The 72,089-nt window shown below is 44.1% G+C and overlaps 1 protein-coding gene across 1 annotated transcript; it reads right to left on the reverse strand.

The window, feature by feature from the left end:
- Positions 1-17,027: 17,027 nt before the first annotated feature.
- On the reverse strand, positions 17,028-23,561 carry foxi2 (forkhead box I2). Its single transcript, XM_080197159.1, has 2 exons — positions 22,955-23,561; positions 17,028-19,622 (listed from the first exon to the last, which is right to left on the reverse strand). Exons 1-2 carry the CDS (start codon positions 23,541-23,543, stop codon positions 19,060-19,062), a joined length of 1,152 nt encoding a protein of 383 aa, XP_080053285.1. The 5' UTR covers positions 23,544-23,561; the 3' UTR covers positions 17,028-19,059.
- Between the last annotated feature and the right edge of the window lie 48,528 nt (positions 23,562-72,089).

The raw sequence follows: 72,089 nt of genomic DNA on the forward strand, positions 1-72,089 counted from the left end.
CTTACATGAAGTTGTTAGTTAAATTTGAATCTCATAAAATTGAGGGAATGTTATCGACCAGGTCAGGAGATTAGCTGGAGTACTAAATTGACAAAATATAACGAGACCCATGTAGATTCACGGGGCCTCGACTATAAGGGGCATTTCACAGTAACTTAATTGCAGTATTAGTGTAAGCCTTACTTGTGACTAATCCATAAACTTTAATTTTAACTATTCGTTGTGTTTACTAAGGACTTAGATGACAGGATAGACCAACTGGTATTTATGTCAGCTTGATGCTGACATGAAGACAGATGGAATTGTGAGCAGTGCAGATGGAACATTAACTCACAAAGAGATATTAATAGGTTAATTGAATGGGAAGTACTGTGACAAACATAGGGGAGTTCATTCCTGGGATTAGGGGCTTCTTCTAAGAAGAAACATTGAACAAGTTGGGCCTATACCAATTGGAGTTCAGAAGAATGAGAGGTGATCTTAATGAAACATGTAAGACCTTGAAGGGACTTGATAGTGTTGATACTGAGAAGATGTTTCCACTTGTGGAAGAGAATAGAACTGGGGGACACAGTTTAAGAATGGGTTTTTTTTTTAAATGTTATAATATGGAGAAATGTTTTCTCTCAGATGGTCATTAGCCTGTGGAATTCTCTTCCACAGGAGCTAGTGGAGTCTTGGCCTTTGAATTTATTCAAAACAGAGTTAGGTAGATTTTTTGATCGAGGTCATGGATCAGCAAGAGCCTTACTGAATGTTCAGGTAGGCTTGATGAGTTATCTGTGAGATGGCACAGCGGTTAGCACTGCTGCCTCACAGTGCCAGGGAGTCAGGTTCAATTCTGGCCTTGGGTGACTGTCCGTCACCCAAGTGGAGTTTGCACCATGTCTGTGTGGGTTTCCTCCGGGTGCTCCGGTTTCCTCCCACACTCCAAAGGTGTGCAGGTTAGGTTGATTGGCCATGCTAAATTGACCCTAGCATTGGGGGGTTACGAGCGTAAATGTGAGGTTACGGGAATAGAGCTTGGGTGGGATTGTAGTTGGTACAGACTCATTGGGCCAAATGGCCTCCTTCTGTATTGTAGGGATTCTATGATTTCTTCCTGGTGCTCCGGTTTCCTCCCACACTCACGGATATGCAGGTTAGGTGGATTGGCCATGATAAACTTGCCCCTTAATGTCCGAAGATGAGGACCATAAGACATAGAAGCAGAATTAGGCCACTTGGCTTATCGAGTCTGCCCCCCCACCCCCCCCGCCCAATCAATCATGGTTGATTTTTTCTCATCCCCATTCTCCTGCCTTTCCTCATAACCCCTGATCCACGTATTAATCAGGAACCTATCAATCTCTGTCTTAAAAACACTCAATGGAGATTAGATGGGCGGCACGGTGGTTAGCATTGCTGCCTCACAGTGCCAGGGACCCAGGCTCGATTTCCGGCTTGGGTTTCTGTCTGTGTGGAGTTTGCACATTCTCCCCATGTCTGCGTGGGTTTCCTCTGGGTGCTCCAGTTCCCTCCCACAATCTGAAAGACATGCTGGTTAGGTGCATTGACCCAAACAGGCGCCAGAGTGGTGACTACGGGATTTTCCCAGTAACCTCATTGCAGTGTTAATGTAAGCCTTACTTGTGACTAATAAATAAACCTTCACTTTAACTTTAGATGGATTAGCCAACATATGTGTGTGGGGTTACAGGGATAGGATGGAGGGTGGGTAAGATGCTCTGTCAGAGAGTCACTGCAGACTCAATGGGCCAAATGGCCTCCTGCACTCGAGGGAAGGGGGAGTCTATAAAGTTAAATGGCATATTTCTGTTTCCTTGTTCTTGGAGTGTTGGAGGGAAGCAGGCAAAGTGACGCTGGAGGTTGTTGATTGCTTCACATATCTCAGCTCCACAATCACCAGCAATCTGTCACTTGTTGCTGAAATTAACATGCACATTACAAAAACTGCAGCTGCTATGTCTGAGCTGTGTAAGAGAATGAAGAACAGCAGCAACCTGACTGAAAAATGTGAGCCTACCAAGTCTGGGGCCTCAGCGTATATCACTGCAATAGCAAAAGCTAGACAACATTATTTTTCTAAAGTTTTAAAGTTTATTTATTAGTTTCACAAATAGGCTTACATTAACACTGCAATGAAATTTCTGTGAAAATCCCCTAGTTGCCACACTCCGGTGCCTGTTCGGGTACACTGAGGGAGAATTTAGCACGGCCAAGCACCTAAACAGCATGTCCTTCGGACAGTGGGAGAAAACCAGAGCACCCGGAAGAAACTCACGCAGACATGGGGAGAACGTGCAAACTCCACACAGACCCAAGTCACTCAAGCTGGTGTGCTGAGGAGGAAAAAAGATTAAACAGTTTGTACCTTCACTGTATCAGCTTTATCCTCAGCATCTCTTGGCAGGACAAAGTCCCCAAATCAAATATCCTGGAGCACGTTCACACCATAAACAAACACTCATTACCAATCCAACATTCACACTGACTTGGCCCAAATTCACCTTCTGGATGGTAAATTGGTCACTGGGTCACAACATCCTGCGTATTCACACATCAACGGCAAGAGTATCAGCAAGCAAGATATGAAGTTGGCGAACATTGACACTGAAAACTGGGATGCAGTGACTGACAGCCATGACCTCTACAGGCTGACTGTTTGGAAGGACAATGGAAGAGGTAATGAGAAATGGTAAAGAGGAGAAATTGAGAAAAGGATCCAAGGAAGACAGAAGCCAGTAAACCATGCACCTTCTCAGCCCATTTGAGAAGATGGTGATATGAGCTGCCTTGAACCATTGGAGGGTCAATAGGGATACATGTGCCACTGTTGTTTCTGTTCTCTGGGTCGATGTCGGGTGGTCTATCCAGTTTCATTCCGTACAACTGAATGGTTTGTTGGGCCATTTCCAAGGACAAAACCACATTGCTGTGGGTCCAGACTCATACGCCCTCCGCACCATTTTCCTAGACCGTTAACCTGGGCCTCCAGATTAGCTGTCCAGTGACATTGGCACTACTCCACCAACTCTCATTTCCCCTTGTGAGTCTTCTAATGATTGAGCACGTTGTGGAGGACTTAATGAGGGTTGGTTGGCAGCTCTACCTACACAGGAAATAATGCTTGCTAATTATCAAAGACCTTCTGCTCACAATATGAAAGCACACCTGTACAAAAGGGTGGATTTGTTCCAAGATTTATCTCCAAAATTACAATGATTGACGATGCCTTGAATGCTAAAGTAAAGTAAGTGATCAATCAAAATGATGCATTAAGCTAAGCATTCAGCTGAACCTAAATGTACAGCTTTTGCTTACATTGTTGTTCATACAAGACCTTATTGCCAACAAGAGATAATGAGCAGGTGGATGTGGCAGGAAAGAGACGCAGACTGTCCTGGAAACACCTTCCAACTGCAGGGAAATTACTCCCAGGCTTTGTAATACTGACTGGATTTATATTTATTGTCTTGAAAATTAAAGATCTTCTCACTTCAGCAGTTGGAAAGAATTATCATTTGCCGGGAGCTTACATCCATCAACTTGACTGATTTGAGGCTGGGGCAGCACACTGGCACAGTGGTTAGCACTGCTGCCTCACAGCGCCAGCGACCCAAGTTCAATTCCAGCCTTGGGTGTCTCTGTGGAGTTTGCACATCGCCCCCATGTCTGCATGGGTTTCCTCTGGGTGCTCCGGTTTCCTCCCACACTCCAAAGGTGTGCAGGTTAGGTGGGTTGACCTTGCTAAATTGTCCCTTAATATCTCAAAGTGTGTAGACTCGGGGAATTATCGGGGTAAATGTGTGGTGTTAGGGCCCTGAGTGGAATGCTCTGTAGGAGGGTCAGTGCAGACTCGATGGACCAAATTACTCCTTCTTCGCTATAGGGATCTATCGTAATAGGCCGTGCTCACCCCTGAGCCTGCAGAGTTAAAGTCACATTCCAGGGCAGAGACACAGAATTTGCCTAATACAAAGTGAAATTCTGTGTTGTTAGCCATGCCTTCACAGGTGCGGAAAGTATTAACCTCAGAGAGTCTAACGTCACCATTGTACCAGCCAATGAGGTGGATGTGGGACAAGACTTACGAAGGGACTCAGAGTAGACAGTATATTTTATAACAAATAGAATCCATGCAAAGAGTACACTGCAGCCGACAATCTACAGTGTCTATAAAGGACCTCCATGAACCTCAGCAAACAGAACTTATTCTTCCCAAGAAAAGAACAAAGAGAATAAGGAACAAAGAACAATGCAGCACATGAACAAGCCCTTCGGCCCACCAAACCTGCGCTGATACATGAATTCTATCCCTCTGTTCATCTCCTGTTCATCAAGACACACCTTGAATGTTGCTAATGTGCCAGCCCACCTCCATCGGCAGTGAGTTCCAGGCACCTACTACCCTCTGTGTGAAAAGCTTTCCCTACACGTCCCTCCTAAACTTACACCCTCTAACCTTAAACCTGCGCCCACTTGTATTCGATCCTTCCACCCTGGGAAAAAGAAACCTTTGATTCTCCATCCTATTTATGCTTTCCATAATTTTGTAAAGTTCTTTCAGGTCACCCCTCAGCCTTCGTTTTTCCACTGAAAACAAACTAAGTTAATCCAACTTCTCCTCATACCTAAAACCCTCCAGACCAAGCAACATCCTGGTGAACCTTCTTTGCATTCTCTCCGAAGCTTTCACGCGTTCGGCACAACTTTGTGGGCCGAAGGGCCTGTATTGTGCTGTAATTTTCAATGTTCAATGTCCTATATTCTATGTGCTTCTGATAGTGTGGCAACCAGAACTGCACGCAATACTACAAATGCGGCCTAATTAAAGTTTTATAGACCTGTAACATAACTTGCCAACTTTTATACTTGATGCCCAGATGGCAAGCAGGCTTATGCCTTCTTAACCAACTTACCCACCCTGTGTTGCCACTTCACCCTGACGGGTGCTTTCACCAACAAAATGCACCGAGTGGCGGTTTGTTACATAATGGATATTATATGATAAAATCAATCCCAGTCACTTACAGAAGTGTTGCCTCCACCGTGATTTTAAATAGTCATTCTAACGAAGAATGGTTATGCACCCTATTAACCATGTCCCTCTAGAATGGTTGCAACCCAAAAAGGAGGCTCTATGGCCCATTGTGTCTACATCAAATGTCTGCAAGAAAAACTCCCCTAGTCTCACTCCCCAACCTTCACCTTGCAGCCCTGCATTATCCGAGTATTATCCAATTCTTTTCTAATGATTGAATCATCCTCCATCACACCCAGGCAAAGTATTCCAGATCTTAAGCACGCGCTTCATTCAAAAGCTTTTCCTTGTGTCCACCTGCTCCGGAAAACCTTAAGGATATGACAAAACTGAAGCATAGTGGAGAATTTTCCCATAAATGGGGAACCACAAGTCAATTGGGAGCAATTTCCTACAATTCCCAACAGCCACAGTCCCCACATCTGCAACGCACCACATTTCTAAGATCAATAAATTTTGTTTTAAAGTTAATTTATTAGTCACAGGTAAGGCTTACATTTACATTGCAATGAAGTTACTGTGAAATTCCTCTAGTCACCGCACTCCAGCACCTGTTCGGGTCAATGCACCTAACCAGCACGTCTTTCAGAATGTGGGAGGAAACTGGAGCACCCGGAGGAAACCCGCACAGTCACTGGGAGAACGTGCAAACTCCACACAGACGGTGACCCAAGCCGGGAATCGAACCTGTATCCCTGTGAGACAGCAGTGCTAACCACTATGCCACCGTACCGCCCATCTCTTGCCTTGAAGAGATAGAAGAAGAAAACTTTTCACACAATGGGTGACTGGGAGTCTGAAATGCACTGCCTGGAAGCGTGGTAGAGGCAGGTTCAATTGAGGCATTCAAGAAGGCATTAGATGCTTATTTGAATAAAAACAATGTGCGGGAATGCAGGGAAAAAGCAGGATAATGGTAATAATTCATGATGATCGTTTGGAGAGCCAGTGCAGACATGATGGGCCAAATGGCCTCCTTTTGTAACATAACATTCGTGAAGAGGGAAAGCAAGTTAGACAATGAACTTTATCCTTCGGAGAGTAATAATGTTAGCCAGAAAAAGGTGGAAGTTTCAAAGCAGTATAGGCTAGACAGGGAGAAGAAATTCTTCAGGGATCTTGCCCTATCCAGTAATCTCTGGTGGAAAGTACAAGCGAGGGCAGGATGTGAATGGGCCACTATACACCATAAGGTCAAACACCCTGCCAACACACTCAACTGCTCAGCCCATGCATGAATGCTCCTTCAGGCGAGGTACCTCAGACCAAGGGAAAAAAAATTGGAGTGAGCAGGGAGAATTTTAGAAATGGAAGCAAATTAATTACCTGCAAGGGGCCAGATTAAGTGATGGCAGATGCAACCAAGTAAAAAAGTGTGACAAATCTCAAAAGGGGACTAAGAAAGGGAAACACAAAGGATTAATAATTAGTCTGTTCCTGTCTTAAGATTCAGCAGCACCCCGTGCAGGGAGGCCCAAGGCCTGATCTAAATATTCAGGATAAATATTCCCTGAACATATCCCCTCTGCTTATTTGACAGGACTGGGCAGTAGCATCCAAGAAATCATCCAACTGAATTTGCTATCCTTTTCAAACATAGAAACATAGAAGATATGAGCAGGAGGAGGCCTTTTGGTCCTTCAAGCCTGCTCCACCATTCATCACCATGATGGCTGATCATCCAAATCAATAGCCTAATCCTGCTTTCTCCCCATAATCTTTGATCCCATTGTCCCAAGTGCTATATCCAGCCGCCTCTTGATATATTCAATGGCATCAACTACTTCCTGTGGTAATGAATTCTACAGGCTCACTACTCTTTGGGTGGAGAAATATTTCCTCATCTCCGTCCTAAATGGTCTACCCTGAATCCTCAGGTTGTGACCCCTGGTTCTTTACTCAGAGGGTAGTAAGGGCATGGAATGCCCTGCCTGCAGCAGTTGTGGACTTGCCAACTTTAAGGGCATTCAAATGGTCATTGGATAGGCATATGGATAATGTTGGAATAGATTAGGTTAGAGGGTCATTAGATTGGTTCCACTGGTCAGCGCAACACCGAGGGCCGAAGGGCCTGTACTGCGCTGTAATGTTCTATATTCTATGGCTCTGGACTCCCCCACCAGCGGGAATGTCATCCCTGCACCTACCCTGTCTAGTCCTGTTAGAATTTTATAAATTTCTATGAGATTTCACCATCATTTGTCTGAACTCCTGCAAAAACAATCCTAATATAGTCAACCTCTCCGCATACATCAGTCCCGCCATTCCCGTAATCAACCTGGTAAAGCTTCACTGCACTCCCTCAGGAGCAAGAACACCTTTCCTCAGAAAAGTAGACCAATGGGCAGAGCAGTGGCAGATGGTATGTAAGCCTGGAGTTTGCACATTCTCCTCGTGTCTGCGTGGGTTTCCTCCAGGTACTCCAGTTTCCTCCCACAGTCCAAAGAAGTGCGGGTTAGGTTGATTGGTCATGCTAAAAATTGCCCCCTTAGTGTCCTGGGATGTGTAGGTTGGAGGGATTAGTGGGTAAAATGTGTAGGGATATGGGGATAGGGTCTGGGTGGGATTGTGGTCGGTGCAGACTCGATGGGCTGAAGGGCCTGTTTCTGCACTGTAGGGTTATATGTTCTGATAAGTGTGCCATGATGTACTTTGGAAGAGGTAACAGGACAAGGGAGTATTTAATGAATGGCTGAACACTAGGGAGCTCAGAAGAACAGATTTTACTGTTACTTATTCACTGATCCCTAAAGACAGCAGGGCAGGTGAATAGGGCAGTTAACAAGACATATGGAACACTTGCTTTTATCAGTCAACTCCAATTGGGGTTGGTGAGCGGGGAGGATCCTTTTAAAGATGGCACCCGATCCCTGAGCGGCAAGGTTTGCTGGCATGTTTAAACCCCACATATGATGGAGTGAAACATGTCCCCTTGATTTTGTTTTGGCAGAGTGCCAATAAGAGCCTTACTGTAATAATTCTGCCAAGGCCAGTCTCTGTCACCAAAAAACCCTTAAATAATAACAATAATACGTGAAAGAGCCGTACCCACAGCTTACAGAATGCAAGTCAATGCCCGGGGGACCTACAGGATACCAGTCTAGTCAAAGCAAATGGTTTGACCTACCCTTGCTACTCACTTCCCATTGGGTGAGCCTCCACTTGCTGAAATAGGAGGGTTTGTACTCCATGAGACACACAGTGAGATCTATTGATGATTCCCCCACATCCTGTATGGCCATCAGAACAATGCAATCTGTCACAAAGGGCAGAATTTTACCAGCACATCCACCCGAGGGTTCGAACGATTCCCCGAACAACGGAGAATGTTGTTCCCCGAGCCTCACCCACCCCGAGAATCAGGGTGGGCATGCCAGTAAAATTCTGCCCAAAGTCAGATAAAGACATATTAATACAAGTGACTGAACATTTAGTCAAAGAATTTGAAATGTGATTTAAGTGAGGAGAACGATTAGAGAGATGGCAAGGCTGTGGAAGGGAATTGCAGAGATTGGGATTTTGGGATGGTCATCTCATAGAATCCCCATAGTGCAGGCAGAGGCCATTCGGCCCATTGAGTCTGCACTGACTCTTCAACAGAACATCTTACCCAGGCCCATCTCAACATTATATCTTCAGAGACAAGACTGAGAGCATCTAGTTTGATGATGCTGTCTACCTCTGAGGTATGAACACAAAGCATTTATATTATAGTGCTGTCTTGGAAGGTAAGACTCCCTCCATGAGCAGCTCTGAAAAAATGTTCTTAACAAGCATTGGCTGGTCGTTTTCTCTTTGGAAATGGGGCATGAAATTCTCATCCGATGCTTGTCCCAGTGACGATTTCCATTTCTGCCTGGGGTGAACTGTGCCAACCCCCTGCGTCCATCTCAAGAAATCTGTGATACTAATTTCAGCAGATTCTAATTTGTACAGTGTGGTTTCATAGTCACAGAATCGTAGAATGCAGAAGAGGCCTTTTGGCCCATCAAGTCTGCACCGACATGTGAGAACCACCTAACCCACCTCCCTAATCACACTTACCAGCACTTGGCCCATAGCCGTCACTGTTCATCCAGATACTTTTTAAAGGATGTGAGATAACCCGCCTCCACCACCCTCCCAGGCAGTGCATTCCAGACCATCACCACCCCTTGGATAGAAATGTTTTTCCTTACATCCTCCCCAAACTTTTGGCCCTTCACCTTGGACCTATGTCCCCTCACAACTGACCATTTAGCAAAGGGGAACAACTGCTCCCTATCCATTTTTCCATGTGTCTCGTAATCTTATATATCTCAATCAGGTCACCCCTCAATCTTCTCTGCTCCAATGAAAACAATCCAAGCCTATCCAACCTCTCTTCATAACTTAAATATTCCATCCCAGGCAGCAACCTTGTGAATCTCCTCTGCACCTCCTCCAGCGCAACCTTCCAATAATGTGGTGACCAGAACTGCATACAGTAGTCCAGCTGTGGCCTCACCAAAGTTCTATGCAACCATAAGGCCATCAGATCATAAGACATAGGAGGAGAATTAGGCCATTCAGCCCATCAACTCTGCTCTGCTCTTCACTCATGGCTGATACTTCTCTTATCCCCATTCTCCTGCCTTTTCCCCATAACCCCTGGATCCCCTTATTAATCAAGAATCTATCTATTTCAGTCTTAAAGACACTCAATGACCTGGCCTCCACAGCCTTCTGCGGCAAAGAGTTCCACAGATTCATCACATTCTAATGAAGAAATTCCTCCTCATCTCTGTTTTAAAGGATCGTCCTTTTAACCTGAGGTTGTGCCCTCTGGTTCCAGTTTTTCCTACAAGTGGAAACATCCTCTCCATGTCCACTCTATCCAGGCCTCGCAGCATCATAGAATCATAGAAACCCTACAATGCAGAAAGAGGCCATTTGGCCCATCGAGCCTGCACCGACCACAATCCCACACTGGCCCTACCCCCATATCCCTATATATTTTACCCGAGGGTAAATAGCGGAGTAAATGGGAATGGCGGGTATCCTGGATGTTTCAATAAGATCCCACCCCCACCATCCTTCTAAACTCCAACGAGTAGAGACCCAGAGTCCTCAACTATCCCTCATACGACAAACATGACTTCCCTGCTTTTGTAATCTTTGCCGTGATTAATCTCTGCCAGCATGTCAGTATTCCATGACTTCCATCACCTCGGCACACACCTAACCGATTTGGGTACTTGGGAAGATGGTGGCATAGTAGTGATGTCACTGGACTAGTAATCCAGAGGTGTAGACACATGGAATTTAAATTCAATTAATTAAAAAATGGTCAGAATTAAACTCCCATTGATTGTCATTAAAAACCCCAGCTGGTTCACTGATGCCCCTTTTAGGGAAGGAAATCTACACATGACCCCTGACCCCCAGCAATGTTGTTGACTTTTAACTGTCCTCTGAAATAGCTGAGCAAGCCAGTCAGTTCAAGGACTATTACGGATGGGCAACAAATGGCAAACATGCCAGTGATCACCACAGGGCGGCACGGTGGCACAGTAGTTAGCACTGCTACCTCACAGCGCCAGGAATCCGGGTTCAATTCCTGGCTTGGGTTACTATCTCTATGGAGTCTGCATGTTTCTTCCCATGTCTGCGTGGGTTTCCTCCGGGTGCTCTGGTTTCCTCCCACAGTCCAAAGAAGTGCGAGTTAGATTGATTGGCCGTGCTAAATTGCCCCTTACTGTCCCAGGATGTGGAAGTTAGAAGGGATTAATGAGGTAAACATGTGGGATTGTGGGATAGGGCCTGGGTGGGAATGCTGCTGGTGCAGACTCAATGGGCCCAATGGCCCCCTTCTACACTGTAGGGATTCAATGAATAAATAATACTGAATTGCATCACATGCACAGGAGCAGGCCATTCTTGTTCTTTACTCTCTCCCATCCCTGTTCATCTAACTCCATCAGCAGATTCTTCAATGTATCCATTCCTATATTCTTGCTGAGTCAAAATCCTACCAAAAAACATTGAGAAAGTACCTCAACCAGACAGACTGCACAGGTCCAAAAACAGGGCCAGCACCAGCTCAAGGGCAATTAATGATGGTCATGTCTTGAGAAAGAATTTTTAACGAGAATTTATCAGGTTCTTATGTGTACATCTGTGGAGGTTACATGAGGATGTGGCTGTCTAGGATAAAATGCACACAGATACCCTTGGATCTTCCATGTGAAGGCGTTGGATGGCTGTGTCCATCTTTGGACACGTACCTGGCATGACTCAATGCATTGGAGGGTTAAAAAAAATCTGTCCAGTGCACACTTTACCAACCCAGCTAAATGAATTTATTATTCCTTCCCTTTGTGTAGTCTAGTTAATAGCACATTTTCTTTGGGTTCAGGAGGATTAGAGTCGTAGAATCATAGCAGCTTACAGCATGGAAACAGGCCCTTCAGCCCGACTTGTCCATGCCGCTCTTTTTTACCACTAAGCTAGTCCCAATTGCCCATGTTTGGCCTATATCCCTCTATACCTATCTTACCCACGTAACTGTCCAAATGCTTTTTAAAAGACAAAATTTTACTCGTCTCTGGCAACTTGTTCCAGACACTCACCACCCTCTGTGTGAAAATATTACCTCTTTGTATCTCTCCCCTCTCGCCTTAAACCTATGCCCTCCCATCTTAGACTCTCCTACCTTTGGGAAAAGATGGTCACAGTCTAACTGAACTATGCCCTCGTTATTTTATAGATCTTGATAAGATCAGCCCTAAGCTTCAGGGAAAAAAGTCCCAGTCTATCCAGCCTCTCATAATTCAAACCAACAAGTCCCAGTAGCATCCCAGTAAATCTTTTCTGCACTCTTTCTAGTTTAATAGTATCCTTTCTATAATAGGGTGACCACAGTATTCCAAGCATGGCCTTATTAATGTCTCCTAGTTGTCCGAGTACAAAATCTAGGTGTGCAGCACCGACGGATTATTTTACTGTCATGAACTGTCACCTTTTGCAAAAATGTCAAACCAAGGCCAGTCTTTCCTCTCACACACATGTAAAAGATCCCAGAGTACCATTTTATTGAAGAAGAAAGAAGATGTCCCCTAATCAATATCTATCCATCAATGTACATTGTTAAATCAAATAGATGATCCACTTGTTTTCCTATCATTGTCCATGCAACTTGGATCTTAGAATACAAAGTAAAATTTCAAAAATGTTCCAGATTTGCAGGTGATTTGGTTTGATTTAATTTGATTTATTATTGTCAATGCATTAACATACAGTGAAAAGTATTGTTTTTTGTGCACTACACAGACAAAACATACCGTTCATAGAGAAGGAAATGAGAGAGTGCAGAATGACGTGTGGCAAAGAGTGTGGATGATACCATTCCACTGCAACAAGACACAGACCAGCAGAACAGGTAAAAAAGTTGAAAGTTGAGAAGGGTGAGATGATGCATTTCGATAGGGGATAGGACCTGGGTGAGATTGTTGTCAGTACAGGCTCAATGGCCAAATGGCTCCTTCTGCACTGTAGATTCTATGATTCTGTGACAGATAATTAAGAGAGGTAATTAAGGATGTGAAGGCTTTGGAGAGAATACAGAAAAGGTTTATCAGAATGTTGCCTGGTATGAAGACTATTAGCTACGAGGAAAGATTGAATAAACTGGGACTGTTCTCCTTAGAAAAACAGAGGCTGAGGGGCAACCTGATAGAAGTTTATAAAATTATGAGAGGTATAGATAGGGTGAACAGTTGGAAGCTTTTTCCCAGGGCAGAAATGACAATTACAAGGGGGCACAAGTTCAAGATAAGGGAGGAAAGGTTCTGTAGAGATGTGCTGTGGAAGTTTTTTACACAGAAGGTGGTGGGGGAGGGGGTCTGGAATGCACTGCCAAGTGAGTTGGTTGAGGCAGTTATGTTAGCCATTTTTAAGACTTACCATGATAGACATATGAACAAATGGGGAATAGAGGGATATAAATGGCTGGTCTAGATAGGTAAATGTGACCAGCGCAGATTTGGAGAACTGAAGGGCCTGTTCCTGTACTGTTCTTTGTTATTTGTTCTTATAGAACATAGAACATAGAACATAGAACATTACAGCGCGGAACAGGCCCTTCGGCCCACAATGTTGCGCCGACCAGTCTTATTTTTAAAAAAAAACATTGACCCACTAATCTAAACCAATCCCTTTTCGTCCATAAACCTATCCACCAATCTCTTAAACGCCCCCAAACTAGGCGCATTTACAACTGCAGCAGGCAGGGCATTCCAGTCCCTCACCACCCTCTGGGTAAAGAACCTGCCCCTGACATCCGTCCTATAACTACCCCCCCTTAATTTAAAGCCATGCCCCCTCGTGCTAGCTTTCTCCATCTGAGGAAACAGGCTATCACCATCCACCCTATCTAAACCTCTAATCATCTTATATGTTTCTATAAGATCCCCTCTTAGCCGCCTTCTTTCCAGTGAAAACAACCCCAAATCCCTCAGTCTCTCCTCATAGGACCTCCCCTGCATACCAGGCAACGTCCTGGTAAACCTCCTCTGCACCCTCTCCAAAGCCTCCACATCCTTCCTGTAATGTGGGGACCAGAACTGCACACAGTACTCCAAGTGCGGCCGCACCAGAGTTGTGTACAGTTGCAACATGACGCTGCGACTCCTAAATTCAATCCCCCTACCAATAAACGCCAAGACACCGTACACCTTCTTAACAACCTTATCTACTTGATTCCCAACTTTCAGGGATCTATGTACACATACACCTAGATCCCTCTGCTCCTCCACTCTATTCAAAGTCCTCCCGTTAGCCCTATACTCAACACATCTGTTATTCCTACCGAAATGGATTACCTCACACTTCTCCGCATTAAACTCCATCCGCCACCTCGCGGCCCAGCTCTGCAACCTGTCCAAGTCACCCTGCAAACTTCGACACCCTTCCTCACAATCTACCACACCTCCGACTTTGGTGTCATCAGCAAACTTACTAATCCACCCAACTATACCCTCATCCAGATCATTAATAAAGATTACAAACAGCAGTGGCCCCAAAACAGATCCCTGAGGCACACCACTTGTAACCGAACTCCATGATGAATAATTACCATCAACCACCACCCTCTGTCTCCTATCTGCTAACCAATTCCTGATCCAAGTACCTAAATTACCACCAATCCCATACATCTGCATTTTCTGCAGAAGCATACCATGGTGAACCTTATCAAACGCCTTACTAAAATCCATATATACCACGTCTACTGCCTTACCCCCATCCACCTCTTTGGTCACCTTCTCAAAGAACTCAATAAGGTTAGTAAGGCACGACCTTCCCGCTACAAAACCATGCTGACTATCTCTAATCAATTCATTACTCTCCAAATAACTATAAATCCTATCCCTAATAATTCTTTCTAAAACCTTGCCCACTACGGAAGTAAGACTCACTGGTCTATAATTCCCAGGGAAGTCTCTGTTCCCCTTCTTAAACAATAGACATCTTGGCATGGTTCTAAACAGTATGCAGGCATGGAGGGACCTGAGCATTCATGTATATAGTAGACATTTTCACGTGGCAGGGCATATTAGGAGATGGATTAGCAAATGGCATAGGATCTTTAGTTTCCTAAAGAGAGATATTGAAGGAGATATTGTATAAAATTGTGGTGAGGCCACTAAAGGTTTGTATTCAACTCTGGTCATCACACACTCCAGGAAAGATATAAGTGTCCCTGAGAGAGTGCTGAGGCGATTGACTTGAATGGTTCCAGAGACGATAAGCTTTAATCAAAGGTTAGCCTGGAGAAACTGGGATTGCTCTCCTAGAGCTAAAGAAGTTGACAGGAGATTTGGTAGCGGTGTACAAGATGAAGACAATTTTAGGTGTGGTGGAAATGCCGGTATTGGACTGGGATGGGCACAGTCAGAAGAGTCACAATATTGGGTTAAAGTCCAACAGGTTTATTTAGAATCATGAGCTTTCGGAACACTATTCCTTCATCAGGTGCGTGAAGGTAGGCTCACAAACATGGCAGAACGCATGAGGATCAGCTTTTATTTACATATTGAACAATTTTGGCACATTCTTGATGGGCCAGTGAAGCATTATTGCCACTCCCCAAAATATTTAAATCATCCAAACAAATGTAGTTGATACCATGGCTCGGGGAGTGGAGAATCGATGGGCACAGTCTGAGAATAAGGGGCAGGCCATTTAGGACTGAGAATTTTGAACAAAAAATGGGGAGGAATTTCTTCACTCAGTGGATGGTGAATCTTTTGAATTTTCTAGCCCAAAGAAGACTGGGGGAATTCAATCCACTGTGCACGGTGGCACAGTAGTTAGCACTGCAACTCACAGTGCCATGGACCTGGGTTCAATTCCAGCCTTAGGTTTTTGATTTGATTTATTGTCAGCATACAATTAAAAGTATTGTTTCTTGTGCACTATACAAAACGTATTATTCATAGAGAAGGAAATGAGAGTGCAAAATGTGGTGTTGCAGTTATAGCTAGGGTGCAGAGAAAGATCAACTTAATACAGGGTAAGTCCATTCAAAAGTCTGATGGCAGCAGGGTAGTTGTTCTTGAGTCGGTTGGTATATGACCTCAGACTTCTGTATCAGATCACTGTCTGGGTGGAGTTTGCACATTCTCCCCATGTCTGTGTGTGTGGGTTTCCTCCAGGTGCTCTGGTTTCCTCCCACAGTCCAAAGATGTGCGGGTTAGGATGATTGGCCATGCTAAATGTCAGAGGGATTAGCAGGATAAATATGAGGGGTTACGGACATTGGGCCTGGGTAGGACTGTGATTGGTGCAGACTTGATGGGCTGAATGGCCTCCTTCTGCACGGGAGGCATTCTATATGTTCCAGGCTGAGATTGTTAGATTGCTACATTACTAAACACATCAAGGGACACTGGGATAGTACAGGAAAAATGTTGAAGGGGATCAACCAACGGTGGGGGCGGGTTGGAAGGGCTGAATGGTTATGTTCTAATAATAGTAGGGGACTTTGGTGAGAATTTTGGCACTTTACGGGCGGTTTCAATAGGCAGCACTGTCATCTGAACCGGGGGTTGCAGCACTCCAAATATAAAGTAAATGAGGATCCTATATATAATGAAATGTTTGGCATTTAACGCTTTCGGGGTTTTTTTTAAGAGAATGTCTTTAATGAGTGTCTGAGCAGCCTCTTGTTGTGGGTCGTCTGCCTTTTTAAAGAACAGCTCCCCGAGGGTTGATTTAAATAGCTGCCAATTGTCGTGCTGATGATCGCTAACGTTATTTAGTCTTTACCTGACGCCTGCTTAATAGCCTGGGCGTTTCCCGTGGAGCCGATTCCATTCAATGGAAACACTTTAAAATTCAACAGGTTTTTTTTCTCAAAAAAATCGCTGGACGGATCTTTTTCTCTCAGGGAGGAGAGCAGTTATCTTTTGTCATTGAAACAGTAAGGTCATTTAAAAGCCAACTAGCGATTTATTTTTTTCCCCATTCAGAAGGCAACGTGACAAAAAAGAATCCATACTGAACTCTATCTTGTCCTGACAAGTTTAACTGTATACGGACAGTGCTATTTAAAAAAAACCTGACTTTAGGTTTCCTGAATTTACAGCATGCACCTTGTGCCAATTTGCCTTAGTGAGATTTTCAGGCACAGAGGAGCTTTTTTTTGCCTCCTAATGTGATGGGTAGTTCTCCTGGAGACCCGTTGCGGAGGGGTAGGCGCTCCACAAAGGCAATCTGACCCCCCCGTCCCTTGCACATCGTTGCCTTTCAACACTGATGAATAAAAAAATACCTTTCCCTGGGTCGAACTGTCCAAGTACTGCACTGAGGACTTAGAGACAGCAAACTGTTCCCATCACCGTTTCCTTTAAAGATTTTTTTTTGGTAATTTAAAACTTAACAATGTTGTTAAAATGAACACAGGACAAGTCATCAGCACTTTTTTTTATTTCCAAAAAAGATTTTCATTTATTTAATACACTTTCAAAGGTTGGCCACTTTGTAACATCCTAAAAAAAAACTGCACCGATTAATTTACAAAATTTTATAAAGATATATAAATATAACGACCACTTCATCAGAAATATAATTTACACGCAGTATCAACAATGAGCTTACTTCCGTTTGTTAGTGTAATGGTTTTTAAAAATATATCATATTCCTTGCTCAAGTATATGTTAACGGGCACTAATTGTGGGAAACATGTTTATGTGATGGTCCAGTAGGAGGTAAGAATGAATCCCATTTTGACTGTTTCTTTACTAGCTGCTTGGGAACAAAAAAATTACAGAATCCTACAGTGCAGAACGAGGCCATTTGGCCCATTGAATCTGCACTGACCACAATCCCACCCAGGCCCTATCCATATGTATGGTAATGCCATACATTTACCCTGGCTAGTCCCCCTGACACTAAGGGTCAATTTAGCATGGCCAATCCACCTAACCCGCATATCTTTGGACTGTGGGAAGAAACAGAGCGCCCGAAGGAAACCCACGCAGACATGGGGAGAATGTGCAAACTCCACACAGACAGTGACCCGAGACTGGAATTGAACCCGGGTCCCTGGCGCTGTGCTAACCACTATGCCACCCCAATTGAATTTTCTAGAGAAAGTTCTGAAGACAAATCACATTGGATTCCAAGTGTAACTCTTTTTCCCTCTCCACAGATGCCGCCAAACAAGTTTAGCTTTTTTTCCCAACGTTTTCTGCTTTTTTTACTAGAGAAATGCATGTCGAGTTAGCTTAAACGGGTCTAATTTCAGCACCAATGAAATACCTTCCATTACGTTAAACAATGCCACAGTCATTTCAATGTCAATCATCCCCAAAAGCTGCTTGGATTTTTCAACACAAACCAGGGCAACACCATCTTGCAAGGGGCACCACCTAAACAGACCAAATATAACTCACTCAAACATCTTTGGACGCTTCAACCTAGTACTGTTTGTGGGATGCCTACAGATTCTTCAATCACTGTGTTTCATATAAAATACTGATTGTCTAAAACCTAAATACAAGTGCAGGTAATTTTCAGAAAGGAAGGAGAAGGTGAACGCTGTGGAAAGGTTCTGATTTGTGACATGAGTAATAGCGAGTGGGAGTGAAATTGAAGATAGAGAGGGGGAGATCAAAGGTGGACAGAGTGGGATTGAGGGTGGCATGGTTAGCACTGTTAGCACTGCTGCCTCACAACACTGGGGTCCCAGGTTCAATTCCAACCTCTGGTCATTGGCTGTGTGGAGCTTGCACGGTTTCCCCATGTCTCTGTGGGTTTTCGCTGGGTGCTCTGGTTTCCTCCCACATGCCAAAGATGTGTGGGTTAGGTGGATTAGCTGCACTAATTTGACCATTAGTGTCAGGGGGATTAGCAGGGTAATTAGGGGGATAGGACCTGGGTGGGATTGTTGTTCGTGCAGGCTTGATGAGCTGAATAGCTGTACTGTAGGGGTTCTAAGATGGTGGCACCATGATTAGCACTACTGCCTCACTAGCACCAGGGACCCAGGTTTAAATCCCGGCTTGAGTTACTGTCTGTGCGGAGTCTGCACGTTCTCCCTGTATCCGCACGGGTCTCCTCCGGTTGCTCTGGTTTCCTCCCACAGTCCAAAAGATGTGCTGGTCAGGTGCATTGCCCCGATTAGATGCCTGACTGTGGCGACTGGGCAAATTTCACAGTAATATTATTGCAGTGTTAATGTAAGCCTACTTGTGACTAATAAATAAACTTACTAAAAAAAACTTAGATTGAAGATAGAGGGAGTGTGATTGAAGATGGAGAGCAGGTGATTGAAGGTGAAGATGGAGAGAGTGTGGTTGAAGGTGGAAAGTGGAGGGTCAGAAAAGTATGATTGAAGGTGGAGACTGGGAGATTGAAGATAGAGGGAGTGTGATTGAAGGTGGAGAGAAGGTGATGGTAGAGATGGAAAAAACTTGATGGAAGCTGTGAGTATGAAGTTGGAGATGGTGAGTTGGACTCTTCAATTTCCACATGAGCTGTTTGTGTGTTTTTCCTCAGACCTCCGTGCCTTCTCTGGGATAGATCAAACTGTTAACGCTGAAGCTGTTGTAGAAATGATTGTTAAATTGGTTTGTCTGCCCCCCTGAGTAAGAATTGTAATACCCCCCACGGTTTAAGTGGAAGGTGTCCGTCAGCTCGCTGGTCTCTTGTGAGGACAGGCTGCTGCTGGAGGAATAGGAAGCAAGTCCAGACACATTCCTCTGGAGTAAGTCATTGGCAAGTCCCATGGACACTTGTCTGCTGATGGGCCCACTGCCAATGGCCGTCATACTGTTGAAGAAAGTGTTCAGACAAGGGCTGGACGAGGGCGTGGAAGGTTTGGGCTCGTCGCTGGAGCCCCGGGAGTGATCGGGCTCTGGCGAGGTGGCTTCCATCAACAGCGGTGGGCTCTCGGTCATCTTCAAGCCGGGGGTCCCTGTACTGTCCTGGGCTTTGGCAATGAGAGAGCTCCCGAGGCCTGGGTTGGAGTCAGTTCTCCTCTTCCTCTTCCTGCGAAAGTTGCCATTGTCAAACATTTTTTCACAGTTGGGGTCCAGAGTCCAATAATTCCCTTTCCCTGTGTGTTCAAACAAAGAAATGCCAAATTACTGTGAGTTTTCACTTGGCAATACATTTCAATAAAAAGTAAACTGTTAGACTCGAAACATAGCTATGTTTATCTCTCCACAGATGCTGATTTATTATTGTCACATGTATTAGTATACAGTGAAAAGTATTGTTTTTTGCACACTATACAGACAAAGCATACCATACATAGAGAAGGGAAGAAGAGATTGCAAAGTGTAGTGTTAGTCATAACTAGGGTGTAGAGAAAGATCAACTTAATGTGAAGTAGGTCCATTCAAAAGTCTGATGGCAGCAGGGAAGAAGCTGTTCTTGAGTCGGTCCTCAGACTTTTGTATCTTATTCCCGATGGAAGAAGGTGGAAGAGAGAATGTCCGGGGTGCATGGGGTCCTCAATTAAGCTGGCAGACCTGCTGGGTTTATCTAGCACAATTTTCTGTCTTTAAATCAATTCAATAAACCAGTTTTAAGATTCGAACAAGAGCAAAAGTGAAAAAGCCAAATACGGCGGACACTGGAAGCTGAAACAAAAACAGAAGATGCTGGAAAATTTCAGCAGATCTGACAGCATCCGTGGAGAGAGAATAGAGCCAACATTTCAAGTTTGGATGACGCTTCATTCAAGCTCAAGACAGGAATAAAAAAGGATTTTGGGTGAGAGAAAGTGTGTCCCAATTGTGCCAAATTCTTAAAGTAAGCAGCAAAGGGATTGGGGGGGGGGCGTGGGGGGGTGTGAAATCAACATTTTTATTGGGAGAAGTGGGGTGGTTAGCGAGCGCTGGGTGGAATATAACTGTCTGAACATAATCAGAGTATAATCAAAGATTCAGAGCCCACAAAGCACCCACCCGTCTTTGTCCAAAATAGCCACTTTCCGCAGATTTAATCTCAATCTCTTTTGAAAGTTAATATTGGATCTGCTGTTTCCCCTGGCCTTGTAGGCAGTGCATTTCAATAGAGTCTATCAGGCTCCCCCTCCTGCCCAGTCACCTTACTCTGCGGATCTTATTAAAAATAAAGAGGTTTTTACGTTGACTTGAGAACACAGATCAGTACCTATTTTTGAAACGGCCTGGTGGGTTAAGCAGGAAGTTTTGAAGGGGGTATTTCACCGGGAGGGAACACTTCTCCTGACAGCTTGCCAACAAGATCATTGCCCAATGTACACGTTCTCAGTTTCTTAGTTTTTAAATAAAGTAACACATGCTTGTGTTGGAAATGTTGCATATTCCAAGGTTTAAGTATCTGGGGAAGGAGGGATCGGGAGACACAATGGTATTGGAATGTGATGTGATGGGCTAGTATCGGGAATTGAGGGAATAAATGCTGATCTCTATATGAAGCACTGTTACAGTGCAGGAGGAGCCCATTTGGCCCATTATGTCAATGCAAGTCCTCCCAAAAGAGTAACCCACTGAGTGCCTTTCTCCAGGTCCTCTTACACATTACGGAGCCACAGGAGAAGTAATGGCACAAAAGCCATTCTACCATTGTGCATTACTTTTCAAATAATTATCCAAAACTCTATTGAATAAATAGAATAATGATTGAACATTTGCGGAGCTGGGGTGGGGGGTGGCCGGTGGTGGAGAGTAAGGAGAGTTTTTTTACATTTTTTAAATTCCATCCTTAAAGTTACAAAGCCAATACGCAGAATGGACAGGGCAAAGCCAAATCCAAACAACAAATTCAAATTCCAACTGAATCCAACATTTTAGATGCACCATAGGAAGATATTTTCTGGTTGTATCACAGCTTGGTATGGCTCCTGCTCTGACCAAGACCGCAAGAAACTACAAAGGGTTGTGAACCAAGCCCAGTCCATCACGCAAACCAGCCTCCCTTCCATTGACTCCGTCTACACTTCCCACTGCCTCGGAAAAGCAGCCAGCATAATCAAGGACCCCATATGCTCCTGACATAGTCTCTCCCACCTTCTTCCATTGGGAAAAAGATACAAAAGTCTGAGGTCACGTATCAACTGTCTCAAGAACAGCTTCTTCCCTGCTACCAGACTTTTGAAAGGACCTAACATATTAAGCTGCTCTTTCTCTGCATGCACTCCTTTCCTTCTCCCCTATCTACTCAATGAAATTGTATGTTTTTGCCTGTATAGCACTCAGGAAACAATACTTTTCACTGTATACCAATACATGTGACAATGATAAATCAAATCAACCTAAATCATGGTCCCCACAAGAGACACAAACAAGATCCAAGCTGACAAGGTAAGGCATTGCACCCCATCTTGGGCTTGAACTGAACAACATTTAAAAAGCGCGGTAGCACGGTGGTTAGAACTGCTGCTCACAACACCAGGGACCTGGGCTCAGTTCCCAGCTTGGAGTTTGCCTGTATCTGTGTGGGTTTTCTCCAGGTCTCCTGATTCCTCTCACAGTCCAATGATGTGTAAGTTAGGTAAATTGGCTGTACTAAATTCTCCCTCAGTGTACCTGAACAGGAGGGGGAATGTGGTGACTAGGGGATTTTCACAGTAACTTCATTGCAGTGTTGATGTAAGCCTACTTGTGACTACTAGATAAACTTTACTTTAAAAGCACTTAGATAAGCACATGGATGAGGAACGATTAGAAAGTTTATTTAAGTTATAGTATTAGTGTCAATACATTAACACTGCGGTTAATTTACTGTGAAAATCTCCCAGTTAACACATTCGGGTGTCTTTGGGTACACTGAGGGAGCATTTAGTATGGCCAATGCACCTAACCAACATGTCTTTCAGACTGTGGGAGGAAGCTGGTGCAAACTCACACAGGCACGGGGGAACGTGCAAACTCCAGACAGACAGTGACCCAAGGCGGGAATCGAACGTGGCTCCCTGGCGCTGTGAGGCACTGGGATGTGAACTAAACACAACAAGAAGTCTCTGAACGCAGACAATTGGGACTAGCTGGGAGCACAAATGGGACAGCTAGGCTAAAGGGCCAGTTTCCGTGCTGTATTGCGATACGAATTGGGGAAGTAGAATGAGTTTTTTTTTCAAAGTGCTGGCGGGCTACATTTGAATGGACCTACCTGGCATTAAGTTGATCTTTCTCTGCACCCTAGTAATAACTGTAATACTACATTCTGCACCCTCTCCTTTCCTTCTCTATGTACTGTCTTGTCTGCTTTGTCTGTACAGGGCACAAGAAACAATGCTGCTACTCTGACCAAGGGTCAAATGTTGGCTCTATTCTCCCCACAGATGCTGCTGAGATTTTCCAGCACTTTCTGTATTTGTAACAAATGCTTTTCACTGTATCCCAATACATGCGACAATAATGAATCAAATCAATATTAGGGGGGATCAGAGGCTCTCACCTGGATCGTCCTCGTCCCTGGGCACTTTCTTGAAGCAGTCATTCAGGGAGAGGTTGTGGCGGATGGAGTTTTGCCAGCCCGCTTTGCTCTTCTTGTAGAAGGGGAAGTTCTCGGCCACATACTGGTAGATTTGGCTGAGGGTCAGCTTCTTCTCCGGGGCGTTCTGGATGGCCATGGCGATCAGGGCGGAGTAGGAGTAAGGGGGTCTCACCAACTTGAGCAGCTCCTCCTGGCTGCTGAGCGAGAGCCAGCCCAGCTCGGTGCCGGCGCCGAAGCTCGGCGAGCCGCCCAGGAACTGCTTCTGGCTCCCGTAGGAAGGGGCGGCGAAGGGCGGGGTGCTGCTGCTGCTGCCGCCGCCGCCGTGCAGGTAAGGCGGTGAGGCGCCCACCCCCGAGCCGTTGAGCCACAGGTAAGGGTTGGCCGGCCCGTGGTACTCCCCCAGCGGGTAGTTGGCCGCCCTCTGGGGAGGGTGCAGGTTCTGCTGGTGGTATATGTTGAAGTTCTCACAGTAGACAGCCATCTCGGTGACTTGCTGCGCTGCTTTGGGACGGAGCTGGGCAGAACTGGGGTGCAAGGCAGCAGAGTTCATAATCCAGCAACTGGCAGCTTGTGTGGGAGGGGGGGTGGGGAGGAAGAAGGAAGGGGTGGGTGGGAGAAAGAGACCGTCCCCAGCTTCTTGCAGCTCTATAGGTGCGAAGAAATGCCAGAGCTGCGTTATTTATAGACCTTATCTAGAAAGTAGTATCACCCTGGGGCCACAGGGTGTCATGTAGATTTGCTATCCCACCCCCCTCGCCTTCTCTCTCCCTCTCTACCCATCTTTCGCTAACAGCCAGTTGCAAAGCTGGATACTGAGAGGGGAGGGGTTTTTTTTTGAGAGGGGAGGGATTGGCAGAGAGAGAGAGAGAGAGACACACACACAGAAAAGCAATGACAGAACACAGAGAAGGCGCCAGGACTAAAACGTAGGACTATTCATCCAGTTCATTGTTCCAGGCTAAACTGTCTGCAAAGTGCAGCAATCTGTACTAGCACCCACTCAAAAAAAACCCCTTTAATTACCTTCCTGAAGGGCGCAATACATTTTACAACGAGTTGTTTCGTTAACCCGATAGGATTTTATTTATAAACTAGGATGATGGGTGACAATTTTGTTTTTAATGTGTCCTATGTCAAATTTCTATTTTTAGATATCTATTCTATTTTTAGATATTTTAATGCGTAAAGTTTCTATTTTTAGATATCACACACCCCACATTTCACCCAACCCCTCCAAAGTTTAAGGTAGCCATGCCTTAGAGATCCTACAAATAAACCGGTTGGACTTTAATCTGGTGTTGTGAGACTTCTTATTGTTCAAGGTTTAAGGCAGGCTTAATCAAACCCGCCTGAGTCTCGTTTCAAAGCAACTTGTTCCTTATTCCCCTACACCATCCAAAAACCCCAAAGAACTGGACAATTCGCCGTTAAGCGAAATGAACCAACTTTTCCCTAGAGAAAGGTTGGCCTTTCATTCACCCCCTTTAGTTATCTCACCCAATTTGCCACGTCTTTCACACTCTGCGCTTTTAAGGTAACACTCGACACCCGATTCTTGTAGCTAATTAACGAAATCCCCCTCCTCTCTCCCCCCAGGTTGGAGCCAGAGTCACTGGTGAAACCCGCCCGATTGGTGAACGGTTCGATCCGGAGCGACGCCAGTTCCCAACGTGCAATCCCCTCAACAAGATGCCAAAATTCCCAAAACAACATTTAATCCCCCAGCCACATCATGGGCATATTGGGACAGGTGAGCTGAACCTTGGTAGCGTTTAGGAAGCGATGGCTTATCAAGTTTAAAAGTGTATTTATTAATATAACAAGTAAGCTTACATTAACACTGCAACGAAGTATTATGAAAATCAAAAGAGAGAAGGCTGGAAAATCTCAACGGGTCAGGCAACATTACTGTGAAAATTCCTTAACATCTCGAATACTAACCAGAATGAGATAAGTTGTCGACCGATTCTAACAAGCATATTTTTTAAAGCCTGCCAATAAATCTTTGTTTTGCAGGAGTAATGCTGACGCAAGAATGCTGATCAGAAACATTTGGAAACAGAATCTGGCAAACGTAAGAGAGAGAGAAAAATACAAAAAAAAACATTTCCAGCGTTGGCTAAATAATAATGAGTTGGGATTGAACGTTCGACTTTTAGCCGATGGACAAAGCCATACTATATTGTTCTATACTGGCTGTTCTACACCTGGCGTGTTTTATATTGAAGCTGTTTTGAAAGAAATACCGTCCAAAAAAAAATGAAATAGCGCCGGCACGGTGGAAATAAACATTTGCAAACTCACTTGCCAGAGTCAGTTAATATGAAGGCGTTTATACCCAACAGCTAGTGCAGCTAATGTTTAAAACTAAAGGTTATTTTTCAAAAAAGTCCTTAGATTCTGCAGAATTAAAAGTTTTTTTCAAAAAAAAATGGTCTGGAATTTTCTTTTCCTGACATTTAGCTTCTTTGCGTAAAGTGTTAGGAGAAAATAGTATTGGTCATGAGGGAAGTACTGTCAAAGACACTCCGTATTCCTTACCAATGCTAACATGCGTCGTTTTATCCCAATAGTTCACACTGCTGAACAAGGTTAATAGAAATGCCTGATCAGTGCAATAATTTCCATCACAATTCAATTATTTTGTCTTTTTTTTGAAAGGACCATTAATATTACTATTTCTTATTCCGTGCACTCCAGTTCCAACCAATAGTTTTATTCATTGACGAATAACATATATAAAATTAATATGCTAATTTATTGGGATATAATTGATTGGCAGCAGGTTTGGATTGAGGGTAGCGAGGGAGAGGGCTGAGCGTGAGATAAATCATTAACATGTCCTGGGTTTAGAGCCCTGCTAACTAGCAAGGAGATTTTAAGCGTTTCTGGTGGCGTTAGACGGCAGTGAGTGGGGGACGGGACATCAAGTTGCTTTTCCCTTTAAGAGTGAGCGCGGCGCTATCCAACATTAGACATTAATTTAAAAAAAACTAAATTCCTAACATATATTGTAAAAACAGAAGGCACACAAAAGCGTCTATCTCGAATCGGTATAAGAACGTTTTCTCTTCATTTTATACCTGTTACACCGCCATCAACAAATTCAAATCCAACCAACAACAATTCATGTATAAAATGAATTGGTTCCCCATAGATAGGAACATAGGATTTACATAGAAACATAAAACCTAGAAGCAGGAGTGGGCGATTCAGCCCTTCGAGCCTGTTCCGCCATTCATTTTGATCATGGCTGATCATCCAATTCAATATCCCGGTGGAATTCACCGCCACATAATGTAGATGAGGCCAAGATGTATAAATTAGATATAGACCTCGGGGCTAAAAGAATCAAGGGAAAAGGGGAGAAGGGGTATCAGGATATTGAATTCGATGATCATCCGTGATCAAAATGAATGGTGGAGCGGGCACAAAGGGCCGAATGGCCTGCTCCTGCTTCTAGTTTCTATATTTCTACCCTCCCCTCAATATCTCTTGATATCTTTAGCCCCAAGAGCTATACCGAATTTCTTTTTGAAATCACGCAACCTTTTGGCCTCAACTGCTTTGGGTGGTAATGAATTCCACACATTCATAAGAACATAAGAAATAGGAGCAGGAGTAGGCCATCTAGCCCTTCGAGCCTGCCCCGCCATTCAATAAGATCATGGCTGATCTGTCGTGGCTCAGTTCCACTTTCCCGCCCTCTCCCCATAACCCTTAATCCCCTCTCTTATCAAGAACCCATCAACCCGCTTCTTAAAAATATTTAGCGAGGCAGCCTCCACCACTTCAACGGGCAGAGAATTCCAGAGATTCACCACCCTTTGAGTGAAGAAGTTCCTCCTCAACTCCGTTCTAAACCGCCTCCCCTTTATCTTGAGGCTGTGCCCCCTAGTCCTACTGTCTTTTTTGAGCGGGAAGAGTCTCTCCACCTCTATCCTATCCATCCCATTCATCATCTTATACGTCTCAATGAGATCTCCCCTCATTCTTCTAAACTCTAACAAGTACAAGCCTAGTTTATTCAGCCTCTCCTCATAGCTCAATCCCCTCAACTCCGGTATCAGCCTAGTAAACCTCCTCTGCACTCCCTCCAAGGCCAAAATATCCTTGCGCAGGTGCGGCGCCCAAAACTGCACACAGTACTCTAGCTGCGGCCTCACCAATGCCCTATACAGCTGCAGCAAGACCTCCCTACTTTTATATTCAATCCCCCTCGCTATGAAGGCCAGCATCCCATTTGCCTTCCTGACCACCTGCTGCACCTGCAAGCTGGGTTTTTGCGACTCATGCACAAGGACCCCGAGGTCCCTCTGCACCGTCGCCTGCTGCAGTTTTTCGCCACGTAAGTAATAGTCCTTCCTACCATTCTTCCTACCAAAGTGGACCACCTCACACTTGCCAACATTAAATTCCATTTGCCATTTCCTGGCCCATTCGCCCAGCCTATCTAGATCCTTCTGCAGACTCTCCACACCCTCTGCACAATTTGCCTTTCCCCCAGTCTTGGTGTCATCAGCAAATTTTGACACCCTGCACTCGGTTCCCTCCTCCAGATCATCTATATCAGAAACTCCTCACCTCCGTTCTGAAAGGTTTACCCCTTACACTCAAACAAAGACCCCTAATTCTGGACCCTCCCACCATCTAGAACATTCTTTCTGAATCTAACCTGTTTAACCCTTTCAGAATTTTCTACCTTTCTATGAGGCTCTCTTTAGGAGTTGGAGTAGGCCATTTGAGCCATTGAGCCTGTTCTGCCATTCGATAGGATTATGGTTGCACAGTTGTGGTCTCAACTCCACTTTCCTGTCTGTCCCTCCTCCCCAACCCCGACCGCCTCCACCACAATTCGCCCTTAAGCGAAATCAACCATCCTTTCCCCAGAGAAAGGCTTGCCTTTCATTCACCCCCTTTAGTTATCTGGTGAATAGGGGATTAAAATTGCCCTTCCCCCCTGCACCTTTCATAAATCTGTCTAACTCAGCCTCAACTGCTTTCTGGGAAAGATAACTCCACAAAACTAAGGGGAAAGAAAATTTCCTAAACTCAGTTTAATGTGGGGTTCTCATTCTTAATTGTGCCTCCTCCCCCTTCCAAAATTCGTATTAAGTTGATCTTACTCTACACCCTAGCTATGACTGTAACACTACATTGTGCACCCTCTCCTTCTCTATGAAAGGCTGTAAAACCCACAAGAAACAATACTTTTCACTGTAGTCTAATACATGTGACAATAATAAATCAAAACAAAAATCCATTCTATCAAGTCTCTTCAGAATTTAATACATTTCAATATCACAGTGTGTTAATAATTCTGCTAAGAGTTTGGGAAGGGGGAAGTAAACAGTTTTCATGGCGCACCTGTAAAACCTGCTCGGATTTTCACAGTAACTTCATTGTAATGTTAATGTAAGCCTATTTGTGACACTAATAAATAAACTGAAAACATCTCACCACAATCGATGAAGGTCCCTGGCTGCCACTCTTCATTGTCCCCCCTACATTGTAAGGTGCAGCAATAAAACTGGTGCACAGGGGATTAAAATTGCCAGTTATAAACTAAGCGATTTCTACGATGAGACTGTCAGATTGCATTCCCATCGAGACGACAACACATAACTTTGCCTATTCACTATTTAGATGAAATAGTTGATCTGTTTTGGAACAGCGAAATGTGGGAGAGATTGGTTAACATAAACGATAACATTTGATTTATTATTGTCATATATTGGGATAGAGTGAAATTTATTGTGCACTACACAGACACCGTTCTCAGAGTACATCGGGGAGGAGAGGAGAGAGTGCAGAATATGTTACAGTCATAGCTAAGGTGGAGAGAAAGATCAATGAAATTTGTCGCTTAAATGAATTCTCATGTATGCCCATTGAATCCTTCCACACTTACATGTGTGTGTGTGTTTGTCAATAAATAAATTGGTGTATCTGACTTTGAAAGTGATCATAAAAATATGCACATGAATGGAGTTGTCTCGTATTAAAACTGAGATTAGGATTTTTACTCTCTCTCAGAGGGTAAGCACATGCCATCGTAAAAATAGGAACGAATGTAAAACCGTTTTGAATGCTGCCAAGGTAATTAAAATGAAAACAGATTCTTATGTTAAGGGGACAATGCAGAGAGTGTGAGAAATCAACAATAAAAAAGCTTGTCTGATAGAGACCAGTCCCACAAACACATTCACCTGTTTTCGCGTTCAGTTCAAACCGGTTCAGTCAAAACTGACTCAAAGACACAGCTGAGAGGCAGGAGTTCAAAATCGTTGCGAAACTGGAGGCCAAATGTGCTATCGATTGACTCTGGTGACCAGGTCGCATTCTCATTTTTTAAAAATAAAAGGACATTGCATTCATTAGTGATGGGGAACGGTCTAAATTTCTTTGAGGTTGGAGCGACCGGATAAGATTTACATTTCTCTCCGCCACTCGAATCTTGAAAACCAATTTGTCAAATTGTAAAAGTAAACTCAGCAATGTCTCTCTCTCTCTCCTTAAAAGTTTGATGCAGCCCTTATTCCGTTTGTCTCTTCTCCCCACTCCCTTTCTGAAGTTCAATTCGGCTAAACAAAGACGTTCCAGGAAAGGACAGGGTTCAGTATAAATACAGTAAAAAGTCTGACAACACCAGGTTTAAATCCCAGTCCCAGTATAAATCCCAGTCCAGTCCCACGCCCCCTGCACCGTCTCCTCGTTCCACTTTCCCCACTTCCAAGAAGCATCTTCAGCATTTATCATGTTGGTTTGAATCTTCTGGCCCCTCAAGACGCATAGAGAGCAAATTGTACTTTCGGATTCATTTCATGCCCTTGATTATTTTTACAGCTTTGGAAATAAACATAACAAAAAAAGCCCATTTTTCACTCCATGACAACTCGTAGCCCTAAATTGCTTTGACTGATTTGGGTAGGAGCATATCGATGATAGTAACTGTTAACGAGAGTGGAGGGGTTTGCTTTTTTTTTGTTTGACCATCCCTGCCACACACACATTCGCCTCCAACTGAAACAAGTGTTCTATTCAGATTGTTCCTTAATTTCATCTTGGTTTCGGGTTTATCCGCGCCAAACCTACACGTGAAGTAAATAATCGTGTTTAACCTCCACAAAGTGGAATGTGGACGGAGATTGGGCAACCTTCAATTGATTCACAAATAAAATGATCACAGGGTGAATAAACACAGCCGAATTAGTCCGCTAACGACATCATCTTCCGTCTGAATGGGAAATCCAAACCAATTTCCTCAGTTTATGGAGAAATTAAGATTCCGACGGCAGAAAAAAATACAACCGACGAGTTTTATTTTCACTCACCACTCACTTTCACTGCGTTCCTGCTTGAGTCGGAGAATGGTTAGATATACTAAAATAATGGATCAAATCACTAAATATAAAACACATTTAAATAGTTATCAACTAGGTAGATATAAAATTCATTTAAATAATTAGCAAATAACTAGTTACAAAATTAATTTAAATAGTAAAATATAAAGTTCATTAAATAATTATTAATAATTAGATATAAATATAATTTAAATAATTATCAACTTACTACATACAAAATTCATTTAACTAATAAGATATAAAATTCATTGAATAATTATTAATAACTAGATGTAAATATAATTTAATTATCAACTTACTACATGCAAAATTCATTTAACTAATAAGATATAAAATTCATTGAATAATTATCAAATAACTAGATCTAAATATCAGTTAAATAATTATCAAGGTATCGGATACAAAATTCATTTAACTAATAAGATATAAAATTAATTAGAATAAGTATCAAATAACTAGATTTAAACATTTAAATAATTATCAAATTACTAGATATAAAATTCACCGAAGTGACTATCAAATGAGTAAATATAAAACTGATTAAATAATTATTAAGTAACTAGATACAAATCTCATTCAAAATAATGATCAGAAATCAAGACATCTCCACGTTTTATGTGGAATGAGAGAATGGGAGCGGATGTGATTCCTGAAACGCCAGATTGAACCCTCTGTCATAAGGACAGGGCTTAACTTAGACAGTGAGACCAGCGACCGTGACCTGCACAACTCTCAATGACTCACCATCCTGCTGGTGTGAAATGTTAAAGGAAACGGGGATTAATCACTCTGAGAAGCCCGCAGCTCTCTTTAAAACAAATCGACTCAATGTTCGACAGCAGTGTTTAAGTAAGTTTCTCTGGCAAGGATTTGAATATTTCACTGGACGGGATGTAGTGATAGCGTGGTGATTTCCCAGTTCATCGCACAGCCTTAAGTAGTTTGTCTTTATAAGAAATCCTTAAGTAGTTTGTCATGGCCGCGAGTTATTTTTTAAAGTTTATTTATTAGGCTTACATTTACACCGCAATGAAGTTACTGTGACAATCCCCCAGATTTTGTAAACAGAATGAAGACTTGGCTGTTAAAATAGAACGCCGGAGATCGAGGTCTTAAACCTTGCCTATGCAAGCAATATGCTCCAGCACATGGCGCGTCACTAGTCCCTAATTGGAAGGTTGAGCTGACAATGTTATTTGGGATTGCCAAGTTTCTGTGGTTGATGATCACATCTCTACCCTGGGATTAAGTAACCAGCATCAGGGTCAGATCCCTTTCATAATTTTCCACATTGGAATCATTTGTGTTGTGTGCGTGTTCAACTCAGCTGTCGCCCCCTGCTTCATTTCTTCTCAAGAGCTGTGAACCGAATTCTTTTAGAGTTAAATTGTTGCGACCTTGGAATGCATTGTCTTAAAGGGTAGAGAAAGAAATTTAACAGCAACTTTTGAAACTCCCCTGTCTGGTCGCACTCACTGCACCCGCACTCCCTTGACTGTCCACAGTCACTGCACTGGCACCAACTCTGCAAACCAGCCTCCCATCCATTGACTCTGTCTACACTTCCCACTGCCTCCCCAAAGCAGCCAGCATGTTGAGGACCCCACACACTCGACATTCCTCTTCCACCTTCTTCCTTAGGAAGAAGGATAAAAAAAGTCTGAGGTCACCTACCAACTGACTCAAGAACAGCTTCTTCTCTGCTGTTGTCAGACTTCTGATCTTGCATTAAGCTGATCTTCCTCTACACCCTAGCTATGACGGTAACACTACATTCTACACTCTCTCGTTTCCTTCTCTATGAACAGTATGTTTTGTCTGTATAGCGCACAAGAAACAATACTTTTCACTGTATGTTAATACATGTGACAATAATAAATCAAACAGTTGCAGGGAATTGCAAGGAGATAGAATAGAATCCCTACACTACAGAAGGAGGTCTTTTGGCCCAACAAGTCTGCACTGACCCCAGTCCCACACAGGCCTCACCCCCATAACCCCACCTAGTCCTCCTGACACTAGGGTCAATTTAGCATGGCAATCCATCTAACGCGCACATCTTTGGAGTGTGGGAGGAAAGCAGAGCACCTGGAGGAAACCCATGCAGACATGGGAAAAATGTACAATTTCCACACAGACAGTAACCGAAGTCTGGAATTGAACCCAGGTCCCTAGGACAGCATTTACCCAGCATCACGTCCGAGGCTACCTTTCAGATGGAATGTTAAACCCAAGCCTGGTGCAGCTCTGACAAAGGGTCACCTGGACTCAAAACATTGGCTCTATTCTCTCACCACAGATGGTGTCAGACCTGCTGAGATTTTCCAGCATTTTCTGTTTTTGTTTCAGATTCCAGCATCCGCAGTTTTTCGCATTTATCATAAAGTCAGATTGCTTATGGTCATAACGCCACTTATGCAAAGAAGCCGTTTTATTTATTTGGGGCTTTTGGTGATCTTTGGGGCACCGGAACAGGGTTTACAGCCAATGGAATGTAGTCCCTGTTGTAACGTGTGAGTTGCAATAGCCAATTTTCACACAGCAAGATCCCACAAACAGCAATACAATAATGACCAGATAATCTGTCCTAATGACGTCCGTTAATTGACAAAAATTAGTCAGGACATTGTGTACACATTGACAGCTATATCTTCTGTATTCCAGAAGTGCTTAAGGAAAATATTGCAGATCCTGCAAATCTGAAATAGGAGCAGAAATGTTTAGAAATACTCAGGAGTTTAGCTAGTAGCTGTGAAGAAAGAAACAATAGTTAAATGTTATCTTTTGTTTCTCTATCTGCCCTATTGTTCATTTGGTCTTGAACCTTCAACTCATTTGTCATTCAATCTTTTCTGCCTTCCACCCTCGCACAGGCCTGCTTCTCTGCTGTTTGTGGGATCTTACTGTGCACAAATTGGCTGCTGCATTTCCTACAGGACAACAGTGACCACATTTCGAAAGCACCTATTGCCCACCAAGCCCATTGAAACATCTCAAGGTTGTGGAAAGCACTGTATAAATGCAAGTCTTCTTTGTAGTGGCTGATGCAGGGGAACTGCAGTTCTTACCATGAGATTTTTTGATTTGATTTTGATTCACTTTATTATTATCACATGTATTAGTATACAGTGAAATGTATTGTTTCATGCGCTATACAGACAAATTATAGGTTCATACAGCAGGAAAAAAGAGGGTGCAGAATATAGTGTTGCAGTCATAGCAGGATGTAGAGAAAGATCAACTTAATGCGAAATAGGTCCATTGAAAAGTCTGATGGCAGCAGAAGAGAAGCTGTTATTGAGTCAGTTAATACGTGATCCCAGACTTCTGTAACTTTTTTCCTGACAGAAGAAGGTGGAAGAGAATTGACTGAGCTGGCTGCTTTTTCGAGGCAGCGGGAAGTATAGACAGAGTCAATGGACGGGAGGCCGGTTTATGTGATGGACTGGACATCATCCACAACCTTTTGCAGTTTCTTGCGGTCCTGGACAGAGCAGGAGCCATAGCAAGCTGTGATACATCTAGGAAGGATGCTTTCTATGATGCATCTGTGAAAGTTGGTGAGAATGTTTAAAACGTAAAGTTTATTTATTCATGTCACAAGTAGGCTTGCATTAACACTGCTATGAAGTTACTGTGAAAATCTCTGGTGCCTGTTTGAGTAGGGCGGCACAGTGGTTAGCACTGCAGCTTCATAGCTCCAGGGACTTGGGTTCAATTCCCGCCTTGGGTCACTGTCTGTGTGGAGTTTGCACATTCTCCTCGTGTCTGTGTGGGTTTGCTCCAGTTTCCTCCCACAGTCCAAAGATATGCAGGTTAGGTTGATTGGCCATGCTAAAAAAAATTGCCCTTAGTGCGCTGAGAAGTGTAGGTTAGAGGGATTAATGCGTAAATATGTAGAAATATGGGGGTAGGACCTGGGTGGGATTGTGGTCAGTGCAGACTCGATGGGCTGAATGGCCTCTTTCTGTACTGTAAGATTTCTATGAGTACATGGATGAAGAATTTTTTTAGAATGCACCTAACTAGCACATCTTTTAGGCTGTGGAAGGAAATCAGAGCACCCAGAGAAACCTACGCAGACACAGGGAGAACATGCAGACTCTGCACAGACAGTGGCACAGACCAGGAATCGAACTCGGGTCCCTAGTGCTGTGAAGTAGCAATGCTAACCACTGTGCCACTATGCCACAGTTGTAATGGACATGTCAAATTTCCTTAGCCTTCTGTGAAAATAGAGGCATTTGTGGGCTTTCCTAACTGTGGCATCGGTGTGGACGGACCAAGACAAGTTGTTGGTGATCAGGAAACCTAAAAACCTCTTCAGTTCACTCAATATAGCAGACAAGTTTAAACTGTGTTCTTATCAAATCAACTTGCCAAATGATTGGGTGAGAATTTCACCACTTTCTTTTATGAATGTCAATAGTAATAAAAAAAACATAAAGATAAATGGCACATGTTTCCTTCACTGCAGTTTGTGTAGTCATTTCCATTTGTAGAAAGTAGATGAGTGCTTTTTCATTGAGTTATCTGTGGTAAGTGCAATCTTTCTGTCTTATCTGTCGGTGAGTAAATCACTGGGCAATTGGACTCTTTCATTTGGCAGAAGGTAACGATGGCAGAGTTTAACCTCAACATGTTTAGGAAGTTTGACCCTATTGACCTTTACAGCGATTGGGCATCAGCTTGTCAGAAGAAGTGGCCTTTGGGGTTCTCAGCCAATTACAACTAACATGTTTCACATTTAGCTGTCACATTCAAAACCGACTAGCACAGCACAAAAAGAATTTGGAGCACTTTCGAGTTTTTAACAGCTTAATATTGAATGGGATTAATATCCTGTATAACAAATTTTACGTTTAGTTTATGTTGAGGGAGGTGATGACCTAATGGTACAACCGCTAGACTATTAATCCAGAAACTCAGCTAATGTTCCGGGGACCCAGATTCCAATCCAGCCAAGGCAAATGGTGGAATTTGAATGCAATAAAAAAAAATCTGGAATTAAGAATCTACTGATGACCATGAAACCATTGTTGATTTTTGGAAAAACCCATCTGGTTGACTAATGTCCTTTAGGGAAGGAAATCTGCTGTCCTTACCCATTCTGGCCTACCTGTGACCCCTGAGCCACAGTAATGTGGTTGACTCTCAACTACCTTCTTAAATAGCCTAGCAAGCCACTCAGTTCAAGGGTAAATAGGGATGGGCAATAAATGCTAGCCAGCCAGTGATGCCTATGCCCCATGAATGAATAAAAAAAGATTTTTGAAGGCAATATTTGTCTTATAAGTATACCTTCTTCCAATTTTCTCTGTTCCTTATTTCTCTGATAGAACTAGCAGGATACGATCCTCCAGCTGTCTGTCATCCTTTGGTATCTTGCTCATGCACCTATTGTTAACGTGTGAATAATAATCAGGAATGGGAATCCAGGTTTCTGTCCCTCCCTTACCATATATATAGGCATCTTGAGGCCACTGAGGCTCTGTGTCTGAACACGCACAGCGTTCATGACAAAGTAAATGATTAGGGCAACATGGTGGCACAGTGGTTAGCACTGCTGCCTCACAGAGCCAAGGACCAGGGTTCAACTCGGGTCACTGTCTATGTGGAGTTTACACATTTTCCCCATATCTGCGTGGGTTTCCCCCGGGTGCTCTGGTTTCCTCCCACACTCCAAAGATGTGTGGGTTAGATTGATTGGTTGTGCTAAATTGACCATAATGTCAGGAGGGTTGGCAGGGTAAATATGAGAGGTTACAGGAGTAGGGCTTGGGTGGGATTGTGGTCGGCGCAGACTCGATGAGCCGAATGGCCTCATTCTGCACTGTAGGGATTCTATGATCTATGATTTGATAGTACATGTTGAAGTAAATAAACTTGAGAGACTTGTGGCTGCAGGATGATAAGAATTTGGTCCTGAATATTAAGGTTAAATGGCATTCAAAGACAACAGGAGGGATTGTTAATCATTGATGCAACAGTTAGAGATGATCTTGATTCAGGAGATCAGAATGTTGAATCTTTTTTTTTAGTTCTTTCACTGATGTGGGTAAGCATTTATTGCTTAATTACTAGTGAACCGAATGGCTTATTAGGCCATTTCAGAAGGCCATTTGAATATCAACCACATTGCTATGAGTCTGAAGTCACATGTGGTTTCATCATTAGACTTTTAATTTCATTTGTTTTTATTGAATTCAAATTCCACCAGCTGCCATGGTAGGACTTGAATCTGCAACTCCCGAGCATAACCTTGGGTTTCTAGATTACGCGTCCAGTGACAATACCACAATGCCAAGACCTCTTCCCCCTGGAGAGTCCTTTGTATTGGCTCTCAACCCCATGAAGTCTCATGGCATCAGGTCCATACTGGGAAAGGAAATCTGCTGATTATGTGTACTGTCCCCCACTCAGCTGATGAATCAGTGCTCATCCATGCTGGACACCACTTGAAGAACACTTGAGGACAGCAAGGATGCAGAATGTACTCTGGGTGGGGATTTTAATGTCCATCGCCAAGAGTGGCTCGGTAGCAAGACCACAGACTGTGCTGGCTGAGTATAAAGGGCAAAGCTTTTGGACTGGCACTGTGGCAGGTGCTGAGGACCAACAAGAGGAAAAGTGTACTTGACCATATCCTCACCCCTGCCTGCCGCAGATGCACTTGTCCGCGACGGTATCAGTAGGAGTGACCACCGCACTGTTTTTATGGTGACAAAGGTTCAACTTCACATTGAGGATACCCTTCATCATCTTATAAAATCCTACAGTGCAGAAAGAGGCCATTTGGCCCATCAAGTCTGCACCAACCACAATCCCACCCTGACCCTATCCCCATATATTTATCCACTAACACCTTTAACCTATGAATTCTGGGACTCTAAGGGGCAATTTAGAATAGCCAATGAACCTAGCCCACACAACTTTGGACTGTGGGAGGAAACTGGAGCACCTGAAGGAAACCCAAGCAGACACGAGGAGAATGTGCAAACTCCACACAGACAGCGATCCGAGCCGGGATTCGAACCCAGGTCCCTGGAGCTGTGAAGCAGTAGTGCTAACCGTTGTGCTAGCAACTTAAGACTGGGCATCCATGAGGCTCTGTCGAACACTAGCAGAATCTTTCTCCACACCCTAGCTACAACTGTAACATTACATTCTGCAGATTCTCGTTTCCTTCTCTATGAAAGGTATGCTTTTTCTGTATACTGTGCAGGACACATTACTTTTCACTGTACGTTAATACATGTGACAATAATAAACCAAATCAAATCAAAAAAGAATTGTATTCAACCAAAATTTGTCATCTCATGGCCTCGCTATCCACCATGTTACCATTACCACACAGCCAGGGAATCAACCCTGGTTCAATGAAGAGTGCAGGAAGGCATGCCAGGCATACCTAAAAATGAGGTGTCAACCTGTTGAAGCTACAACATAAAACTACTTGCATGCCATAAAGCATTAATACCAAGTGATAGACAGAATCAATAGATCAGATGTAAGCTCTGGAGTCCTGCCATATCCAGCTATGAATATTTGTGGACAAGTACTGGACTTGTCCACCAACATTCAGGTCCCAACTGGGATGATACAATAATGGACCCTCTCAAGGGCCTGCTTTATAAAGGGCTTGGGATCCCGGGTAAGGTAATTAAGTTGGTGTCCAGTAAGTGGACACCAACTTGCCCACTTACTGGAAGAGAAGGCTCCAAAAATATCCTTATTGTTAATGATGTGGGATCCCAGCATATCTGTGTAAAAGATATCATGATGCATTTATAATCATTTTTAGTTTAGTTTGGCTTATTTATTAGTGTCACAGGTAGGCTTACATTAACACTGCAATAAACAAAGGACAAAGAACAACACAGCACAGGAAACAGGCCCTTCGGCCCAACGAGCCCGGGCCGCCATTTTAACATTAGACGTGCCCTCTTTTACCTATGACCTTTGTCTATGCCTACTGGGGAAGATTGAGGGAAGACTAATGTAGGGACAATTTGTTAACACCAATCAGCCTAAGAGCATGTTTTTGGGGTGTGGGAGGAAACTGGAGCATCCGGAGAAAACCCACGCAAGCACGGGGAGAATGTGCAAACTCCCACAGACACTGGCCCAAATCGATGTATCTGCACAGCAGTGATATTCACTGAGCTGTCATGTTGCCCGTCAGATGGTGCAGTTTAAGCGTACACTAACGACGTGAAGCACTAGGCAACTCTCAAAACAACATCCAAGAGCAGCCCTCGCACAACCCATCACGTGTTTGCCCCTTGTTGGACAACAAGGCAGACCGATGAAGTCACTGTGAAAATCCCCTAGTCACCATACTCCGGCGCCTGTTCTGATATACTGAGGGAGCATTTAGCATGGCCAATGCACCTAACCAGCACGTTTTTCAGACTGTGAAGCAAACCGGAGCACCCGGAGGAAGTGCACGTAGACGCTGGGAGAATGTGCAGACTCCACACAGACAGTGACCCAAGTTGGGAATTAAACCTGGGTCCCTGGTGCTGTGAGGCAACAACACCAACCACCCTGCCACTGTGCCACCCCAGTTGATTAGCCTAGAATGCGCTGTCTGAAAGGGAGCTGATGCAATAATGATTTGCAAAAGGGCTTTGGCTAGATGCTTGAAAGAAAAAAAATATGCAGGGCAAAAAGGAAAGGGCACAGGGAATTATGAGTAGCACAGTGACGCTGTGGTTAGTACTGCCACCTCACAGCTCCAGGGAGCTGGGTTCAATTTCCAGCTTGGGTCACTGTCTGTGTGGAGTTTGCATGTTCTCCTGCGTGGGTTTCCTCTGTGTGCTCCAGTTTCCTCCCACAGTCCAAAGATGTGTGGGTTAGGTTGATTGGCCATGCTAAATCATGTCTTTGTGTCCTGGGATATGTAGGTTAGAAGGATTAGTGGGTCAAATGGGCTTCCCCAATGGGTGTAGACAAAGGTGATGGGAAGAGGAGGGCACTCATAATTTTAAAATGGCGGTGCGGGCTCTTTGGGCCGAAGGGCCTGTTTCCCGTGCTGTTTTGTTCTTTGTTCTAAATGTGTGGGATTACGGGGTTAGGGCCTTGGCTGGGCTTGTTGTTAGTGCAGACCTGATGGGCCAAATGGCCTCCTTCTGCATTGCAGGGTTTCTATGATTCTATGAGTTGGTCCAGTTGACTAGATCTTACCAAGAAACGGTATCAGTGCCATGGGCTGAACGGCCTTATTGTGCACTATGCATTTCCAGGATTCTATTAAATGGGATGGGTAGTAAATGATTTCCTTGTGGTTGCAGTCAACAAAAGTTGTTCTTCTGCAAGCAGGTCGGGGAATGATCTCCAAGAGTTAGAGCTGTACTAAGTGTAATAACCTCCAGGACTTACACAGGAGAATCCCTGACTGACCTCCTGATGAGACTCGTAGAATACGAGTTCCTGGGTGGTTGGTAATTACCTTACCCGGGAGCCCTTTATAAAGCAGGCCCCTGAGCGGGTCCATTATTGTATCATCCCAGTTGGCACTTACATTAGCCACGCATTAACCACAGGCTTGTGGTTTTACCTTTATTCTACTTTGTGCAATAAATCCCTGTTCCTTTACAGCTGACTCCTGAGTTACTCAGGATAGATGGGTCCAGCCTGCACTGATCACCGCCGGAAAATCCGAAATACGGACCTCCAGTAGATAATTGCCATTAGTCTGATATATCTTCCCACTCCCATTCATTCGGGAGCAGGTCCCATCTGATGCTCCTGTGGCAATGAGGGAAGTTTCGGTGATAAACATATTGATGATCTGCCGAGGTAAAAGGAGAGGCCGAGTTCCAGCAGATCGAATAATCAGGCAAACAGGCAACTGAATCCCTCAGACCACCTCCGTTGTTTCAGGCAAATTGTGATTGATGGCTGTATTAGGTTGAAAGGTACCACTCGACACTCATTCAGACAGCCCCGGGGAACCTCTGAAATAAATCTGCCAGCCCGGTCCAAACAGCTTCTCTGTTCAACTCAGGACACATTCAACGTACTCTCTCCCGTACTGCTTGAGTCTAGAAATCTATTTCCTTCTTAAATTAGTTAGTGATTTGGCCTCCACAGGTATTGGTGGTAGAGAATTCCATCGGTTCACCAGCCTCTGGATGAAGAAATCTCTCAGTGTCTGAGTCCTAGATGGCCCAGCCCATATCCTGAGACGATGACCCATTATACTAGACCACCCCGATACCGGCTCCATCCCTCTCCTGCTCCACCCCCACCCCAGCCACAGGAAACAACATCCCCCAAACCAGTCTGTCCAACTCTGTCAGAATTTTATACATTTCAATGAGACCCTCCCTCATGCTTCTAAACTTCAGTGATTACAAACTCAGTCGACTCAATCTTTCCTCAGACGGCAATCCTGCCACCACAGGAATGTTGACACATTTATTGGACGGGGAATGGAATTTAAAAGTAGAGAAGTTTTACTGCAGTTGTACATTGGCCAAACATGCCTGTGTACAGTTTTATTCTCTTTATTTGAAACAATATATAATTGCGTTAGAAGCAGTTCACAGAAGGGTCACCCGGCTCATTCCTAGGATGAAGGAATCTTACGGAGAAAGGTTGAACCGGTGGCACAGTGGCACGTGAGGTGCACTTTATGGGTGGCGCAGTGGTTAGCACTGCTGCCTCACAGTGCCAGGAGCCTGGGTTCAACTCCTGGTTTGGGTCACTGTCAGCGTGGAGTTTGTCCAATCTCCCCGTGTCTGTGTGGGTTCCCTCCGGGTGCTCCTGATTCCTCCCACACTCCAAATAAGTGCGGGTCAGGCTGATTGGTCATGCTAAAATGGCCAATCAACGTGACCATTGGGGAATTAGCAGGGTAATACGTGGGGTTAAGGGTGGAATTGTTGTCAGTGCAGACTCAGTGGGCCGAATGGCCTCATTCTGCACTATCCAGATTCTTTGATTCGACTTTCTATGATCTATAATATACTTAGGTTGGGCCTGTACCCACTGGAGTTTAGAAGAATAAGAGGTGACCTTATTAAACATATAAGATCCTGAGAGCACTTGATAAGGTGGCTACCCGAGATGCTTCCTTCTAAGAGGGAGACTAGAACCAGGGCACACGCTTTAGGAACCAGAGATCGACCATCTAAGATGGTGACGTGGAGGATTCTTTTTCTTGAAGGGTCACTATTCTGTGCAGTTCTCTTCCCAGAGAGCAGTGGAGTCTAGTCCATTGCAATTAGCCAACGCTGAGTTAGACAGATCTTTGAAGTTAAGGTTATTGGGAGCAGATGCCAAAATGGAACTGATACCATATCCAGATCAGTCATATTCTTATCGAATGGTGCAGAAGGCTTGAAGGGCTGAATGGCCTACTCCTGCTCCTAATTCTTACGTTCCTATGTAAACACTTTCCACATTCCAGCTCTGTCACCGTTTCCCAGAGCATTGTTTACCTGTGCAAGCGGATGTGAAAGGTGTCATGACACTCTTTGCAACCCTCCCCTCCCCTCAATCAACGGTGCCAAACTAAATGAACTATTCATTCTCCCCAGTTTTATTCATGGGATCTTGCTGAGTGGACTCTGGTTGCTGGGTTTGCCTGCGAAACGGAGACAGAATTTCAAATGTAATTTGAAGGATGAGGATGGGAAAAGCCTACATCGAAACATAGATATGATGTGGAGTTGCCAGTGTTGGACTGGGGTAGGTACAATAAGTAGTCTCACAACACCAGGTCAAAGGCCAACAGGTTTATTTGGTAGCACGAGCTGACAGAGCACTGCTCGTTCATCAGGTGAGCGATAAAGGAGCAGCACTCTGAAAGCTTGTGCTACCAAATAAACCTGTTGGACTTTAACCTGGTGTTGTGAGACCCACTTACGAAACATGGAAAATAGGGGCAGGAGTAGGCCATTTGGACCTTTCAGCCACTTATTATGATCAAGGCTGATCAACCAATTCAGTAACCTGTTCCTGGTTTCCCCCATACTCTGTGATCACTTTAGACCCAAGTGGTATATCTAATTCCTTCTTAGAAATATACAATGTTTTGGCCTCAACTACCTTGTGTGGAAACGAATTCCACTGGCTTACCACTCTCCAGAAATTTCACCTCATCTTTGTCCTAAATGGTTTACCCTGTATCTTCAGATTATAACCCTTGATTCTGGACTCCCCTGATATTGGAAGCATCCTTCCTGCACCTATCACGTCTAACCCTGTTAGAATTTTATGGATTATATATAAATGCCAAGTCTTTCTTCCTTCTAAATTTAGAATATTATTAACACATGTATTTAGGTGTGACTGCATTTTGCTGGATCAGAAACATGGAACTCCCCTTCTACCAACACTGTAGGGGTACCTACACTGGATGGACTGCAGCTGTTCAAGAAGGTGGCTCACCAATGCCTTCTCAAGCAATAACTATTTCAAACAAAAGAGAATCTAACTATTTCCCTTTGACATTCAATGACAGTACATTTGCTAAACTCCACATTCTCCATATCCTGGTGGCTTACCATTGACCAGAAACTGAGCTGGACTAGCCAGATAAATACAGTGGCAGGTCAGAGGCTAGGACTTCTGCAGTGAATGGTTAAGGGCTGGAGCACACTGCCTGAGAGTGTGGCAGACGAAAGAATGATTGAAGCATTCATAAGGGAATTAGATCCTTTTCTAGGGAAGAATGTGCAGAGTTTTGGGGAGAAGGTGAGGGAATGATGACACTTGGTGAATTCAGAAAGCCGATGCAGGCAAGATGGGCAGAATGGCCTCCTTCTGCATTACAACAATTCTGCTATTCTAAGTAACTGTCCTCCTGACTCCCCAACGTCAGTCCACCATTTAACTCTCCACTTCCTGGATGAGTGCAGCACCAACAACATTCAGGAAGCTCGATACCACCCAAGAAAAAGCAGCCCCCCGATTGGCATTCCATCTACCACATTAAACATTCACTCTCTCTACCATTGGCACACTATAAGACCATAAGACATAGGAGTAGGATTAGGCCACTCGGCCCATTGAATCTGCTCCACCATTCAAACATGGCTGATATTTTTCTCATCCCCATTCTCCTGATCTTTCCCCATAACCCCTGATCCCGTTATTAATCAAGAACCTATCAATCTCTGTCTTAAAGACACTCAATGACCTGGCCTCCACAGCCTTCTGTGGCAAAGAGTTCCACAGATACACCACTCTCTGGCTAAAGATATTCCTCTTCATCTGTTTTAAAGGAGCATCCCTTTAGCCTGAGGTTGTGCCCTCTGGTTCTAGTTTTTCCTAGTTTTTCTAGCTCTTCTCCATGAGTGCTCTATCCAGGCCTCGTAGTAGCCTATAAGTTTCAATAAGATCCCCCCTCATCCTTCTAAACTCCACACAGTGCAGACCCAGAGTCCTCAACTGTTCTTCATTTGGCAAGCTTTTCATTCCAGGAATCAGTCTTGTGAACCTCCTCTGGGCCCTTGCCAAGACTGATACATTCTTCCTTAGATATGCGGCCCAAAACTGCTCACAATACTTCAAATGGGGTCTGACCAGAGCCTTTTACAGCCTCAGGAGTACATGCCTGCTCTTGTATTCTAGCCCGCTCGACATGAATGCCAACATTACATTTGACTTCCTAATTGCCAACTGAACCTGTACATTAACCTGCCACTTCTTTGTCCACTCTCCTAACCTGTCCAAGTCCTTCTGCAGCCCCCCTGCTTCCTCAATACTACCTGTTCCTCTACATATCTTTGTTTCATCTGCAAACTTATGAACAGTGCCTTCAGATCCTTCCTCCAAATCGTTAACGTATATTGTCAAACGTTGTGGTCCCAGCACTGATCCCTGAGGCACACCACTGGTCACGGCTGCCATCCTGAAAAAGATCCCTTTATCTCCACTTTGTGCCTTCTGCCAATCAGCCAATCCTCTATCCATGCCAGGATCTGACCCTTAACACCATGGTATGTACCACCTACAAAATGCATTGGAGTAATTCACTAAGGCTCCTGCAAGTGCCACCACCTAGAAGATCAAAGGCATCAAATGCAGAGGAACTAGTATATGTGACATACTCTATTGCTGAAGATTTGTCATTTGGTGTTTCTTTCTATATGCCAGTTGCATTTCATAATGCCTTCACCCTATGATAGAAGCATGCAAGTATGAGTTTAAGTTTATTTATTAGTATCACAAGTAGGCTTACCTTAACACTGCAATGAAATTACTGTGAAAATCACCTAGTTGCCACACTCCGCTGCCTGTTTGGGTGTATTGAGGGAGAATTTAGCATGGCCAATGCACCTAACCAGCACATCTTTCGCCTAGTGGGAGGAAACCAGAGCACCCGGAGGAAACCCACACAGACACAGGGAGAAAGTGCAGATTCCACACAGACAGTGACCCGATATGGAAGCGAACCCGGGTCCCTGGTGCTGTGAGGTAGCAGTGCTAACCATTGTGCCATCGTATCGGCGTGGGGCAGATTTCTATGTTTAGCTTGTTCATCATTCACAGCAGGCTTTCTGATCCATGATGCTCAGGTGATGAGAGAACTGTGTCTGAACATAAGAACATAAGAAATAGGAGCAGGAGTAGGCCATCTGGCCCTTCGAGCCTGCCCCGCCATTCGCTATTGGCAAAACCCACAAAACTAAGTACCATCACTGCCTCTTTTTTGGGTATAGGTAAAAATATGACATTGAGTAGTTGGCTGGTTTAATGAGCTCACCAGCAATCTTTCTCCTCTAGGAGCTGGGTTCAAATCCAACCCAAACTGATTAGATGAGTCCCTTTTATTCATTTGTGAGAGATGGGCACTGCTGGCTGGCCAGCATTTATTGTCCATCTCTAGTTGCCCTTGGAGGGCAGTTGAGAGTCAACCACATTGCTGTGGCACCAGAGTCACATGTAGGCCAGACCAGGAAAGGATGGCAGACTTCCTTCCCTAAAGGACCAGTGAGTTGGATGGGGTTTTCCGACAATGGTTTCATGGTCATCATTAGATTCTATTTGTTGCAGAGATGGAAGCCATTCAGCCCATTGAGCTGATGTTTGGTTTTGCACTATGTGAATTAGTCATGATGTGAAGAATGGGGTGGGCACAGTAAGAAGTTTCACAGCACCAGCTTAAAGCCCAACAGGTTTATTTGGAATCACAAGCTTTCGGAATCTCGCTCCTTCATCAGGATAGCACTCACCTGATGGAGGAGCAACACTCCGAAAACTCATGATTCCAAATAAACCCTTTGGACTTTATCCTGGTCATAGAATCACTACAGTGCAGAAGGAGGCTATTCAGCCCATCAAATCTGAACCAACCACTATACCAAACAGACTCTCTTCCTGTAATCTCATATATTTACCTTGCTAATCCCCTAACACTAGGGTCAATTTATCATGGCCAATCAACCTAATCCACACATCTTTGGATTGTGGGAGGAAACCGGAGCACCTGGAGGAAGCCCACGCAGACACGTGGAGAACATGCAGACTCCACACAGACAGGCCAGAATTGAACCTTGGTCCCTGGCACTTTGAGGCAGCAGTGCTAACCATTATGCCACCCAGCTGCCCTTAAAAGTCTGATGTTTTACCGACTGAACTATCCAGGCCCTAAATGTTGTGTGACTTCTTACTATGTGAATTAGACACTCAACCCCATTCTGATTGTGCACAGGTCTACTGAGCACACTGGCATTGAAAGGAGTCTCGCTGAGAATGAGCACAGACTGAATGAGAAATGGAAGGGCAGGTCAGGTTGTCCACGGCATTCTCTTGTTCTCCAGGCTTGGGGGCAGATCGTCGGAGCACAACCTAAGGAGCAGGAAGCTCAGATAAACATTTCTGTCTCAAACACCATTCCAGCTGTCACCGGATTGCGATGTATGTGAAACGCATGAGATGCTTCTGAGGGACGGAATAAGTAACGGTGTCGGCCTCAATTTCTCCCTTTGAAACTCAAGAGACCGGCACAGAAATTAAGGGAGACAGAGAGGATGGAGAAAAAAAAAGCAATGGCAGAACTCCACCTTCCCCTAACACACCCCCCAGCCCTCAACCTTCTTCAATCTCTCACCAAGGTGGGCACTTTGATGGTAATTACCAAATATGCATTGACTCATCTTTCCCCTTTGCAACGGCTGGCCAGCTGTCCTTCTGATATCTGTAAATAAAGACTTGGGGGGGGGGGGGATAGATTTTCTTTAGTGACCTTTTAACCTGAAATAAATATAAAGCTGAGAAGAGCTAATCCTGGCTTAGAACTCACTCAGTGTTTTTATTCCGTTCCTGAGTTGATGACAGCTGCCTGCCAACCTGAATGCCGTTCCTTTGATATTTTCGTAATTGCATCCCAGCACTTAGAAGGCTTGTGGCCTTTAATCCCGTTGCAACCTAGGCTGGGTTGTGAGGCAATGGGATAAATTGCTCAGCATTTTTGAATGACATCATTTCTTCTGCTGATTTTAACTTTTTGCTTTAAGCCCCCATTCCCCATACCCTTCTCCCTCTCCCCCCCACCATAATGTTCCATCCAAAGGGAGAATGGAATGGAAGGGAGGGATATGATTTGATTTATTATTGTCACGTGTATTAACATAGAGTGAAAAGTATTGTTTCTTGTGCGTTATACAGGCAAAACATCCCGTTCATTAAGAAGGAAAGAAGAGAGTGCAGAATGTATTGTTACAGTCATAGCCAGGGTGTAGAGAAAGATCAACTTAATGCAAGGTAAGTCCATTCAAAAGTCTGATGTCAGCAGGGAAGAAGCCATTCTCGAGTCGATTGGTACGTGACCTCAGACTTTTGTATCTTTTTCCCAGTGGAAGAGAGAATGTCCGGGATGCGGGTGGTCCTTAATTATGCTTTGCTGAGGCAGTGGGAAGTGTAGACAGAATCAGTGCATAGGAGGCTGGTTTAAATGATGGACTGGGTTTCATTCATGGCCCTTTGTAGTTTCTTGAGCAGAGCAGGAGCCATACCAAGCTGTGATACAACCAGAAAGACTGCTTTCTATGGTGCATCTGTAAAAGTTGTCAAGAGTTGATGGAGAAATTGGAACAAATTCATCATGTGGGCTCCAGAAGGTCACTGGATGCAAGACTAGGGAATTTGCCGCCTATTTGCTGACTCAGCCAAACTGGCATTTAGCAGAATATTATACTTATTGCTCACATCATTGATGTCTCCCCACGCCCCCTACTCCTGCAGTTCCCTTTCCTGAAAATGCTATGCTTCCAATTGGACCACAATCCCAACTGGAGCCCAGGAACCTGAGTCACTGTTTCTCCAGTGTCAACCCTAACCACAAGCGTTGCCATGCTATTCAACTGGAGACAGCATCATCTAGTCATTGCAGACATACACCTGCATATATTTATCACTGTTTGTACAATAGAATATTAGAAACACGCATAGAAATTAGAAGCAGGAGTAGGCCATTTGGCCCTTTGAGTCTGCTTTGCTATTCATTTTGATCATGGCTGATCATCAAATTCAATATCCTGATCCCACCTTCCTCCCATATCCCTTGATCCCTTCAGTCCCAAGAGCTATATCTAATTTTTTCTTGAAATCAGACAACGTTTTGGCCTCAACTACTTTCTGTGGGTTCATCACCCTCTGGGAGAAGAAATTTCTCCTCATCTCAGTTCAAGAAGGTTTACCCCTTATCCTCAAACTATGACGTTTAGTTTTGGACACTTGAACTATCAGGAACATTCTTTATGAATCTACCCTGTTTAATCCTGTTACAATTTTATAAATTTCTATGAGGTCCCCTCTCATTCTTCTAAACTCCAATGAATATAACCTAACTGACATAACCTCTCCTCATATAACAGACATGCCATCCCAGGAATCGGCCTGGTAAACCTTTGCTGTATTCCCTCTATAGTAAGAACATCCTTCCTCAGATAAGGACACCAAAACTGTACACAATACCCCAGGTGTGCCCTCACCAATGTCCTGTAAAATCGTTGTAAACAAAAATCCCGATTGCTACATTCAGATGCTCTGGCTATGAAGGCCAACATACCTTTTGTCTTCGTTACTGCCTGCTGTACCTTTGCGATTTCAGTGACTGATGCACAAGGACTCCAAGGCTTCACTGAGTATCATCCTCTCTCAAATTACACCCATTCAAATAATCATCTGTCTTCCTATTTTTGCTACCAAAGTGGATAACCTCACATTTCTCCACATTATACTGCATCTGCCATGCTATGCCCACACACTCAGCCTGTCCAAATCATGCTGAAGCAGCTCTGCATCCTCCTCACAGCTCACCCTTTCACCCGACTTTGTATGCAAATTTGGAGATAATACATTTTGTTTCCTCTTCCAAATCGTTAATATATAATGTGAACATTTGGGGTCCTAGCACAGATCCCTGTGAAATCCCACTCGTCACTCCCTATCCAAATGGAAAAACATCCGTTTATGCCAAATTTGCGCTTACTATCTGCTAACCAGCTTTCTATCCATCTTAAAGCATTACCTGCAACCACATGTGCTTTAACTTTACAAAGTAGTCTGCTGTGTGAACCCTTCTCAAAAACCTTCTGAAAATCTAAATTAACCACATCCACTGGTTCTCCTCAGTCAACTCTACTACTTACATTCTCAAAGAATTCTGGTATGTTTGTCAAGTATTATTCCTCCTTTGTAAATCCATGCTGACTTCGTCTGATTGTATCACTTCCTTCCAAATGCAGAATTATGAAATACTTGTAAGGGACTCTAGCAACTTCCTTACTACTGACTTAAGGCTCACTGGCCTATAGTTCCCTTTTTCCCTCTATCTCCCTTTTTGAATAGTGGGCTTATATTAGCTATCCTCCAATCTGTAGGAACCATTCCAAAGTCCAAAGAATTTTGGAAAAATGACCACCAATGAATCTACTATTTCTAGGAATATTTCCTTAAATACTCTGGGATGAAGATTATCAGGATCTGGAGATCTATCCATCCACTTCAATCCCATTAATTTCCCCAAAACTATTTGTCTGCCAACACTGATTTCTTTTGGCTCCTCACTAAAACTTGCTTCTCTCAGAACTGCCAGTAAATTGCTTCAGTCCTCACAAAGGAAAACATGATTAAAGTACGAATTTGGCTCCTCAGCCATTTCTTTGTTCCCCGTTATGATTTCCCCTGTTTCTGACTGTAAGGGAGCTACATTTGTTTTTGTCAATTTTTTTTACGCAGCAATAGAAACTTTTATAGTCAGTTTTTATGTTCCCCGCTAGTTTACTTCCGTACTCAATTTTCCCCTTCTTAATCAATCCCTTTGTCCTCCTTTGCTGAATTTTAGACTGTTATCAATCCTCAGTTCTATTGCTTTTTCTTACCAATTTATATACTTCTTTGAATCAAATGTTATCTCTAACCTGTAAGACATGGTTTGATCACCATTCCCTTTCCACTCTTGTGTCAAATAGGAATAAAAAGTTTAATAATGATATTAAAATCAAATATACATGTATTTTATATATAATAATATATCATTAATATATAATATTATTATTAAAATAACAGTGTTTATCTTATTGCACTCGTAGTACAAAGACCTGTCTAAGAATCACCACTATGGTTTGAGAATTTGAACCTCGTGAAAATCAACAACAAAAACGGAAAATGCTAGAAAATCTCAGCTCCATCCTGCATTTTCTATACTCATTCATACCTCCACTGATTTGGTCCCCTTGTACTTTTTAAAAGCCTTTTTTCTCTTCTCATTGTATCCTGAATATCTTTGGTCATCCATGGTTCTCTGGGTTTATTATTCCTAATATTAAATTGTATTAAATACTATTATATTATTGTATTAAACTGTATTAAATATTATTAAATTGTATTAGTATTAAATTGATCTTTCTATACACTCTAGATATGACTGTGACACTACATTCTGCATTCTCTCCTTCTCTTCTCTATGTAAAAGTTTATTTATCTATTAGCCACCAGTAAGGTTTGCATTAACACCGCAATGAAGTTACTGCAAAATTCCGTTAGTCTCCACACTCTGGTGCCTGTTCGGGTCAATGCACCTAACCAGCACATCTTTCAGGCTGTGGGAGAAAACCGCAGCACCAGGAGAAAACCCACACAGAAGCAGGGACAACATGCAAACTCCACACAGACAGTGACCCAAGTTGGAATCAAACCTGGGACCCTAGCACTCAGAGGCAGCAGTGCTAACCACTGTGCTGCCCAGTATGGCATGCTTTGTCTGCTTAGTGTGCAAGAAACAATACTTTTCACTGCATACTAATACATGTGACAATAATAAATTAAATCAAATCAAATCACAAATTAAAGTTCCTGACTAAGCTACTGTTGATTGACACATAAGAGCTAAACACAAGAGGTTACATGAGACTAACTACTGTTGACATCAAGGCAATATTGGGCCAAGTGTGGCATCAAGTGTGGACCAAGGAGCCCTCACAAAACTGAAATCAATGGGAATCAAGGGGAAAGCTTTCCATTGAGTTGGAATCATATCTGGCACAATGGAGGTTTTGGTTTTTCGAGATCAATGACTTCTGTCCCAAGACATCAGTGCAGGAGTTCCCCAGTTTAGGCCCAGTCATCAATGACCACCCACCAGCACAGGGGGTGCAACTTGGGGGTCACTGGCTGGGCCATCCCTATTTGTCCAAGGGCATTTGAGCTGTGACTCTGGGGTCATGTGTAGGCTAGATCAGGTAAGGAGAGCAGATTTCCTTCCCTGAAGGACACTAGTGAACCAGATGGATTTTTCCCGACAATTGACAATGGTTTCATGGTCATCAGTCAATTTGTAATGCCAGATTTTTTTTACTGAACTCAAATTCCACCACATGCTGCAGTGGGGTTCAAATCCCTGTCTCCAGAAGATTAGCTGAGTTTCTAGTTTAATAGTCTAGCAATAATACCACTAGGCCATCACCTCTTCATTTATAACGGCTGGTGGTTTCAATGAAATCTGTGGGATACTAATGAGTGGACTGACAATAGGAAAGAACTGATGAGATTTATGTTTGCTTTTTATTGTAATATTTAACATTTTTATTGAAAGGTTTTTGCGGAAATGAAAAGAAAATAACAGACAAAGCAATTAGATGCCATGTTAAAACCATGGTGCACCAACTTCTTTTATATCAGGAGCTTTCCTTGTTTCAGCAGCTTACATCAATGATTTGATTAAATGAATGGTAGTGCTCTTTCCAACATTTAACTACTTTCGCAGGTTAAGCGTCAAAAGCTTTAACAGCTCCCAGACCAATTACACAGTCACACACAAAATACATCCTTGAGGCTACACTTGCCTTCATTGCCTGGTTGTTTTTAGCCTTTAGTGGCGTCACTAGGGCCAGATGGCCTACTCCTGCTCCTATTTCTTGTGTTCTTATAAGAGAGGGGATTAAGGGTTATGGGGAGAGGGCGGGAAAGTGGAACTGAGCAGCGACAGATCAGCCATGATCTTATTGAATGGCGGGGCAGGCTCGAAGGGCCAGATGGCCTACTCCTGCTCCTATTTCTTGTGTTCTTGTGTTCTTGTGTTCTTGTGTTCACTGCTTTAAACGCCAGTGCAGAAAAATCACTAATTTCACAAAGCTTTTTATTTCCTCTCTTATTAGCATTGTCTCACACTCCTGTCATCGCAATCACACCATTCCCTCTCCCAACCTGATCACCGCCCATCCCCAAGAAGGTACTCAGTGGCTTGCCTCTAAATCCAAAGGTTGTGGGTTCAAGTCTCCCTGCTGAGGCTTGTGCGCAAACTGTGAGTGTAACATCCAGGGTGTGCTGCACTGTCAGACATGCTTGCTAGAATTTTACCTGGAGTTGGTGCCTGCGAGGCTCAGAGAATGGCATTCTCCGTTGGACTTGGGCAGGATCTTACACCTTGGGTGGGCAAGGTGGTAAAATTCCGGCAGCTGTCGTTCCATATGAGGCTTGAGTGGACTTAAAGGAGCCTTCAGGAAACCTGTGGAGTTTTCCTTAGAGAAACGAAAAGCAGGAGTAGGTCATTCAGCCCTCCAAGCCTGCTCTGCTATCCATTTTGATCATGGCTGATCATTGAATTCAATATCCCGATCCCTCTTTGCAACACCATATCTCTTGATCCCTTTAGCCCCAAGAGCAACATTTAATTTCTTTTTGAAATCAGACAATGTTTTGGCCTCAACTACATTCTGTGGTAGTGAATTCTACAGAGTCAGCACCCCCTGGGTGAAGAAATTTCTCTTCACCTCAATTCTAAAAGGTTTATCCCTTATCCTCAAACTAGGGGAGAAAAAAAAACAGAGGGCATGGGTTAAGGGTGAGAGGAGAAAAATTTAAAGGGAATATTAGGGGGGGCTTCTTCACGCAGAGAGTGGTGGGAGTGTGGAATGAGCTGCCAGACAACGTGGTAAATGTGGGGTCACTTTTAACATTTAAGAAAAACTTGGACAGGTACATGGATGAGAGGGGTGTGGAGGGATATGATCCAAGTGCAGGTCAGTGGGACTAGGCAAAAAATGGTTTGGCACAGACAAGAGCCAAAAGACCTGTTTCTGAGCTGTAAATTTTCTGTGGTTCTACGGTTCTCTGATCTTGGATTCTGAACTTCCCCACCATCGGGAACACTCTTTCTGAATCTACCCTGTCTAACCCTGATGATTTTATAAGTTTGTCAGAATTTTATAAGTTTTGGTGTCCTGAACAACATTTCTCTCTCAAGCAGGATCCCTAGAACAGATCGTCTAGTCATTATCACTTTTCTCTTTGTGCGTAGAAGGCAAAAAAGACTTGCATTGTAGAATACCTCTCCTGATCTCAGGAAAACGGCCACCTTCTCCAAGGACAATTACGGATGGACAGCAAATGTTGGTCTTGCCAGCTCACATCCCATGAAAGAATAAAGAAAACCATTCAGCAGCAGAGTTCCCTGGGTGACCTGGCCAACATTCATTCCTTATTCAACACTGAAAATGTCCAATCATTTCATTGCTGTTTTGGGGACTATGCTGTGTGATATTGGTTGCCACAAATCTGACACAAAACCAGTGATTACATTTCTAAAGTACTTCATTAGCCGTAAAATTCTTAGAGATAGTCTGAGGTTGTAAAAGGTGTGATAAGTATTTCTTTCTTTGGGGCAACACAGTGGCACAGTGGTAAATGTGGGGTCACTTTTAACATTTAAGAAAAACTGGGACAGGTACATGGATGAGAGGGGTGTGGAGGGATATGGTCCAAGTGCAGGTCAATGGGACTAGGCAAAAAATGGTTTGGCACAGACAAGAAGGGCCAAAAGACCTGTTCCTGAGCTGTAAATTTTCTATGGTTCTACAGTTCTCTGATCTCGGATTCTGAACTCCCCCAGGTTCAATTCTGGTCTCGGGTGACTGTGTGGAGTTTGCGTGTTCTCCCCATGTCTGCATGGGTTTCCTCTGAGTGCCCCAGTTTCCTCCCACAGTCCAAAGATATGCTGGTTCGGTGGATTGACCATGATTAAAAAAAAATTACCCCTTAGGGTCCCAAGATGTGTAGGTTAGATGAATTGGCCACAGTAAATATATGAGGTTATGGGGGTAGAGAGGGCCTGAGTACGATACTTTGTCGATGTAGACTCGATGGGCACAATGGCCTCCTTCTTCACTGTAGTGATTCTACAAGTCTCTTTTTTTCTATCTTAGAATCCCCACAGTGTAAAAGGAGGCCATTTGGCCAATTGAGCCTGCATCAACAACGAACCCACTTAGGCCCTACCCCCGCAATCACCCTGCTAATCCCCCCCGATAGAAAGGGGCAATTTAGTCTGTCCAGTCAACGTATCCTGCACATTTTGTACTGTGAGCGGAAACCAGAGCACCCAGAGGAAACCCACACAGACATGGGGAGAATGTGCAGTCTCCACATAGACGGTGACCGAAGGCCAGAATTGAACCCGGGTTCCTGGCACCATGAGGCAGCTAACCGCTGTGCCACTGTGCCACTCCTAATTTTTTTCTCTCTTTCTCTCTTTCGTTCTTTCTCTCTTTCTTTTTCTCTTTCTCCCCCTTCGGTGATGATGGCTCACTGAGGAGCTTTTCACCTTACATGGCCTCACCGTGCAGCCTATTTCAGTTTAATTGTTTGTTAAAATAGGTTGCAAGACGTCGCCTTGCTCCTGCAGCACCTTGTGAATGATCCCAACATGCCAAAGCATACTGTTCCTGACCTGGATTCAGCCCAAGCGAGCTTCCCCCAGCCAGTTTCTAATTTAAACAAGAAACGACCATGACACAACATGGGAAAGTTAAAGAACCATGGTTCAAGCAAATATAAATCGCAGGAAATAATATAAATACCACCTCCTACTGACCACAGAGAAAACAACACCCGTCTTTTCCAATTAAAATTCCACATGCCTTTGAGAATGCTGCAGCAGGATTTATTTCTCATGTTTCATCAGAGGCAGTAATTATAAAGCTGCCCACTTTTCTTATGTTTCAAACCTTCTTATGAAGCGACATGGGTAATGTGATAATTAAGCACTTTGGGACTTTTTGTTCTACAGTAAAGATGCTATATATAAACGTAAGATAGAATCATAGAATCTGTACAGGGCAGGAGGAGGCTTTTCAGCACTGACTTAGCATCTTAAAGGCATTTTACTCCTATATTAGGAGCAAGAGAGTAGTTAGAGGGAAAATTGGTCCTCTTAGGGACAAAAGTGGGGAGTTATGTATTGAGTCGGAGGGAATGGGGGAGCTCCTGAATGAATACTTTGCGTGGGTATTCACGAAGCAGAGGGGTTCGGTAGCGTGCGGTCTCTTGGAGGGAGCTGTGGATCAGTTGCAGGAAATATCTATTACGAGGGAGGAAGTGCTAGGGCTTTTAGGTAGCGTAAGGACGGATAAAGCTCCGGGGCCTGATGGTATTTATCCCAGGCTGCTTAGGGAGGTGAAAGATGAAATTGCTGGGCCTCTGGCGCAAATCTTTGTCTCTTCTTTGGACACAGGTGAGGTCCCAGAAGACTGGAGGGTAGCAAATGTGGTACCGCTGTTTAAAAAAGGTAGTAGGGATAACCCTGGAAATTATAGACCAGTGAGTTTGACATCGGTGGTAGGGAAATTAATGGAAAAAGTACTTAGGGGTAGGATGTATGAGCATTTGGAGCGTTGCGGTCTGATTGGGGATACGCAACATGGCTTTCTTAGAGGGAGGTCTTGCCTTACGAATCTGGTAGAATTCTTTGAGGAGGTGACAAAAACGGTTGACGATGGGAGAGCCGTTGATGTCATCTATATGGATTTCAGTAAGGCATTTGACAAAGCCCCTCATGGTAGGCTGGTAGAAAAGGTTAAGGCGCATGGGATACGAGGTCAGGTAGCTAGGTGGATTGAGAACTGGCTGGGCAATAGGAGACAGAGGGTAGTTGTGGAGGGGACCTTTTCGGGCTGGGGGCCAGTGACCAGTGGTGTGCCGCAGGGCTCAGTACTGGGACCTCACCTCTTTGTAGTATACATAAACGACTTGGAAGAGAGCATAAGTGGTGTGATCAGCAAGTTTGCGGATGACACCAAGATGGCAGGGTTGGCGGATACTGAAGTGGATTGTGAGGTGATACAACAGGATATAGATAGGTTGGTGCATTGGGCAGATAGGTGGCAGATGGAATTTAATCCTGACAAATGCGAGGTGATGCATTTTGGAAGGAATAATGCAGAGAGGAGCTACGTGATAAAAGGTAGACCGATTAGGAGTATAGAAATACAGAGGGACCTGGGAGTACAGGTTCACAGGTCTATGAAGGTTGCGACACAAGTGGAGAAGGTTGTTAGGAAGGCTTATGGAATGCTAGCCTTTATAGGAAGGGGTATAGAGTATAAAAGCTGCAGTCTAATGCTTCAGTTGTACAGAACGTTGGTTAGACCGCATTTGGAGTACTGCGTCCAGTTCTGGTCACCTTACTACCGGAAGGACGTGGAGTCTCTGGAGAGGGTGCAGAGGAGGTTTACCAGGATGTTGCCTGGCATGGAGGGGCTGGGTTACGAGGAAAGGTTGGAGAAACTGGGACTTTTCTCCTTGGAAAGACGGGGATTGAGGGGGGAAATGATAGAGGTATATAAGATACTGAAGGGAATAGACAGGGTCAATAGTGAGAGACTGCTCCCTAGACTGGGTACAAATACGAGAGGTCATGATTTAAGGGTGATGGGGGAGAGGTATAATTTGGATGTGAGAGGAAGGTTCTTTACGTAGAGGGTCGTGGGGGTATGGAACGCGCTACCGAGTAGGGTGGTGGAGGCAGGAACGTTGGACTCGTTTAAGGTTCAATTAGACAGACACATGAGCGAAACGAGGATGGAGGGTTACAGTAGGGGCTATTAAATAAGGTCAGATCCTCGGGAGACACCGGAAATGCAGACTTGTAAGTTAACGTTTTTGTCTTTTTATTCCGCAGGTGGAGGTCCACCTCGTTGTCAAACGAGGGGCATGCACACGGTGGGTCGTGCGTGGGCTGCTCTTGGAGGTTCCGGGAGTGGCCTAGTACTTCGTGTCGGTGTGTGTGCTTGATCCTGGACCAGTAGACGGGCGCCGCAACAGCTCGGTGACTAGCACTGCTGGCTGTGCAGATACATGGATTTGGGCCTGTGTCTGTGGGAGTTTGTGCATTCTCCCTGTGGTTGCGTGGGTTTCCTCCGGGCGCTCCGGTTTCCTCCCACACCCCAAAGATGTGCTCTTAGGCTGATTGGTTTACCAAATTGACACTATTCTCCCCTGAATCTGGCTAAGTTAGGGGTTCCATTCGTAGACATGCAGGGTAGAATAGGTGTAGGAGGATGCGGCGGCGTGGGCTCGTTGGGCCGAGGGGCCTGTTTCCCGTGCTGGGTTGTTCTTTGTTCTTTGTTTAACCATGCCCCCCCTCACCCCCCCCCCACCTGCAATTACCTCACACATTTCCAGTGATTAATCCATCTAGCCTACATCTCTTGGGACACTAAGGGATATTTTGGCATTGCCAATCCACCCAACCTACATATCTCTGGATATGCACCACAGTGGTTAGCACTGCTGCTTCACAGCTCCAGGGACCTGGGTTCGATTCCCAGCTCGGGTCACCATCTGTGTGGAGTTGGCACATTCTCCTCGTGTCTGCGTGGGTTTCCTCCGGGTGCTCCGGTTTCCTCCCACAGTCCAAAGATGTGCGGGTTAGGTTGATTGGCCGTGCTAAAATTGCCCCTTAGTGTCCTGGGACGTATAGGTTAGAGGGATTAGCGGGTAAATGTGTAGGGATATGGGGGTAGGGCCTGGGTGGAATTGTGGCCGGTGCAGACTCGATGGGCCGAAGGGCCTCTTTCTGCACTGTAGGGTTCTATGGTTCTAAAAGCAAATTACTGCGGATGCTGGAATCTGAAACAAAAGAGAAAATGCTGGAAAATCTCAGCAGGTCTGGCAGCATCTGTAAGGAGAGAAAAGAGCTGATGTTTTGACCCTTTGTCAAAAGGTCATCTGGACTTGAAACATCAGCTCTTTTCTCTCCTTATAGATGCTGCCAGACCTGCTGAGATTTTCCAGCATTGTCTCTTTTGGCTGCATTTCTTTGGAATGTGATGATCAGCTATGATCAAGAGGAACGGAGGAGCAGGCTCGAAAGGCCAAATGGCCTATCATGCTTCTAGTTTCTATGTTTCTGTGGGAAGAAACCAGAGCACCTGGAGGAAACCTATGCAAACATGGGGAAAACTGTGCAAACTCCACGCAGACAATTGAACCCTGGCGCTGTGAGACAGCAGTTGCTAACCATTGTGACCCCTTGCCATATCAGGATGTTGTTATTGTGCTTACGTACAAAACGCTACACCGACTTGGGTCTTCATGATTTAAAGATAAAATTTAATTAGAATAAAAGGTAATAAAATTTTGGCTTTACACTGTGGCTACAAGAGGTCAGAGGCTGGGAATTCTGTGGTGAGTAACTCATCTCCTGGACCCCCAAAGCCTGTCCACCATCTACAAGGCACAAATCAGACATGCAATCGAATACTCCCCACTTCCTTGATTGAATACAGCTCCAGCAACACTCAAGGAGCTTGACATCTCATGAACGAACATAAAAAAAATGAGTTCCTGATGTAGGCAGCAATATATCAGTATGGATAGAGGATTGGGGAATAAACAGAGTGATTATTTGAATGGCAACAATGTGCGGGGAAAAGGCAGAGGAATGACACTAATTCACGATGCTCGTTTGGAGTACTGGCGCAGACACAGTGGTCCAAATGGCCTCCTTCTGCCCTGTAATCATAGAGGGCCCGGGAACTGCAGAATACCCTCAACCTGCGTAACTGTGTGCCAATCTGAGCAATAACAGCACACAGTAATTTATTGAGGCATGTATATAGTTTTAAGTATTGAAATGTAATGATTGTAATTTGTATAAATCTGTAAAAATGTTTTGATTCTGCATTGTTTGCAATCGAAATCCATGTAGGTTTGCAATAGTTTATTTGAGATTTTTATGAATAAAGTATATTTTTGGAATAAAAAAAACAGTAATCATAGAATCCCTGCAGTGCAGAAGGAGACCATTTGGTCTGTCAAGTTTGCACTGATCACAATCCCGCCTAAGCCCCATCCCCTTACCCAGCTAGCCTCCCTGACATTAAGGGGCAATTTAGCATGACCAATCCATCTGACCCGCACATCTTTGGACTGTGGGAGGAAACCGGAGCACCCGGAGGAAACCCACGCAGACACGAGGAGAACGTGCAAACTCTGCACAGACAGTGACCCAAGCTGGGAATCGAGCCTGGGTCTTTGCTGCTGTGAGGCAGCAGTGTTAACCACTGTGCCACCTGTAACAATTCTGTGAAGTCCGTCCTAGATTTCAGGCAGGATTTTGGTATAGCGTACTATTCTTGACAGTGCAGCATTCCCTCAACATGGCACTGAATTGTTAACCTCGATTACTAGTCCCAGTTTCTGGGTTTGAGCTTGGATACACAGCCATTGGATTCAGAGATGAAAGATCTGCCACTGAGCAACAGCTGACACACTATATGGAATAAGACTTAAACTTCCGGAAGATTCTAATTATGATTAAAAGCAAAACACAATAAAAAGGTACATATCTTTGATGCCCCACCTGAAGCAACAATAGTAACTTTTAAAAGAGATTTGGATATATGTTTGTAAAGAAGCAATTAGCAAAAGTACAGGGAAAGAAGTAATGCATTGTATCCACACAATGGTTCAGGGTCTAATTTTAAAAACAATTATTACTGTTCCTGTTGGCTCAGTGAATTATCACCCAATGTGGAACTCAGTAAGATCCCTTTCTGAGTTGAGTTAACTGGTCATAGAAACTAGAAGCTAGAAGCAAGAGTAGGCCATTCAGCCTTTTGAGCCTGCTCCAACCATTCATCTTGATCATAGCTGATCATCGAATTTAATTGGGGAGGGGAGGAGGGTGGGGCAGCACAGTGGTTTGCACTGCTGCCTCACAGCACCAGGGACCCGGGTTCAATTCCCAGCTTGGGTCACTGTCTGTGCACAGTCTGCAAGTTCTCCCCGTGTCTGCGTGGGTTTCCTCCAGGTGCTCCGATTTCCTCCCATAGTCTGAAGGATGTGCTGGTCAGGTCATTGGCCATGTTAAATTCTCCTGGGTGTACATAAACAGACACCAGGGTATGGCAACCAGGGAATTTTCACAGGGTTAATGTCAGCTTTAGAACATAGAACATAAAACAGTACAGCACAGTACAGGCCTTTTGGCCCTCAATGTTGTGCTGAGCTTTGTCCGAAACTAAGATCAAGCTATCCCACTCCCTATTATTCTGGTGTGTTCCATGTGCCTGTCCAATAACCAAAGAGCTATATCTAACTCCTTGTTGAAAGCACACAACATTTTGGCCTCAACTACATTCTGTGGTAATGAATTCCACACATTCACTATCCTCTGGGTGAAGAAATTTCTCCAAACTTCAGTCCTAAAAGGTTTAACCCCTTATCCTCAAACTATGACTCCTAGTTCGGGACTGCCCCAGCATTGGGAACATTCTTTCTGAATCTACCCTATCTAATCCTGTTAGAATATTATAACAGGGATCGAAGATGGGTCAGGAATAAGAATGTGACAATTGTCTTCATGGCAATGGGTTTGGAAATGTGATGCATTGACATAAGTTCCAGTGATTCTGACTGGACACTATGCATTGTCAAGGTGAGCTGATGACAGGACCCAAGGTCACCAATGAAGAACATGTCTGATACGTGCCCACACCCATTGAAACCTCACTGAGATGTGAATCATCAGTTTCAGAAGAGGCACACGGGCAAAACTAAACAGAGAGGAAGGCTGGGGCGAAACATGAGTCCTTATGTGTTCATTTGTCATTAGAAATGAACAATTTGACACTTCTGTTATTCTACATTCATCATAAATATATGGCACAGCAAGATTTGAATCTGCTCGCAAGTCTTTTTGCCCAGCAATACTTTTTGAATGGTATGGTAACACTGTGGTTAACACTGCTACCTCACAGCACCGGGTTCAATGACAGCCTTGGGTGACTGTGTGGAGTTTGCATGTTCTCCCAGTGTCTGACTGGGTTTTCTCCCACACTCCAAAGATGTGCGAATTAGGCAGATTGGCCATTCTAAGATGTCTCTTAGTGTCAGGGGGACTAGGGTAGAGTAAATGCATGGGGTTACGAAAATGGGGCCTAGGTGGGATTGTTGTCAGTGTAGGCTTGATGGGCCGAATGGCCTCCTTCTGCACTGTTGCGATTCTATGATTCTATTCTATTCTATGAAATATTCTGGACAAATGCTGTGTATTGAAAAGTGGGCATGTTTACACGGGAGAGGAAGTGGGAGGAGAAGTCAAGGGAAAGGCTTTTAAAAAGGAACAGAGATTCCGTGATCCATCTGGTCCACTTGCCTAACAACCTCATGATCTATGATGTTTGTTGGACTACTCAGTGGATCAAAGAGTAACCTCCACTTCTGAATGAATGTGAAACAGTCACTCAATCTCTTTAAAGTCTCACCTCCCTCGCTGGTTTGATCTCATTTTACTTTTGCTGGCAACCATGCAAACAACCACTTATTGGCTCTCCCCCCTACCTCCCTCCCCTCCCCTCCCCCAACATCATTCTCCCCTCACACCCTTTATTGTCTGAAAGGTTTAGGTTACCTGGACAGCTAAGGAGGGCTGTGTAACAGCGAAAGCATTAAATAGATTGTTTAAAACAAAAGGCCATAAAATGTTATTCTCTGGAATTCACCTTCAACAAACCTTGAAAGAAAAGTCATAAGCTCACAAGACACGGTGGCACACTGGTTAGCACTGCTGCCTCACAGCTCCAGGCAATTCCTGACTTGGGTCGCTGTCTGTGTGGAGTCTGCATGTCTCCCGGTGTCTGGGTGGGTTTCCTCTGGGTGCTCCAGTTTCCTCCCACAGTCCAAAGATGTGCGGCTTATGTGGATTGGCCATGCTAAATTGACCCTAAGTGTGGGATGTATATGTTAGAAGGATTAGTGGTGTAAATGTGTGGGATTGTGGGGGCAGGGCCTGGGTGGAATTGTTGTCAGTGCAGACTCAATGGGCCAAATGGCCTCTCACTGCACTGTATGTTTTTTACGATTCTATGAAATAGCAGCAGGATAAGGCCATTTGGCCCTTCTTTGTCCTTTCAGCGTCCACTTCCCCTCGCCTGTATTCTGGGGTATAACCACAAAAAGTATGTATGTGGGAAGGTGACAGGCGGATTTACAGTGAGCACCAGGCAAACTCTTAACCCTTCCTCTCAGTGCCTTAAGGGGTAAACCTTTTAGGACTGAGGTGAGGAGAAATTTCTTCACCCAGAGAGTGGTGAATGTGTGAAATTCACTACCACAGAAAGTAGCTGAGGCCAAATGTCTGATTTGAAGAAGAAATTTGATATAACTCATGGAGCTAAAGGGATCAGGGGATATGGGGGGAGGGGGATCAGGGTTATTGAATTTGACAATCACTCATGATCAGAATGAATGGTGGAGCAGGCTCAAAGGGGTGAATGCTTCTAGTTTCTATGTATGTTTCAATATATTACCAAAGAATTATCTGGGGTTTGCCACTCGCTTTGTGCCACGGAATTGATTTGTCTAACCTCACATTAACCAGTTTGCTTTATACTTGCTGGGCATCCATTTGGGATCCCAACACTCTGCCACCTAGATGGACAAGGGCAAGATATACTTTGGAAGACCATAACAACCAACCTCCTATCCAAGGCATGTACCATCCTGATTTGGAAGTGTATCACTGCTTTTTCATGTCACTGGAACAGAATCCTGGAACACTCTCCCTGACAACACTGCTTGGATGTCATTGCCACAGCCCTCAGCTTTAAGGCACATTAGTTTGATACATTGGGTGGCACGGTTGCACAGTGGTTAGCACTGCTGCTTCACAGCTCCAGGGTCCTGGGTTCGATTCCCGGCTCGGATCACTGTCTGTGTGGAGTTTGCACATTCTCCTCATGTCTGCGTGGGTTTCCTCCGGGTAGTCCAGTTTCCTCCCACAGTCCAAAGATGTGCGGGCTAGGTTGATTGGCCATGCTAAGAAATTGTCCCTTAGTGTCCAGGGATGTGTAGATTAGAGGGATTAGTGGGTACAATATGTAGGGATATGGGGGTAGGGCCTGGGTGGGATTGTGTTCGGTGCAGACTCGATGGGCCGAAGGGCCTCTTTCTGCACTGTAGGGTTCTATGATTCTATGTTCTATGACATCAGTTTGATTGCATATGAAAGGCAATCCTCTCCACAGGTGTGTGGGGCAGCACGGTGGCATAGTGGTTAGCACTGCTGCCTCACAGTGCCAGGGACCCGGGTTCAATTCCAGCCTTGGATCATTGTCTGTGTGGAGTTTGCACATTCTCTCTTTGTCTGCATGGGTTTCCTTTGCATGCTCCAGTTTTCTCTCACAGTCCAAAGATGTATAAGTTAGAACATAGAACACTACAGCACAAACAGGCCCTTCGGCCCACAAGTTGCACCGATCATGTCCATACCTACCAGGCCATAGACCTATCTATAGCTCCCAATCCCATTAAATCCCATGTACTCATCCAGAAGTCTTTTAAATGACCCCAGCGAGTTCGCCTCCACCACCACCGATGGCAGCCGATTCCACTCACCCACCACCCTATGAGTGAAAAACTTACACCTAACATCTCCTCTGTACTTGCTCCCCAGCACCTTAAACCTGTGTCCTCTCGTAGCGACCATTTCAGCCCTGGGAAATAGCCTCCAAGAATCCACCCTATCTATTCCTCTCAACATTTTATAAACCTCTATCAGGTCGCCTCTCAACCTTCGTCTCTCCAGGGAGAAGAGACCTAGCTCCCTCAACCTATCTTCATAAGGCATGCCTCCCAATCCAGGCAACATCCTTGTAAATCTCCTCTGCGCCCTCTCAATAGCTTCCATATCCTTCCTGTAGTGAGGCGACCAGAACTGCGCACAGTACTCCAAGTGGGGTCTGACAAGGGTCTTGTAAAGTTGCAGCATTACCTCCCGACTCCTAAACTCAATCCCTCGATTAATGAAGGCCAGTACACCATACATTTTAGGTTGATTGGCATTGCAGAATTGCCCCTTAGTGTCGGGGGAAAACATAGAAGATAGGAGCAGGAGGAGGCCATTTGGCCCGTCGAGCCTGCTCCACCATTCATCATGATCATGGCTGACCATCCACTCAGTAGCCTAACCCTGCTTCCTCTCCATAACCTTTGATCCTATTTGCCCAAGTGCTATATCCAGCTGCCTCTTGAATACATTCAATATTTTGTCATCAACTACTTCCTGTGGTAATGATTCCACAGGATCATCACTCTGTGGGTGAGGAAATGTCTCCTCATCTCCGTCCTAAATCCTCAGACCCCCTCACCATTGGGAATATCCTTCTTGCATTCACCTTGGAACTTTATAAATCTCTATGCGATCCATCCTCATTTGTCTGAACTCCAATACTGCACACTATACTCTAGGTGTGGCCTCATCAAGGCCCTGCAAAAATGCAACAACACATCCCTGCTCTGAGACTAGAAGGATAAATACATAGGGTTGTGGGGCTAGGGCCGGGGTAGGATTGTTGTCATTGCAGGCTCGATGGGCTGAATAGCCTCCTTTTGCACTGTAGGGGGATTCTACGGTTCTAATATTCTATGATGCTGCCAGGCCTGTTGCGTTTCTCCAGCAATTTCTGTTTTTATTTCAGATATTCCAGCATCTGGGGCATTTTGGATTGCAATTTGATTTGATTTATTATTGTCACATGTATTAGTATCCAATGAAAGTATTGTTTCTTGCACACTATACAGATAAAACATATCGTTCATAGAGAAGGAAACAAGAGAGTGCAGAATGTAGTGTTACAGTCATAGCTAGGGGTGTAGAGAAAGTTCAACTTAATACAAGGTAGATTCATCTATAAATCTGATGGCAGCAGGGAAGAAGCTGTTCTTGAGTCAGTTGGTACATTTCTTTTTCCCAACGGAAGAAGGTGGAAGAGAGAATGTCCAGAGTGCGCAAGGTCCTTAATTGTACTGCTGCTTTGCCAAGGCAGCGGGAAGTGTAGACCGAGTCAATGGATGGGAAGCTGGTTTGTTGTTTGCGGAATCGCTTGTGAACATTGCATTTCCTACATAACAGCAGTGATTACACTTCAACAGTACTCTGTTGACTGTAAAACAGTTTGGGATGACCTGGGTTTTTTAAACAAAAGATTAAAATTTTAAAAATTAATGCCTATCTTTCTTCCTTTTTATTTGCTCCATTTCTACAATAAGGCTTGAACTCATGACTTCTTCAGTTCGATGTAAGGATCCTATCGAGGTCATAACCAGATCTACAAGTCCAGAGGAACCACACTGAAACGACCAAAGGCAACATGCTCCAGAAGTATGGATTAATGGAAAACCACTATAACAAACCTCGTAATAAGAGTTGTGATCCGCGCAATGGAGAGACAGAAGAAAACCAAAAGCTTTATTGTGCCATTTATGCGTTCCGATCTTTTAATGGACGCTATTAGCGTCATAGTCAGTCTTTGCCACCACTATTTACATCCCCTTTAACATTTTGTCTCTGACATCCTTGTCAAGTTTTAAGTTTACTTACTAGTGTCACAAGTAAGCTTACATTAACACTGCAATGAAGTTACTGTGAGGGAAAATTTAGCATCCACCTAACCAGCATGTCCTTTGTGCTGTGGGAGGAAACCAGAGCACCTGGAGGAAACCCATGCAGACACGGGGAGAATGTGCAGACTCCGCACAAACAGTGACCCAAGTCAGGAATCAAACTCAGGTCTATAGTGCTGTGAGGCAGCAGTGCTAACCACTGTGCCACATCAATTACCGTTACAGTATAAATCTCATCTGTTTTCTTTGTCTTCAGCTCTGATAGAGGATCATTCAGAGTAAAACATTGGCTCTGGCCTGTTTCCACAGATGCTGTCAGACCTGCTGAGATTTTGCAGAATTTTCTGTTTTTGTTTCAGATTCCAGCATCCGCAGTATTTTACCTTAATAAAATTAAAAGGACTATGAACTATTGAACATGTTGAGTTTATGGTTATTCTGTACAATGGTAATGATAGCCACAACGTGGAGATGCCGACTTTGGATTGGGGTGGGCACAGAAAGAAGTTTCACAACACCAGGTTAGAGTGCAACAGGTTTTCTGGAATCACAATAGGAGTATAAATTACAAAAGCAAGGAAATTATATCAGACTTGTCTCAAACACTGGTTCACGCTAAATCAGAGTATTGCCTCCATTCTGGCACTATAGGAAGGATGTGAAGAAATTAGAGAAGGTGTGGAAAAGATTCACAAGTATGCTTTCAGAGTTGAGGAATTTCAGCTACGTAGCTAGATTGGAGAAGATTGGGGCTTTTCCCCTTTGAGAAGAGAAGTCTGAGAGGAAATTTGATAGAGGCATTCAAAATGCTGATAGGTGGATTGGGAGAAACTGTTCCCATTGGTGGAAGGATCAGTACCAGAGGATGCCAATCTGAGGTATTGGGAAAAGGAGCAATGTCGATATGAAGAGATCATTTGAACATTGTGGATGGCACAGTAACACAGTGGATAGCACTGCTGCTTCACAGCTCCAGGGACCTGGGTTCGATTCCCAGCTTGGGTCACTGTCTGTGTGGAGTTTGCACATTCTCTCCTCGTGTCTGCGTGGGTTTTCTCTGGGTGCTCCGGTTTCCTCCCACAGTCCAAAGATGTGCAGATAGGTGGATTGGCCATGCTAAATTGTGCCTTAGTGTCAAGGGGACTAGCAGGGAAAATATGTGGGGTTACGAGGATAGGGCCTGGATGGGATTGTTGTCAGCACAGGCTCAATGGGATAATTGGTCTCCTGCAATATCGAGATTCTTTGATTCTGGGATCTCCAGACCTTTAAAAGAGTGACTACTTGGCTAAGGTTATGCTGGGGTCATATGAGGTGCACTCTTATTAACATCAAGGACACACCTCATATGACCCCAGCAGAAATGCAACCATTCATCAGTGACCATCGAAATGTGACTGTGTGGGTCACTTTGCTTCACTCACACCAGCAGGCTCGCTTACTCATCTTGCTTGATATGGCACTGCCGACAGAACCGTCTGTAATATCAGAACAACTTAAAGCCGCTCTTGGTATCAAACAGAGAGAGATTCCCATGTGCCAGGTCACTGCCGCTGAATGGTGAGCTTTCTGCGGCTGACTGACTGATCTATCGACAGCTACTCCAGAGCCAAGACTCTATCTTCACACTTCACTCGCTATCAGTGAAATCGAAGCCTCTCACAGCTTACACACTTCATCTCAGGAACAAACAGGGGCCTCTCTTTGCGGTGTTCACAGCACCGTGGCTCGAACTGGCACAGAGAACCTCGGTATGTCCTTTAAAAATCAAACATTAATATTTGATTCCCTCCCAGAGCAGTAGTGAGGCTTCATTTGGATGAAACTTTAAACTGATGTCCCCTTAGCTGGATACAAAATATTCGGGCAATCTACACAGGGCGGCACAGTAGCACAGTGGTTAGCACTGCTGCTTCACAGCTCCAGGGACCTGGGTTCGATTCCTGGCTTGGGTCACCGTCTGTGTGGAGTTTGCACATTCTCCTCATGTCTGTGTGGGTTTCCTCCGGGTGCTCCGGTTTCCTCCCGCAGTCCAAAGATGTGCGGGTTAGGTTGATTGGCTGTGCTAAATTGACCGTACTTGCATAGGGTAGGCAGGATTAGTGGGTAAAATATGTACAGATTGGGGGTAGGGCCTGGGTGGGATTGTGGTCAGTGCAGACTCAATGGACCGAATGGCCTCTTTCTGTACTGTAGGGTTTCTATGATTTCTATGAAAGAGCAGAGAGGCGTTCTGTCAGGCTGTCCTATCCAATATGTATACCTCAAACAACATCATTAAGATAAAGATGATCAGGTGATTGCTGTTTGTGGGATCTTGCTGATCGTACATTTATTCCTACATTAAAAATTGACCACACCTCAAATAATATGACTGTAACACTGGATTCTGCACTCTCTCCTTTCTTTCTCTAGGAACAGTATGCTTTGTCTGTACAATGCACACGAAAAAATACTTCTCACTGTATTCCAACACATCATGGGCGGCACGGTGGCACAGTGGTTAGCACTGCTGCCTCACAACTCAAGGTACCCGAGTTCGATGCCCAATCCTCCGGCTTCCTCTCACAGTCCAAAAGATGTACTGATGAGGAGCATTGGCCATGCTAAATTCTCCCTCAGTGTACCCAAACAGGCACAGGACTATGGCGAGTACAGGATTTTCACAGTAACTTCATTACAGTGTTAATGTAAGCCTACTTGTGACACTAATAAATAAACCTTAACTTTAATCTATACCTCTATTGATAAAGTCCAAAGTATTGTACGATTTGCTAACTGTACTCGGAACCTGACCTGCCAATGATTTATGCACAGGTGCCTCTGCCCCTGCACCTCTTTGAGAGTTGTATCCTTTATTTTGTATTGTTCCTCCATATTTTTCCTATCAGAATCAATTGTTTCACATTTCTCTTCATTAGATTTTATTTTTCACTTGTCCATCCATTCCACCAACCCGTCTATGTCCTATTGAAGTTCTACACTGTCCCTCACAGTTCATAATGCTCCCAAATTTTATATTGTCCACAAGTGTTGACGTTGTGTACTATAGAGCAATCAAGCTCATTCATATGTATCAGAAAGAGCAGGGGGTGTTAACACTGAACGCTGGGGAACGCCACAAAAAAAAACCTTCCTTCAGTCCAAAAAGAAATGGTTCACCACTACTCCTTGATTCCTGCTATTCAGCCTCACAGTGTCAGGGACCTAGGTTCAATTCCTGGCTTGGGCCACTGTCTGTATGGAGTTTGCACATTCTCCCTGTGTCTGTGTGGGTTTCCTCTGGGTGCTCTGGTTTCCTTCCATATTTTGAAAGACGTGCTGGTTAGGTGCATTAACCCGACCAGGTGCCAGAGTGTGGCAACTAGGGGAATTTCACAGTATCTTCATTGTAGTGTTAATGTAAGGCCTATTTGTGACTAATAATAAACTTTAACTTTTACTCATGAAAACAGCCTCTGACCTATTCTTGTAGCCACTGTTTTTATGAATCCAGTTGAATTTCTGGTCAATGATAAGCACACAAATGTTGACAGTAGGGGATTCAGTGATGGTTGCACTATTGAATGTCAAAGGGTGATTTGATTTATTATTGTCACATGTATCAGTATACAGTGAAAAGTATTGTTTCTTGCATGCTATATAGACAAAGCATACCATTCATAGAGAAGGAAAAGAGAGAGTTCAGCAGGGAAGAAACTGTTCTTGAGTCAGTTAATACGCGCCCTCAGACTTTTCTATCTAATGTGTCTAATTTTCTAATGTCTTTGATTTGATTTGATTTATTATTGTCACGTATGTTAGCATACAGTGAAAAGTATTGTTTCTTGTGCGCTATACAGACTGAGCATACTGTTCATAGAGAAGGAAAAGAGAGAGTGCAGAACGTAGTGTTAGAGTTAAAGCTACGGAGTAGAGGAAGATCAACTTAATGCAAGGTAGGTCCATTCAAAGGTCTGATGGCAGCAGGGAAGAAGCTGTTCTTGAGTTGGCTGGTATGTGACCTCAGACTTTTGTAGCTTTTTCCTGACGGAGAAGATGGAAGAGAGAATGTCTGGGGTGCGAGGGGTCCTTAATTATGCTGGCTGCTTTCTGAGGTAGTGGGAAGCGTAGACAGAATCAATGGATGGGAGGCTGGTTTGTGTAACAGACTGGGGTTTCTTCATGACCCTTTGTAGTTTTTTGCAATCTTGGGCAGAGCAGGAGCCATACCAATCTGTGATACAACCAGATAGAATGCTTTCTATGGTGCATCTGTAAAAGTTGGTGAGGGATGTAGCTAACATGCCAAATTTCCTTAGTCTTCTGAGAAAGTAGAGGTGTTGGTGGGCTTTCTTAACTATAGTGTCGACATGGGAGAGACCAGCGCAGGTTATTGGTGATCTGGACACCTAAAAACTTGAAGCTGTCAACCCTTTCCACTTCGTCCCCATTGATGTAGACAGTAGCACGTTCTCCTCTATGCTTCCTGAAGTAGATGATAAACTTTTTCATTTTGTTGACATGGAAGGAGAGATTATTATTGTCACACCAGTTCTCCAGATTCTCTATCTCATTTCTGTGCTCACCAAACTCACAATGATGTGCAAGCCTTTTTAAGGTTGCCTCAAACTGAGCTAAGCTTTTGCCTCACATTTGATTCTTTCAGAGGAGCCTGAACTGTTCTGCGATGATTAATGGTTTTGGAGAGACATGATAATCAAGGATCTTTGTCAAGTCATCATAAGTTTTGGTTCCTGGCTGTGCTGGATCACAGTAAGAAGTCTCACAACACCAGGTTAAAGTCCAACAAGTTTATTTGATAGTGAACTCACAAGTTTTCAGAAATACTGTTCCTTTGTCAGGTGTGTCAACCTCCTGACACACCTGACGAAGGAACAGCGTTTCCAAAAGCTTGTGGGTTTACTATCAAATAAACCTGTTGGACTTTAACCTGGTGTTGTGAGACTTCTTATTGTGTTAACCCCAGTCCAACGTCAGCATCTCCACATCTCTGCTGGATCAACCGTCCTCTGGAACAAATTGAAGGTTTGACATCCTATTGCACTGAGAAAAGCTGGCACGAGGAACTCATTTTCAACTTTATTTGCTTGTACAAGGTATTGAAAATGCTCTGCACAACAGGACTGTCATTTATTTTCTTTATTGAAAGGGCCCATGGATCCAAATTAACCTGCCATTTCTCTTGCAGACACTAATGACTCAAGACTCTTCAGTAGATGTATTTTTTTAGTATCTCCCCAGTTCACCCCTTTTTACCTGGGGACTGTTGATGATGTATTTTTGTTAATGCCCCTCACCCTACTGCAAAGCATCCCTTCTTATCAACTAGATCAGATACTGCTTGAAATCTCAGCCTTCTCTGAAGGGAAAAGCCATCTCTTTTAAAACCACATAGAGAGTTTCCATCTCTCCAACTGCGCAGTGAGTCTCCTGCTATGCCACTACACACTGCAACATGTACGTGGACACACATCTGAGAGAAGTCTATTTTGCTTTTTCCTGGGAGTACCACCATATTTTGTCATTTCCTTTTTTTTTCTTACTTGGTCTTCCTCACTGACACTTCATTCTTTAATCCTGTTGTTGATCTTTCCCAGCCTTCTAATATTCCAAGTGTGAGGATTCACGATTTTCTTTTTTTCTACTTAAGATCGCTTTCAGAAACAAAATCCCGACTCATCACTTTTGACAAATGTAAGGTAATGCATTTTGGAAGGTCCAATGCATGTAGGAATTATACCATAAATGGAACCCTTAGGACTATTGACAGGCAGAGAGATCTGGGCATACATGTGCACCGATCACTGAAAGTGGCAACGCAGGTGGATAAGGTAGTCAAGAAAGCATACAGCATGCTTGCCTTCAATGGTTGAGGCATTGAGTTTAAAAATCGGCAGGCCATGCTGCAGCTGTGCAGAACCTCAGTTAGGCCTCATTTGGAATATTGTGTACAATTCTGGTCATCACACTACCAGAAGGACGTGATGCTTTGGAGAGTGTGCAGAAGAGGTTCACCAGTTGTTGCCTGGTATGGAGGATATTAGTTGTGAGGAGAAGTTGGAGAAAGTTGGTTTGTTCTCACTGGAATGACAAAGAGTGAGGGGAGACCTGATAGAGGTTTACAGGATTATGAGGGGCATGGACAGAGTGGACAGTCAGATGCTCTTTCTTAGGGTAGAAAAGTCCAGCACTAGGGGACATAGCTTTAAGGTGCAAGGGGAAAATTTTAAAGGAGATGTGTGAAGCAAATTGTAGTGAATATCTGGAACACGCTGCCCGGAGAGGTGGTGGGGGCAGGTATGATAGTGGCAATTAAGGGGCATCTAGACGAATACATGAATAAGATGGGAATGGAAAGATAAGGACCCCGCAAGTATGTATGGTTTTAGTTTAGGCAGGCATCTTGATCGGTATAAGCTTAGAAGATGAAGGGCCTGTTCCTGTGCTGTAATGTTCTTTGTTTATTGCTTGTGTAATTTCTGAATAATGATAGGGATCATGGGTTTTAAACAAAAAGAGAAAAGATGTGGTTTGCACGCGTAGATTCAAAGTAACACACAGCAGGTTTATTGAAACAGCAGCCT

Source organism: Carcharhinus amblyrhynchos, chromosome 1 (genome assembly GCF_965287045.1).
Source record: "Carcharhinus amblyrhynchos chromosome 1, sCarAmb.v2.hapA, whole genome shotgun sequence".
Taxonomy (NCBI): domain Eukaryota; kingdom Metazoa; phylum Chordata; class Chondrichthyes; order Carcharhiniformes; family Carcharhinidae; genus Carcharhinus; species Carcharhinus amblyrhynchos.

Bases quoted from the DNA above. Each gene is read 5' to 3' on its own strand.
- foxi2 (XM_080197159.1), bottom strand. From the start codon at position 23,543: ATGAACTCTGCTGCCTTGCACCCCAGTTCTGCCCAGCTCCGTCCCAAA. The intron at 19,623-22,954 runs GTGAGAGCCTCT...TTGAACACACAG, and splicing joins CAGGGACGAGGACGATCCAG to GGAAAGGGAATTATTGGACT.